Genomic DNA, 72,089 nt, shown 5'->3' on the forward strand with positions numbered 1-72,089 from the left:
GTGAAACAAGATATTTCTCATCTAACATAATGATGCAGGGTAGAGAAGTACAGTCCTGGAATGGTAGCAGATGTCTGGGGAAGGATAAACTCTAGAAGTGTCTGGAGTGCACTGTAGGGAGCACTGCTGTGGGATGATTAGAGATGGGACACAGGCAGGCACTGCAGACCCCTCAGAAATTAATTACTTATGGTCAGCTAAAGAAATGCAGACTTGGAACTGGACAAAACTGAGTTTAGGGGTAACAAAGAGAACAAATAAAATGTATCTCAACTACATAAAACCTACCACCTATTTAAATTCAGCGTGCTATATTGCTGCTGGCCAACGAAGAGACAGCAATGTGTAAAAACAAATGTACCAAATGGATAGAAATGACCTGGAGTGAGTTTTAGGCAGAAGAAGCCATTGACAGATGATGATAGGTAACTGTAGCATCCTCCACTGCCAACACCAGAATGACACCACTTGCTTTTCAACCCATAGGAAGCATGAACTTAGTAGCAGGAAAAGCAACTAAGAATTCTGTTTGTAATAATTTTAACTGTATTACTGTTAAAACTTTCTTGAATCAAAGAATTTTTCTGTTTTCCTGGTAGTAATTACATATGTACTCATAATGAATCTTGGATTAGTCTCAAGAGTTCAATAATAATGACAAATTAGGTTTTATTATACTAATGTTAAATTGTTGGCTTTTTTCCTCTCCCTATGAACAAGATTTTGACCATAATGCTCTGCAGTAGTCAACATCCATTTGTGTCTCAGACCTTGACTGATTCCAGAAACCTCCATCTTCTAAGTATGGAAAGACAAAGCTGTATATCTGGCTTACCAAAGAGATTTAATAGAGTGAAAAAATGACTCAGATGAGAATTTAAGGAGGAAAAGTTAATCAGCTCTTCTTCATTGTTTATTCTTCTTGGGCTTTAGTCATTAACCTACTGATGTTGTTTTTGAATTCACCCATTAAGTCATGGCTTTAAATTCCCTAAAGGAACTGAAGATTAAATAGTCCAGTCTATTCACATACTTAAATATGAATTTTACAAGCATCTCTTCTGGGTGTATTTGTTTCCTCATCAGCATCTAATCTTTTCTGTGAAGACAAGTAGTCCTGTTCTGATGTTTAGATAATGGCATGATGACTTGACAAGCAACACTTTAACTTAGCTTCGCTTGTCCTGAAGCAATATTGTAAAGCTGTTGGATCAGCTTGTATCTGTAGTTAAAAATTGTTCATGGAGCTTCAGTCTGATCATATCTCACTTTGGATAGGATGTACTCCCAAAAGATGAAAAGTATTTTTATCCAAAGAAGTAGGTTACAGCTATGGCCAATGGAGGTACTTTATGGAAGGATTATCATTAAGTTTGCAAAACTGAAGCACATTTCTCAAAGTCTTACTTTCACAGGGAAATGCTCCCGGCTGTTGTTTAGACTGTCTTGATCTATACCAATATTAAAGACTGCGACAAAGTTTTCAAAACTGGAATCTAAAGTAAGCTGAGATGATATTTTACACTAGATAAGTGGTCTGAATTTCTCCATCTGTTTTTACTTGAAAGTTCCTATTAACTGGGACAAGAGATTTTTGACTGTTAAGGTTACAGCTTAGGTGATAGGTGGACTTTCCATCTGCAGACACTTACTTAATCAATTTGGTGAAGTAAATGACTTATTTTCTAACTTTGCTTCTTGTTTATAGCTGGTGGGGGCTTCTGTGGCTGCTTTCAAGTGTAGGATCTTCTTGCATGGAATTACTAGGAATTGAAATAAATTGCTGTGCAAGTCACCTGGGAAAATGTGCAATAATTTTCTCTAAATGTCTGTGTTTCTGTCAAAAGTTTTTAGTGAAAACAGTTTGCCCCAGAGAAACCAAATTTCTTTCTGTTATGTAGGGTGTGGGTCAAGAGAATTTGAAGTGGATAAAGAGCTCCTACGAAAGATCCAGAAAGGTTAAAAAACCCAAGAGATATCTCTGTTGAACGAAACTAGACACTTTCTGTATCACTAAGGTGTCGATTTACTTAACATTTGTGATGCTTTAGAGATGAGGATGATGCAGAACTGTATCACTCAGGACCTCTGTGAAAGGTTCAGGTTCAGCTATTGTCTTTAGAGGGTGGAATAAATACCACAGGACTGTCTCAAGTGTTTGGATTTATATGCCCTTGGCCTTGTGCTGCTGAGCATAGAGAGAAAATATATTGCAACAGCCTAATGTCCTCAAGCAAGCAGAATTTAAACACTTTATATATAGAAGTACCAGGTTTATAGCAGATAGTGTGTCCTTGTTTTTTAGAGCATTTGCTAAGTAAAGAAAAGTGTAACATAGTGCTTCAGATTATTTGCATCAGTTATTTTTTTCCTCATAAGACACAGTCAGACTAATTTAAAAAAAAAATAGCAAATCAAGCCTGCTAAAAGTGGAAATAATAATTTGTTGTTTTTTTCATTGTTGAATTCATGCTAATACCTGCTCTGGCAACTGTGTGACACAGACTGGGTTCTTACTCAGAGGTCCTTTCTACATTCATATTTATAAAATGAAGTTTGTTGGCATGGCAGGGATAGAAAATTTGTCTTTCCTCAGGTTGGCACATCTGAACATAAAGCTCTTTACTGAGGCTTAACCTTTAAACAACATCTTTCCATCTAAATCCAGTAATAGATTCTAGGGGATTTGGTAAAGGAGGGTAAACACACTGCCTGTCTTTTCCCTAATGGCTGAATAATTGCAGTCTTTGCTGATGAAGTGAAAGATCTGGCCAGGTTCTCTCTGAGCAATCTCCAAATTAGTGATGGCTTCAAGCATCCTTATGTACCAAGCGTCCTTAGCAGACTAAGGATGAGAAGAAAAAGTTCAAGAACTGTACCAGAAAAGAGATTGTGAAAATAGGAACAGGATTCTGTGATCACAGCACTTACCTAGAAAAGAGGAGTCCTGCAATAAATTTCCTGGGCTCAGGATTGTTGGTGAGTATTGCCTTATGACTGCTTAATGTAAAGGACAGCTGCTAAGCTGTGCTGTCAGCAGTACCTGACAGAACTCATTTTGACTTAGCTGTGATGTCACATTGATAGAGTTGTACTTTACAAATGAGACATGCCCACAACTTATTGAAGCCCTGTCAGTACTCACCAATGAAATGGTAAAGAGTTGCTGGAGCTGGTGGTAGTTTTGCTTCCCAGGATACCAATAATGGTGCAGGTACTGTTGGGAGATAGCCTCAGTTAAGGTGGTGTGCCATGCTAATATTGCTGCACCTCTTTGTACAGCACTGCTGGGTTTTGTGCAGACAATGGGTTTTATTGGGCTCTCAGGGCTGTACCCCTTGGGGGGCACCCTCACAAGGAGTTAGACCTTGTTAGAGCAAAGGTTCTTTTCTTGATTAACTCCAGCATAAGTTGAGTGTAGGTTTAATGTGCACGGGGTGGGGGGGGGTTAGATGAGAATAATTTAAACAACCTGTTCCTGATTTTTCTCAATTAGAATGTTTCCTGAAATACTTTCAGGTATTCTGGATGGTTTGCTGTACTGCTGAACTCTTCTTTTTAACAAATGTATTTTTCCTAGACTAAAAGGCCAAAGAAGGATAGAATATTTTTATATATAGGTAAAATGTAGTCTCCTTAACATGTCACTAGAAAGTAGCTGAAAATTCTAGCGTCTGAAGGAAGTTAATGGATAAGGAAATAGATTTTTCCCTTAAGTAATTCAAAAACTTATTTTATTAGTTTGTAAATAAAAAAGCAAGTCTCAAAGTGGAAAACAAATGGTTTTCTTTCAGTTTGAGTTCCTGCTGCTTTGTAATGGAAGATAAAACCAAGCCACTTTCATAATTTATTATTTTTAATATTTTAGGATGGAAGAAGTAGATGTATTACATTGTTTAGACCTGAATCAAGTGAGGAGAAAATCAATGAGGGCAGGAATGCTGTATCATCTGGTGAATTTAATAATTTCTTTTAAAGAAAGGGAGTTTGCAGCTTCTCAGTACCATGCCAGCTTTCACATTTTGATGAAAATGAACCATGAAACAAAAGGATAAAGAAGAGCTGCATTCAATATTTGTAACTTGCTCCTTGAAAAATATTTTTCCACCCCTATTAAATTGTAGAGGGGAATGTAGAAGAAAAAAGGCAATTGCTTTCAGATTGAATGACTTCAGAGATTTTTGCCTCGTTGACACAACATAGCATTATTTGCAAAGCACTCAGGAAAATACACTTTGCTTTTGTGCCTCATTTTAAGATGCCTTGTTGGAGGGTATTTAATCTTTTGAAAGCTGACTTTCATTTGTTTGCAATATTAATCTGCTGACTTTTCCCATGATCAGTTACATCCCAAAACACAAAAGGTCATGTAGTCAAAGGGGTAATGAAGTAGAAAAAGATAAGAATGCTTTAAACTCTTTCCTTAGAAGAAAGATGTAAGGCACTTGGGTGAAACTCAAGTCTGTAAGGAGGAAAACAGTGTGATAGCTTTGATGTAGTATTTTCCCTTCATATTTGCTACTTGTATGGGTGAATATGGAATAATAAAATTCAGCTAGAACATGGTTACCTCTGTCAGTTTGTAGAGAAGTGGCACCATATGGAGTGATTTAAAATACAATGGGTTTCCAGCTAGTTCTAGTTTCACCTCATGGGAGCAAAAGTGTTTTCAAAATATCCATGAGATGTAGATACTCTTTGACTTTTGTCTGTGTTGGTGCCCTTTATTCATTTTTTCTCTTTCTCTTTTTTTAAATAGCAAATAATTTGCATGAAAGTATTTTGTAGCTTCTGCAACTCAGTCCTGTCTGAAGATCTTTGGTTCTGTGATACTGTTTTATCATTCTAAAATGATCCTATTTAAATTTCCATAGCAGTAATTTGTAACATTGAAAGAAGGGACATTGGATTAATTTGAGGGATACTTGGAAGAGATGTGTTCATAAGAAGGTGCTGTTAAATTTCTCTTCCACGCTTACTTCTCTTCCCAAAAATGCATTTCAGATTCCTATGTCCTCCATTTTCCACCAGAAAGCCATTGTTTGAAGCTAAAATAATTTAGAATCCCAATCTGACTCAAAAAAAGGACTCTTCTAGATCTCAAGCTTCTAGTGCAAAGTTTTTATTTATGTTGCCCTGTTTTCTGTTTTCATAAAATGTGTAGCTCATTTTAAGTCATAGGTTTGTTCTCCTCTACATAATCCATGTGGTTTTTTTCTCCTAAAAGCAATGATTCTGCAAGTGATTACCCATGAAGTCTGTCCCAGAATTTATTACTTTGTGTGTGATAATACAGTAGTGCTCTAAATCGTGTTCCTGAATTAAGAAGACCAATGTAGATTTTGTTTCAGATACTTTGTTACTTTTTTGCAGATTAAAGGGATGTAAGAGTCTTCTGTTGCCAGTCAATCCAAGAACATTTCTTGGAAAAAATAAGGTCCCATTTTCATAGAGACAAAAGCAAAATAAGTCTTGTATAATGCAATAAACAAGCATGTTAAATGCAGTCTTTAGAGATGTTTATTGAGGACACAAAAAGATTCTACCTGATGAATTTTTCATAGCAGAAAACTTCTTTTGTGTTAATATCTGGTAGTTGCTTGTGGAAAAGTCAGCTATGTTGTATTTTGCAAAAGGATGTTGGGGACATTTTAAATCACGTTGGGTAAATTCTCTCTGCAATAATCATGGATTAATTTAAATATAAGTACTATTTTTAATTCTAGGGTTTATAATGGATGGTAATGTATTACAGACTCACTTCCAATTTTGGATAATTTTCAAGGCAGTTACATTTTCTAGACAGGCCCCGATAGACAGCCTTATGGATAAGGCTATATCAGTGGTTTTCTCTTTGTCCGGATTTGTCTTGAAATAATCAGTCTCATCTTTTTTATTGTCAGATGGATGCTCATCTGAAAAAAGGAGCTGTCTTTTTTTCAGGATTTAAATAAGACTAAGTTATTATATTAATATATAGACAAAATGTGAATCCTAAAATACAGTACTGTGGACTTTTGGATTACTCAAAAAGGGACTGACATTGAATATTTTGTCTACAAGAAAAAATGCCCAGGCACTCTTGTGGTACCTTTTCCTGGGCAATTTTTTTTTCCACTATACCATACAGAGATAGGGAAGATATTTCTTTTTGAAGACTGGATTAAAGTACATAATGTTTTTTCTAAATTTTTTTTCCTATTTTTTTTTCCTCCTGTTATTTCTAAAGTGCCTTTGTTTGCTTACACTTCCAAGAATACTATGGTGATGTAGACAAGCAAGGATAATTAGTAAGGCCTGCATTAGCCTTGAAATGTCAATAATTGAGTCCCAGAGTAATCTGATAGTGTTTTGGAAGATGTTATGGTTGAGATATAGAAAAAAATTGTAAAAATTCTCCATATCTCTTTGGACCTAGACTGGATTGGTGTTTTTAAGGATAAAATAAAAATGAGACAAATTTTTATATCCTCTGGTGTGAAATGTATTTCAGTTTCAAAATTGTGTGAAGTACCAAAATTAAATGAAAGCAGTCTGATTACATGGGTTTCAATGCCAGACAGGCTCCAGATTTATTCCACAAGAGATATGGCAGATTTGAATGTGCAAGATTGAATTAATGATTTCTGTAAAGCACTTAGAGCACTTCATGTTTTTTATACAGAATGCAGTTGCAGGCTCATACACTTAGGGAAAGCAGGTTTGCTATGAAAATCCCCATTGCTTCCCAGAATGTGGTTCTGTCTTAGGTAAATTTATTTTCACACAGCTGTGCTTTCCACCAGCTTCAGTGAACTGTGTGGTTGCTGTCAAATGACTGCCCATACACTCCCATATTCCACTGCTGGTGCAAGTGTGCAGCTCACCCTTTTAACCTGGAGTTTCTGCCCAACAAACCTGTGTCTGGAGATTGCTAGTGCTTTGTAAAGCAAAGTCCAGCAGCTGTACTTAACTTGACTCTCAAGTACTTCTTGTCTCAAAATGTAATTTCTTATTGCCTACGTTTATGAAACCTATACTTTGCCATTTTAGTGAATTATCACTAGTTGCTGTTTTGATCTGGAAATCTCTTGATTTTCACAACTGCCTCACAACTACACGTGCCTGTCAGGGTACTTGTCTCCTGCAATCATAGCCTCATGAACAAGACCCTAAAGAAATCCCACATCCCTGGGTTTGCTATGTCTGAGAGAGGAAGCACAGTCCCAGATTTATCTCCAGGATGTATCTTTGTGGGAAGGCTAAGGTCAAAGGTCCATGTCCAGTACTCCAAACCTGAAAGCACGTGAGTTCTTCAGTTGTGTTTTGCAGAGCAGCAGCTTGTGCTCTGGATGTACCCAGCCTGTTTTGACAAGGCGGAGAGCAGGGGCTGTTCCCAAAACATCCCTCCTTGTGGGTCACGTTGACAGTAAGGACTGACTTGGGTGATGTGAGACCCTTTCCTCTTCTCTGGTCTCCATTTCATAAAGTTTCTTGCAGGCCTTCTGAACTCCTGGGGCTCAGAAGCTGGATGAGGTGCTGTGGCCTTCATCAAAGCTGTGCTATCCATCTGACTGATGAAAATGCAGCTTTACTGCAGCAACTCAACTCCAAATGCAGAATACCAATCTTGTATTCTGAAGTTGTGCTGGACACACAGCAGTATTTGATCCTTTATTCTTCATTTTACTTCTCCTGACCATCACCCAGTCAATCTGCTGGAATGTAACAGAAGAATCCAGGTTCTTTCAAAGGCCTGGTAGATCAAACAATGAGTTTGCACACCCTCTTATTTCTGTACAGTCTAGTTATTCCACCAAAGATTTTCAGTATCTGGAGTGACTGCTGCTTTCCTTTCTAAGACTGCTGTTTCTGCTCACTGAATTGAGGTGATTTGGCTCACTACCTGTCATCACTGTAATTCAGATCAGAGGAACTAAGCCACAAAATCCTTGTATTTCCCTTTCCTTAGGTGCTATTTTTGACAGTAGATATTGTTTGCTATTTTATTTCTATTCTATATCAATTATATTACTCCACAGGACTTGACTCTTCAGGGAGTTTGGGAGAATAAAATGCAGTATCACTGTCTATGTGCTATGAACTATCTAATTTTTTTTCAAGATGTATCTCCCTGTTTCTTTGTATCTCCCCATTTCTTTCAACATGTATTAACTGTAAAATAATTTTCAAAAACTTGTAGAAGTGTTTTTTGTGTTTTCAGTGAGGCCAAGTATTCTTAAGGAAGAACTGCTGGAATTTATAGTGCCAACACTAGAGCTTAACATAATGACTGAGTGTTGCCTTATGTACACTGATTGTCATTTAATAATGCTGCATTCCTTCTTCTCTTTTTGGTCACTTAAAGCTAGTTTCAGAGAAGAATAAATCAAATTGGAAGTATGGAATTTGTAATTTGTTGTTCTTAAAATGTCAAAATTTATGGAAGATTAGTCATAGTGTTCTACATTTTAATATGACTTACTTATTTTGCTTAGTATAATTTCCTTTTCTATAGGTTATCGGGAATATATTTGCATATATCCTAAAGGCATGGGTCTCTTTATTTGAGCTCTTACATTTTTGAGAGCTGCAAAAAGCTGATTTGTCTTTTTTCTTAGACCGTTGCATCTTTTTTCTTAGTTCTATTACTACCTGGGAGGAAAAAAAGTCAAAAGATACATATTCTGCTTTTCTCACAGTGCACAGCCTTGCACTGTCAAAAATGTCACAGGTTAATGGTACAACTGAGCCCCATTTATCTTTTTCTGACAGCTTGTCCAATGTTGTACATCTAGCAGTGGCATCTCTCCTAAAATAAGTGACATTTTTAACCTTTGTTCTTTTCATATGGACCTATTAAAAGGATTTACAGTAATTCTACACTGTGTTGGTAATATGTTCCTTCTTATTATGTGGAATTACAGTGGAGATTTTAGGCTAACTTTTTTTCCACAGAATAATTAACACAGAGCTGAAAATTAAAGTCTCACCTTAGAAAGCTGAAATTATAGAAAAGAATTTTGTGAAATATGATGGTATGTATTTTTAATGATACAACATTTCTATTGCACTTTTAGAATTATTTATGGAAGCGAAAAAAGACCAGCATGTGGTGGACAGCAACTTAATTTTAGCCTCAAAAAATGTGAGTCCTAACCAGTGGTTACTTATAGATGACTTACAAATCACATCAATTTTTTTTTCTGAAGCGAGTTTTGCACCAGCGCTAACTAAAATCTGAATATTTCTGGTTAAAGAAAAAATGTTGTTTCATTAAACATTTTAAAATTGATTGTTGTGTCTCTATAGGAAGTAGCTGTATGAAAACAAATTGAAACCCCCCCAAAGAACTTGTCACATTTTGGAGATGCTTGATTAAATTAAATTTTACAGACTTAGATGTCATTTTAACTTGAATGGTGGAAATGTTTGGTATTTTTACCCTTGTCTTAGAAGAAGCAGCAATTGAAATCAGGTCATGTTTCAAATGCTCTTTTCTTTGTTTGGATACAAACAGGGATATTTATCTTTAATGGTCTAGGCACAGTGAAGCTTTATTGAATTCTTTGAAGCGTAGAAGAGTATGGAATACTTCAGTATGAAGAGACCTACAAGGATCATCTACCCCAATGCAAAGACTGTAGTCTTTTGATTATGCCTGGGCAAGAGTTCTGGATGCTTCTGTGTTTTGGGCAAGTCCACTTCCTTATTAAGAATGAATTCTTACTTTATAGATTTGAAATAACAGGTATTTCCTTTGTGAAATAGCTGAAATCTTCTCAAAAAAGGCATTTCTGTTTACGTATTTATTTTTTCTTCTCCCCATATTTTTTTAAAAAAACAGACCACATACTCATTCCAATATGATTTTCTAACAAATTTGAAAACTGTAAGAATTTTCTCCTCTTCATATATACACTACCTGAACCAAGTTCTGTATGAAGTCCTCTAAATCAATTTTTATTCAAAATACTTAGCATTAGTTTACAATAATTAGTCTTTATGTTTCCACATTATTTCCTAATACGTCAGTGTTATTTAATAGAAAGCATAAAATTAATGACATTTCTTTGTCCTTTGAAAATTTCATTAAATTATTTGCATTTCATAAGGTGCACTACGTATTTCAGCACAGTTGATTTGTGCATCCAGGAGCAAAGGATGAAAGCAAGGGATGCTGTTTTCAGAAAGACAGCTCTCTGCAGAGGAAAACAATCATAGCCCATCACTACAGAGAACCTCATCCATCCCTTCCCAAAACCCAGCCAACCAGTCAACAAACACCTCTTCCTTAAGGTCCATTTGTAGCTTTTACAGAAATACTATGGTTAAAAAGGCTAGTGAAAGTGAGTTGCAGTTGGTTGGGTTTTTTTTAAACTAAGAAGTTCTATCTAAAATTTGATGTGGAAATTTGATCCTCTTCGTGCACTCTGCATTAATAAGCTTGAGATCAAACCTTTATAATGTTAATAATGGATATGAGTTTGGTGACCCATTTCAAGAAGAATGAGAGTATACAGGGATGGATCCAGGGTCTAATGACATAATTCAGAAATGTGTGAAAAACAGGCTTTGTGACTCTTGAGGAAGAACAGTCTCAGAATTCACTGTGTGGTCAGATAGACAATAAAGGTATAGTGGCTTATAAAAAAAAGCCAACCAAAACTGTAATAAGCAGTCCTGATAGTGTATGAGAGCTGGATAATGTCATTTTATCCGTGTTTACCTAGCGACAAACTGATATGTCTTCCTCAGTCTTTCAGATAAAGGCCACAAAGTATCCAAGGTATAATTTGCCCAAATTTAACTTTTTTTTCCCCTAGCATACATCAAAAGAAGTTTTGAAAAGACTATCAGATACCATTAGTTGTGGACTTGAAAATCAGACTGCTTACATTAAAAATACATGATTTTTCTGGCAAACTGAATGGAACTAAGACTAATCTGAGAAGGGGGGCGGGAAGAAATGCAGGTTATGTCAGAATTCAGTAGATGTTAGTTTCTCACTTTCCCAGTCTGCCAATCCATCCTCTGATGAGAAGAGTTAAAAAATATACAGTAGCCATATAAGTGTAAGTACATATAAAACCACTAGCGCTGCTTGGCTGGAGTTTATTTCCTATAATCACCCGTGACAGATGAAGGAAAATAACACCAGACTGTAAGGTGATGTCATATTTTCAATGTACTTTAAAGTAAATTATGTTGTTTGCTAAAAATTGAGTTACCTTTTCTTCACTCAATCATTGCTAATAAATTTCTAACATAATGGAAGTTTTATGACAATGACTTGAGTTTCTTCAGGTACAATATTGTTGATCAACATATGGGAATAATAACCAAAATGATTTCAGCATTAGTAGTAGTTCTAAAAGGTTAATAAATCAAATAGGCACTTTGAGTTTTGCATTTTACATAAAAGTAAGTAGTGCAAATAGTGAAGCTGTATCATCTATGTCTTTTACTGGAAGAGTTTTTGTATACACTGAAAATATTTGATATTATTTTCTGGATTATGGGCTACTGCCAGCTCTAGTTAATATAAGAATAATTAGAGTAAAATTAATATTCACCCGAAATACAGAATTCGTTTTTATAAAATGACTGGATAAAATTACTGTTTAAACTAATAAACCTATGCACCGATAAATATATTTTTTCAGTAGCATTTATTGATTGTTTTAATGATAAGTTTTCAGTCAGATGTTGATTTAACAGTATCTGACACAAACCAATACATAATAATGATGAAATAACATCAGAAGCAAATTAATTCAACGACAATTTATCAGGAAATGGTTAGAAACTATGAATGTATAAATGTGTCCACTGGATTTCATAGAATCACAGAATATCTCAAGTTGGAAGGAACGCACAAGGACTGCTGAGTCCAATTGCTCCTCACAGCACTACCTAAAAGCAGACCATATGACTGAGAGCATTAGCCACACATTCCTTGTGTTAACTACTGCTGCTAATTCTACAATTTGAGGAGAACGTTCAGCTGTTTGAATGTCTGATTCCCATGTTTTAGATGTTTGGTCATGCCATGTTATTACTGATTTGTGTATTTTCCCAGGGCCATCAATAAATACTGTGAAGGCACTTCACTTAACATGGGTTTTTCTCTGAAGCTGAGTTTTGCTTGCAACAGCTGGTGACCTGGAAAGTGAATAGAACAAACACCTGGGGAGTTCAGTAATGCAATTTGCAAATCCTCTGATTTTTGCAATGCCCAATCAAAATATCCCTTTTTCAAGGGCAGGGAAATCACCTTAAAATATTTGTCTGCCATTGATAATAATCTTGATCTGGCTCTGATTATGGTTTGAGCTGTCATTTCTAACATTATAAAGATTGTTTTTGGAGATCTGTAAGGCAAAAAATCCACTCTAGGATCAGTAAAGTGTCCCATTGAAATATGAGACCATACATGAGGCATGTTTTCTCCTAGCACTGCAAGAAAAAAGGGTAGAGACATGAGCTCTGGCAGGTGGAAATCTGATGGTTTTGAATAATCATTGGAATAATTTGCAGGTTTCTTTAAAATGAAAACCTCTTTGTTGTTTTAGGTGGTACTGTGTCCACCCCTTGATGCCCCTAATGCAAGAGACATGAACATGATATAAAGAGAGTCCAGCTAAGGGTCAGAGAGATGGCTGTGACAGCAGGACCCCTCATATAAGGAAAGGCTGGGAGAGCTGGGACTGTTTATCCCAGAGAAGAGAAGGCTCCTGGGGGGATCCCATCCATGTGTACAAACCCCTGCAGGAAGGGTGCAAAGAGGACAAGCTCTTTTCTGTGGTGTCTGGTGTCAGGACAGAGGCAATGAGCACACTTTGAAATGCAGGAGAGTCCATCTCAACATTGAGAAAAAAACACTTTTTCTCTGTGGATGTCACTGAGCACTGGTGCTAGCTGCCTGGGGAGGTAACAGAGCCTTCATTTTTGGAGATATCTAAAAGCCTTCCGGACATGGTCCTGGCCAGCTGGCTCTAGATGGCCCTGCTGGAGCAGGTGGGTTGGACCAGCTGAGTTCCAGAAGTCCCTACAAACCTCAACCACCTCATGATTTCTTATAGACACAAAATGGGCTGTTTAATACACTGAATATCAAATTAGAGGGTCTGGTTTTAACCTGATACAAATGCACCTAAAATGCTGAGCTATTCTAAGCTTGCTTCAGTATGACTGAGACTATGCCCAGGTATCTGACAGGCCAGCGGCACAGCATAAATAAAACCAAGGTCCTTCTATAGCTCCAAATCTGCTTTCTTCAAAAAAAGTGTCATCAAGAGATGTGCATCAAATATTCCAGTACTTTCCTTGACCAGAGACATATTCTCCAGAATTATATATTCCTTCTCAGACTTAGGAATTTGTTTTCTTGGTGGGTTTTGTAGGCTTTTTTTTTTCTTGTATGTCTTGAGGTCACCATAGTTTCTTCCCTTGGCTCCCGTCCTTGTGGATTTATTCTGCAACAGGAACATATTTTGTAGGGCCAAGTAACTTGGGAAAGGAGTGAAGGGCAGTAGGTGTGAGGTAGATCTATGGTCCTTTCAGAAATGCTGCACTGAATAATTGCTCTATGTGAAAGTTTCACAGAACCTGATTAATTTCTCTACATAATATATATGGTAGGGGAAGCAGATTTTAGGCATTCAAATGCAGATGTTTCTCACTCACTGGTAGGACAGACTACCTTAGGCATTATAGAAGAATTTTAGAACTGTGGAGGACAACACTGCTGCTATTGAAAGTTGGAGTTTAGCCAAGAAAACAGAATAAACATCTATTCTTGGAAAGAACCCATATATCTGACTACTCAGAAAAATCACTTGTACTTCTCTTTCAAAGTACTTCAAGTTCTTTAATTCTTTTAAGCATTGTGATGCCAGCACATGAACAGTCAGTTTGCTACTAACTGAGAAAAAGGAATATTTCTGAAGTGAATTTTAGTTTATATTAATCTTTCTTGGCTACATAAGATGAAATTTTCAAGGATATTTTCAACGTTTTTTCTTGCAGAATGGGTGAGTTTGGCTGTAGGGTAAATAATTTGATTACAGAACTCTTTTCCCCCCCCTTATGTTTCTTATCTTCCTGCTGAACTTCAATCTATGATTTCAGAATATAAATCTTCACAGAAACTTCCTGTGTGTTTTTATCTTTTGTAGAGTTGAGCTTTTGTTGTGTCATCATGTCACAATCATTTTTACTAGTATTTGGGCTCTCCATTAAAAGCTCAGTATTCTGCTAGTCCACATTTCATCTTACTCTGTGAAACAGAGGGATCGTACTGCTCTCTGAAAGCCAGGGGAAGTACATATTTGAGGTCCCCTGTTTGATAATGTCCCATTTTAAAGCACCCCTTGAAAATACATTTTGCAGGTCAATCCACCCAGGCCTGTTGCCTTCTGTGATTGATGTTGCTGCTGTGTCTGATCTCAGTCGGCTGAGCCAGACATCCATCATGGCACAGCAACAGAAATCTCTCTAGATATTGATACAAAATTAGTTTATTAAGGTAAGCAATTATTGTTGGTTTTCCCAGCTTTAACAGAGATGGGGCAACTTAGAGTCGTTTTAAGAGATCTTATTCCAGTATTAGTCTTGATGAAGATTGAGATATAAGAGATGTAAAACTCAACGCCATTCCATCAGAAGCCAACCTATTTCCTGGTTACAATACCTTATAAATGTTTTTCAGCCTGTTAGCTTTTGTCACACAATGTTGCAATTACTTCTAACACCAATCGCCTGTATTTTACCCCACATAGTTCTGCTACAATGCATCTTTCTCAGCTAATTTTCTAAAATAGCTAGTCTTTTTCCAAGGCCATATTTTGAAACTTGTTAAAACTTGTTTCTAGTTCAATGTCTCCCTCAATGTCATCTCTATTCTATGGCCTTCCTAAGTCAGCACGCTTTACATACAGATGTACGAGACTGTGTGAGCCTTCTGTCAGGTTTTAAGAATTCTTTACAAATCCATTTTTCACAAGTATAAATTCTCTTGAAGTGTAGGTGAATGGAGGAGTTCAGGTCGAGGCGTTGGCTGGTTGGTGAGGAGCTTGCCCAGCAAAGCTCAGCCAAGCAGGGAAGGTAACTACTGGTCATCATGGAGCTATTGAGCTCCAAAGAAGGGTGGGAGAGAGTAGGGAGAAACTTTTCCTGAATGTGTTTGAGGTAAGTAGGTTTGTGGAGAGGCAGACCTGCTGGGATTTCTGAAGAATCCCCGCAAACATTATAACTATAAAATCTTGTTCATCAGATCAGTGTTTTGTCTGTGGTATCAGCCACAGAGATGTAGCACATGCAGGAGAGAGGGTTTTCAGGGGATGCAGGGAAGAACAAATACCAAAGCAATTGATTACAGGGAGATGGTTCTAACCAGCATTCCAGTTCCAATCTCACTGTAAATAACTTAACCCTAATTTTTCATTCATTTCTTCAATTCCCTCTTTTATAAAATATTTTAAAATTTTCAGTGTTTTTTGGATCTTGAAAGTAATTTTTTAAATTTTAATCTGATTTTAGATTATATTTGTAAGGGGTCAGGACATAAGAACACAGCCTGGTAGAAGGAAATCCTGCTTTTGTAATCCCTGCTTCAAAATTTTTTGTAGCATTTTTATTTGCATTTTTGGGGTTTTTTTACCCAATTGCTAAAACATCAACACTCTGGGGACAGGGATAGGAAATCCAGAGTTACCACTTTCTGATCAACTTCTCTGTTTAAATGCTCTAATATATTTGTGCACAACCTTACCACTTCTTATCAGCATCTATTGCTCCTTCTCTCATCATCAAAGCTCGTTCACTGCAAAGGCATGCTTCAGGCACTAAATTGCTGGAAATACTGTTGCCCTCTGGTTTGTGCCTAATTTGTGGCCTTTAACTTTCTGTAAGCTGACTTTTAGTGCTTTTCCCCCTGCCAGTGGTCTGTGTTGAATACCGTAATAAAATGTGCAGCTTTCCTCATTTATTGCACTGACTGCACAATTGTCAAGTCTCCCTTTGTACATCTCATTCTGGACCTTCTCCTAGCACTGGGGATCTGGGTGTGGTGGCACTCAGTGTTAATTGAATGTGGTAGGAGAGTTAACATCAGCAAAGTTCATGTCTCTCTAATGTTCCTTGAGAGACCATTATTGTTATTGGTTATGATCAAATGTCCCATTGTCAATGCTGAAAAATTATTGTATTTTACGGCTGATGAATATATATGAGGTAAAAAAAATGTTCATAGTTATTCCCTTAGGAAGACAGTACAGTGATTGCCTAATAACATTTTTTTCCCTCTCTATAACAGTGCTAAAACATAATTTCAATGAGTGGACTCAACGTCAAAAGCTATGATTTGTCAAGGCAATGAAGTGTGGACATAAATAATGAAATGTTGCAGTTATTTTTGCAGCTACTGGTTGAACGAGTTTCTGTTCCTTATGAATCCTTTGCACAACTGTGCAAAACTAATTTTTCTCTATAGGGATTAATTACTCCTTTTTGGTGTTTGTGTGTGTTTGGATTTTTTTTAAAGTGTATTCAAAAGTTTTGGGGTTATTTTTAGAAGAAATTAAAATTCCATTCAGACTTGAATGAGTTGATGTCATTTTACAACCTAAAAACCATCTCTTTTGGAAATATATACTATCTAAAAATATTTTTTAGGATCTGAAATAAATTGTGAAATCATTTAACTAAGAGCAAGACAGCTTGATTTTTTTTAATCAATTGTCATGTATACAAATAATGATTTTTACATATGTAGGCTATGAGGACTAAGGAATAGTCTTCACAGTTTTTGATGGTTTTATTAGATTGAAAATAAAACTAGCCACTGGGTGATACAGAAGTATATTTTGTTTTTATTATGTGGCTCTTTCACTACCGTCCATAAAACAAGGTAACTGCTGAGGTAATGTATTGTCCCTTCAAGTCTGACCTGCACTTTTGTTTCCTTGCTGATAATTACTGTACGAACAGTAAGAATATAAAATAGCTGTGTTTCTTGCTAGACTAGGGGGATGCATACAAAGAGGAGGAAGTGCACAGTATGGGATGTCCTTGGGATGGCTACTGAATGTCTCCTATAGAATCTTGACTTTTCTCAAATTCCAAGTTAATGAAGCCAAACTTGCAGTAATTGCTTTCATAACATGATTAATGGTGGCACGTTTGGCCAGTTGGGCTGTGACCCGGCAAAACACTTAAGCACACACTTATCTTTAAACATTTGAGTAGGTTTGAGGAAATCAATAATTGTTTCACTGCTAGGCTCCATTTTTGCCTTGTAGCACTTTGTTGTATTGGGATTTTGAGAAACAAAGAAGTAAAATTCTTGAAAATGTTCTAGTCTTAATTACAAAATATGTTTTAGTCATGCATTTGACAAGTTTTAATTAAAGTAGTTTTATATAAATTATATGGCGCTTGATATATGTACCCAGTATACATTTATGCACTTAGAATTTATCACAGTATATAAATGTTTTTGTATTTATGTTCTATAAAAGCAATGAAGTCATAATATTATCCCATAATAACATTTCATTTTGATGTTAAGTCTTTGGTGAAAAGTGTAGACGAGTATTCAGGTCTCTTTCTGAAGTACCACAAAACTGGAAATCACGTTTATGTTTTCTGCATACGTAATGGAAGTCTGGGCATTTTGCCTGGGTTAATATCCCACAGAATTAGTTCCTCAATCTGATGTAGCAGTAAATGAATGCTCAGTATTAGCAATATAATAGGAATCAATATGGGGAAAGTGAGTTAGTACCAAGCTCTGCTGAAACAGAAGGTACTGTTTCATGAATGGATTTGTGCCACCTTATTAAAAAAGTGCTATGTTCCTGCAGGAACTGTGGTTTATTTGTCCTGAAATCTGAGTATCTGGTGTGTGCGTAATCCAATGAAAAACAAAACACAGAGAAACTGGTGTTTTAGGCTGTGAAAATACTTCATGAATTTGATAAGGAGGAATTATTTTGAATTACCCACTGGAAAAATTTTTGTAAAGATTTAGGACCATAGTCACAGGTGAATGTAGTTCCATTAGCATGGAGTGTATTGGCATCAGGCACATCTTTGGAAATGCAGATATTTGGATCAGCAGTGAGAGCCTTTCAGGGAGACTAGACTTCTGGATATTTACATTTTTGAAAGGGAATTTCAGCTGTGATATTTACTTCAGCTTAACATAACATGGAAAATTATTCACATAATTCATTCAAAAAGCCAATGACTATATATATAAAATCTCATGTGCAATGTAAAAGAGTTTTATATTGTATGTGTGCTATTTTATACTAGCATTTAAGGGATAAAAAATCAATTAATAACTAGGAAGATTACAGAAACAATAGGAAATTAAAGGATTTCTAAGAATTATGAACTTATCTGTCCTACTAAAGTGCAGTCATAAGTCAGGCAGCTGCAGAAATGTCCATGACCAATTATACACTTGGAGAATGTGCTCTGAAATAAAAGCTCATAATAGAGGACAGTTTTATATATTGCAAAAGACGTGGATGCCCACTTCTTACATGCCAGAGGAATTTCTACAATTAAAAATGGGGCTGGTTTTGTGTGATTTTCATTTTTTTGGTCAGATTCAATTTAGATAGGCTTGATGAGGTTTTGGAGCTTGATACTCCCATTTGTAGGGGATCACTGTGTTGTTGAATTTGTGGTTTAGAATGATGTTATTTGTGTTCTCATACACATCTTAGCTCAACACACTGGCCTTCAGACTCTTTCCTAGATTCCAGATTTTGTGGTGCTTTTTGATCTGCTGTTTAGTTTCTGGAAATTTCAAGAGGAAGGGTACAGAAGAATAGAAACCCTTTTTTTTTTCCTGGTCACTAACTGAGTATTTCTGCATGCATTTTTCCTTGTAGAGATATTCAAATCACTTAAATTTCCTGCCAGAATTACATTGAAAGCATTTCAGCATATGTTTGTTTAAACAGCTTGCACTGATATTAATGTTGCAGATTAAAGGAGTTTCAAGTTGTTATAGTTAATATGGGTAGTCAAAGAATTTTTATAGAGATGGAGCACAATAATAAACTGGCTAAAAATGAAGTTATAACAATATGGCTTGAAGTTCAGCATGACCTGGGACAATTTGCCTGAAACACAGAAAAAACCTTCAGCTTTTACGTTCAGGAAAAGATATAATAGATTTTCCCTAAAAATTTCTTGGGTCATAAGTTCAAATTAGCTGTACTTACATAATAGAAGAATAAAATTGTTTAAATTCTATACTTGAACATAATTATGAGTAAGGGAAATAACTAATGTTGATACAGTTTAGACACCAAGTAGTCTACACCTCAAAAATTTTAAGAACTGCTTCAGTAACATTATGAGAGATACACTAGTTATGAATTTGACATTATATAGTTGGTATACAACTAATATTTGGTATTTTGTTTGGCATTGGTTTAGTATCCCATTGGTATAATGAAAAAGATAACAAAGTGCAGCTGTGTCCAATGCTTTCTAATACTCAGACTATAGCATTTGGTCTTATATTTGAGAGTACTTGTCTAAGAGAGCTTTTGCAATAATATGCTTCTCAGAAGAGGTAAAAATCCAAGTAATTTGTCCTTAGAATTTTGAAGCCCAAAACCTCTGACTGTGATTAAAACAGTTGGTAGTGTATTTGCAAAAATAAGATATATCTCTCCCTGGTTACCTTTGACTAAATGCTTCCCTCTAACACATATTAATTAATTTTTGAATCAGTGAGATTTGAAAATAAATTTCTTGTCCTGATTCTGTGTGATGTGATTTTGCATTGTATTTTGATAAAAACTTTTTCAGTGGCAGGAGTTGAAGGTTGCAAATTTAACAGTGTGCAGGTCACAAGCTGTTGGAGGCATTCCCCAGCTCAGTGGAAATATCTGTGCCTGAGGTTTTCCAGTATGTGGTCTGAGAAGCCTGTAGATAGACTTCAGGAGTTTTGAACCAGGACAACCTTCTGAGAACACCATAGGGAAGGAATATATGACACAGCAGACTTGAGGCATCCATCATCTTTTAGAGTTGCATTTGTGCCTCTTTTCTGCAGCCCATACTGTTTTACACTTGGGCATGCAGTAGATGCAAGACATTTTAATATATATTTTATATGATGTAATCTACCCCAGCTTTAACAACTCAGCAAAGTTTGACCCTTAGGCATCTTAAAGTGTTGAAGGAGACTTTTACTCCTGGAAGGAGTATATTGCACATGCGGGAAATATTATTTTTTATTAGAGGGAAATAGCCATAATTAGTGCTTTAGCTATCTTGTTAATTCCCTTTAAAAACTTGGAGCGATTAATGTGGCAATTTCTAGATATTTAAAATGTAAATGAAAGTGCTTAAATACATATTTTGTAAGAGTTTTTTTAAAAATCAGCATAAAAATTAATGGCCAAAGTAAAAGCAAAATAGTTCAGGAAAAAATGCCTGCAGATAAACAGAAAAATTGCATGCCAATTTTATCTTGAGTTTGTAAAAATAAGTTGCAATGTCAAACTCATTTTCCCAAAGTTGCTTTCCTTGCTCTTTTTTTGTTAAATTTGTTTGTACCTCAAAATTTTGCACACTTCCGTGCTGTTGCTACCTTACTAAATGTGCTATCATAAAATTTATTCTCTTATTTGTACACAGTAAAGCACATCAAGTATTACATTTATTTTAGCCTTTGACTGTCTTTTTAAGATCTTGAGTTTTCAAGTTTTAATTTGATTTCAAATTTAATATTGGTTGTATCAGACTTCTTGGATGCAACATCTTGTAATGGCTACTTTATATTTTCATCTTCAGTAGTTAGAAGTACAAGAAGGGGAGGAACAATGACGTAATTTGACTTTTGTTGTGTAAAGATTTTATAGCAAATGTTTAATGGATTTCTATTGATATCACTAATTGCTATAGCAACATAAAGTTTGTTAGTCACACTTTTTCTTATCATTTTCTTTCCTCTTATTTTCCATCTTCTACAAAGATGCTACTTAAGGAAGCTAGGAATGACTAAGATGCTTTCAGCAGCTCCACTGTTTTTTGACATAAATCCCATATAAAATCTCATGTGACTTTTGTGTGTATGTTCTCTGCTGTACCACACTGTAAGAATGCTCGCCATGTGTAATCAGGGATGTATTTATTATAGCTGCACACTTAGGACACCTTATTTTCATTTCACAGTTTTTGTACAAGTTTTCCAAATCTCTGGAGAGATTTAAGAGTTATATGGGATCCAGATCCTATATAACAGAGAGGAAATCTAACTGTGGAACTGTTAATCTTGCTATCCAGGAAAATGTGAAGTCTGAAGTATTTCTTTGTTATCTTTGTTGCCCAACATAGTGTGATTTAGTAACTGTTTTTTTTTCTCTAAGGAGGGCTTAGTTTAGCAAGAAAAAGGAGATCAGTGGCCTCTATTTTCTCCTGACAGTATATACAGAATTCCGTTAGGTAATTTTGCCTTGTTCTTTTTGCTACCAACCTTTCTAGAAAGTTCTGTAAATCCCTAGCATATCTGTTTTCTTTAGCTGAGATACAGCTACTTTAGTGTTTTTCAATTTTTTCTGACATTCCAAAGACCTTTAGGGGCATGGGAAGAGGGAAAATAGTCATTGCTGCGTAAGTAAATGTGATAAGAGTTACCTGTAACAAATTTCAGATTCATAGTCTGAGATATTCATTAACAATTTGGCTCCAGTCCATTTGACCAAATACTGTCAGATAAAAACAAAACCAACACAATTTAATAAATTCGTTTTCTAGAACTTCTAAGATAAAAAAGTGTGATGATTGTAACAGGTTGTTATTAGCACAGTAGCTTATGCTGATGTGACCTTAGTTCCTGTTGCTGTATAGAGTGGATTCTGAATTCAGCATTTATTTGACGTTTTTATAGCTAAACATGTCCCTTGTCAAATTTAACAAATTAAATCCCACAAATTTTATGCTGCAAAAGCAGCAACACAGGCAAGGGAAGAGAAAAAGATGATAAAATAATAAAAAATTATTATTACTAATGCAATTAATAAAAACATACTTATTTCTAAAGCATATAATAGAAGAAAACTGTTTATTTTGCTATTTGTGTAATCTTTACATTCCTGGAAATACCATTTGCCCTTCCATGATTATTGAACAGAAACACTTTCCTGGCCTTAAGGAAAAGAATATAATATTAAGATAGAAAGCCCATAAATGAGACACTACGGATCACAGGTTTATATCAAATGTAAATCATAAGCCCTCTGAATCTCTCATTTCTTGACCTTAAAACAAGGTTTACTTTTTAGTAGTTTAAATATCTTGAAGACTGCTTGGATTGTGTAAAAATATTCATGATGAGTTCTGTATTAATAAATGTTTCTTAAAAATTAAATAATTATTTTTCTACAGAATAAAAGATCTGTTAGTAGAGACTTTTTTGGTAGATCTCCAAAGACTGCCTTCTGGAAAAAAAAATGTATTTTTGAAGGCTTTACCATTTTTTTTTACTGCATCTGCATGAATTTCTGAAAAGTATGTATTGATATAAATATTTGTTAGTATTTTGGAGTGGATGGGAGTTGACTCAACCATGTTTGATGCATATAATGAAAATATCAGACAAATAACAAAAATGCTAATGATATCTCTGCATGTTGGTCCGCACATGTGTTCTGAGATCAAAAAAATCAACCTTGTTTCATCATGTCTGACTTCTGTTTGCTTTGGAAATAAACCAAACCAAGGTGGGAGGTGAGTTCCCCCTCCTCAGGTGCCAAAGTGTGAGGAGAAACCAAAAGCCTTGTCTTGCTCATGCAGATTTAGAGGCACTTAACACATTTTTTCAATTTAATTCACAAAGTATTGTTTCTGCTTCTCTGCTTTACTAAGGCCCTTTACCACTTAGAGAGAATCAAAGTAATGCAGATTGTGTGAATTCAGGTGCGGAGATTTTTTAAATAGCCTGCAAATCATAAAATGCAATTTTCTCATTTAGTTCCTAGTTCATAATAGTAAATGGTTTAGAAAATGGTATTAGGTAATTTTCTTTAGTGCATTTGATGTAAATTGCCCTAATATTGTCAAGCGCTTTTGTTTAACATATTCTTTGTATGGTAGATAAATGAAGGTTTCTCAAGAATGGAATTAGATGAAGCTCATTAGGATGACAAGATCCCATTCAATATGGTTAATTTTTTTGTCCTTGTGGCACTAAGCCATGTAACTTCACCATTCCTTATTATGACTGACTTTGCTTATCTATGCATTGAAGGAAATCTCCTCGGTCATAGAAACATCACCTAACATGTTTATTCCTTGAACCCCACCAAATTGTTATCATTAGCCAGTGATGGTTTTTCCCTGAGCGTAACAATGCTCTTTCATGTTTTGTAGTTTTGAAAAATAAGAGACCAGAGAGCAGGACCCTAAAGGAAAACATACACAGGCTCTGTGACCTGTACATTAATGATCTCTAGCTGTGGGCACTAAACTTGCCATGTGGTCTGAAATGCAGATCATGTCCACATTTTGCCCACTTTGAGTAAGGAAAAAAAATTATTTTTTGTTTGCCAGTCCTTCTGACAGTAAATGATAGGGGAACCACAATTCATTGGTGGCTTAAACTGGGTGCAGGCATTACCAGTTCTAATGCTTACAGCATCTGAAGGCGCAGAAAAAAGGGGAAGAAATGGGCTTTTAAAATTTTTGATTTAATGTCCTCACTCATTTCTTAACTGAGTGGATTCAGTAGATATTAAGCACACTGAGGACATGCACAGAAACTGTTCACAGTAATGAGTTTCCTTTAATGATGAACTTGAAATTGAGTATTCCTACAGTTATCAAAGCAGTCATTCATTTATAAAAAATTCTGTTGTTCTCTTTGTGTGATCCCTGCAGTAAATGATTGCTGTAATTTAATGGGAATATAGATTATTAGAACAAGGCAGATCACATAATTTGCTGCACTTGAGAAGTGTTTGAAGTCCAGAACTACTTGCTAATTGGTAACTGCGACCAGAGTAACAAACAGTAAGTTTCTGGGTTTTTAAAAAATCTTTTTGTAAGTGAAATATCCAGAGAGGAGAGGAAAAAAAAAAAGAAGAAAACAGGCACAAGTGATAAAAATTAAAGGAGTTTTTAGAGCTGGACTGGAGCACTATATTACAAAAGTCTTTTCTAGGAGAATTCTTTAGCTGCATATGAACAGTGGTATCTCACTCTAACATCAAACACAGACTTTGTCATAGAAGCATGCTGTTAAAGTTAGGTCTGAAAAAAAGAAGATTGCATACTTTTTTTACTATGGTCTTGTATTTTTTTCATATATTTGTACTCAGTAGGCATAGGAGATCAACTGGATACTTCTTGCTGTAGAACCCTAATTTTTCTTTTGAGAATGAATACTACTTCGTTTAGAAAAGGTGCTGTACAGGCAATTTCTAGTGAGGGAAGGATTTGTTTGGAAAATAGATTTATTTTCCTTTCTGACTTCCTGGTATAGTCACAAAGAACTCATTCACTCCATCTAATAATGCCATATCAAAATTTAGCTGTCTGTGAGTTAAGGATGCTGCCTTCCCATGCAGCAGGGCAGTACCCCCAACTGGGGCAAATCATTCACCAGACACAGTTTACAATAGACCTGAAGAGGCCATGGCCTCCTTTTATGAGCTAATTGTGCAGCTGAATGGCCATAATAACATAGTGCTGGATGAACTGAGTGACGATAATAGAGGAGACACTGTTAAGTGGTCAGGGAGTGTATCTGCGAAAGGATGACCATCATTAAGTGCGTGGCATAATGTTTAGGTTTCTGTCATTCAAAGAATTTCTTCCTTATGTTTATGCTTTGCTCACTGAAGCCAAAGTAGACACTTCTATTCAAAATGATTGTGTAAATGAACAATTATTCACAAAGTGAAGATCATCCCTGTTAATCAGAAACGAGTCTGTAAATGCCCATCGAATCATATTTAGAAGGAGGCCACTGTGGAAGGTTCAGTGCAGCTTTCAATGCCAGGCCCCTGGGCATGTGAGGATGAGGAAGGACAGGGTGCGTGCCCTTTATCACCACGTTGCAGAGATTAAGTGTCATCATTTTGATATGAGATTCTAATGAATCATCATCTTGTTCTGTTCCTGCTCTTTGTCCCTTTGACCTAGCAGACTGGTTTTAGACTCAGAGTGAACTTTCAATCACTTTTGTCCTGCATTTTTTCTTTCCTCTGGCTCTTATGCTACTGGAAGCAGTAATTTAATTGGGTCTTGTGTCTTTTGCTATCTTAGGATTTAGTTATTTTCTATAATGTGATTTTATTGTGATTCATTAACTGCATGGTTATTCATAAATTATTCCCTCTGTTTTATAAAGTAGGGATGTATGTGCTCATAAGGAACTACAACAAACAAGAAGTAGTTAAATGTAAAATAAGAAATTACAGTAATCTTCAAGAACAAGCAATTCATGCAAACCTGCTGTAGCCGTACATCTGTAATTCATTATGTTTCTAAATTATCACAAGTTCTTAAAAAATAGGCTGACAAAATATATTATTCTACATCAATAGGTACGACCCAGGAGTGATAGGGAATGACTTCTGTCCCTGCCCACCTGCACCAAAAACCACCTGCACCAAAATAAAATTTGCAGGAAAGATAATTGCGGATTCAAACACTTTTTTTTTTTTTCTCTAAGAATAATTCGAGATGGTCTGTGGTTGCCCTATTTTAAATACTAATGTAAAGCCATCTCTGAGTTCATGAAGCATTTGCTGAAGGCAGCTGATGATTTATGCATGTCTAGTTTGCTTCATTAAGCATTTTTTATGCATGTTTCTGAAGATAAAATGCTGAACTAGATGCACCACTGATATGTTATATTAAGGCAATTGCAGTCTCCATTTTCTTTCCTATATATTGCATTTTTTGACACAATTTCCACTTATACCAAAAATACCTATCCATTTGATAAAGGCTATTAAGTTTTATTCTTTTACTTTACTGGTGTACTAACTTGTACTCTTTCTTCCAGCAGAGTAAATTTTTCCTGTAGAGTAGGATTAAATTCTGAAAAGAAAACCTCTCACGTTCTTGCTCATTATCTATAGATGATTTTCTGTATGAAATTTAGCCAGATTGGTAACAAGTCTGACAAAATTTGATATTGTTTTCTGGGTCATGGTTATTTGTGCAAATATCAGCTCCTAATTCCTACTAGTTCTTAGTTTTATGGGGTAGAATAACTTTTTTGAATATGTCTAATTAATTTCCTCTAATTGTTTTTATTATTTCCTCTAGTTAATTAGTATAATAGAACAAATAGTCATATTTTTTAGTTTTTAATCTCTTGGACATTTTTATATTTTGACTTGCTTGAGATTTGTGCAGTTGTTACATGAAGCATTTGTAATGGTCGCCATCTCATTATAAAAATAATAATTAATGAGAGTAGGCAATATGGGTAGATTTGAGGGGTTTTCCTTTGCTGTATTTTGTGGTCATAAAATTTTTATCGTCAGTTTCAGGAAAATTATGTGTGTTTTAAATGTATGCTTTTCAAGCAAATACTTAAGAAGCATAGTAATTAAATTCAAGTTTGTCTCTGTCAGAGTTTTGTGTGTTTTTTTAAACTGTCCTTCAACTTCCACAGGTAGATTTGGTGTCTAATTATCATGATTGTTTGGCTTTATCAGATAGCATCTTTAGGTGTTAAGATGCTTCTGCTTGTTGTTCAGAGGAATCCTTTGTAGAATTATTATGTTCATGGGGCAGCTTGACACAGAGGTCACAATTTTACCTGATGAATACAAATCAGTGAAGTGGATGGTGTTTTATAATAGCCTCCCCTTGGTTGTGCTTGGCCGGTATTTAACCTGGCAGAGAAAATGCACTTTTTCTATTCACAGGATATTTACCAAATTACTAAACTTTTGTGAGCAATGGCATAGTTTAAAGTTCTTGAAAATTAGCAGAACCTTTTAAGTGAGTGTCAATCTGTATTTCAGTCCTCTCACTGTTCCTCCCAAAATATTTCTCTGACATACAAAACTTAATGTGACTTGGCATATTGGAATACATAAATTACGTAGTGGCATTTATGATGCACTGATGAAGATGAGGCTGATGACTTAGGCACTGCAATATGCATTCCATGGGATTTTGGCAAAACAATTAGACTTCCTAACAACCTATAATTCTTTTACCTCTGTAAGTAGGCACTGGCTTCTATGGAGATTTATGGTGTCATAAATATTAATTTTTTTTTTCAGGATTATAAATAACAGTTTTCTTCTTAAAAGCTAGTCATATAGATTTTAGCAGAATTGTAGCTTCTATAAAATAATGCTGTCATGTCTTCAATTTACCATATGCCTAATGATTTCTCCAATATCAGAATTGGTAATTAGCTTCATGTAAATGGCAAATAGGGAGTGACGCATGAATCTCCCAGAAGCTGTAAGCATCCCTGTGCCATTGTGCACATCCATGTGCAGAGAAGTGTGTGTTCTTCATCTGTGCTTGGCTGACAGCTGCCTTAGATACAGCACAAAACAGTCTTGATAATGTGACAGAAACTTTTTCTTTTAATGCCTCCTAATTGGTAACAGACATTCTTTTTCAGACAATTTTGGTATTTTATAGAGACTCCTGAAATGTTTTAGACAATATTTTCAGCAGCTGAGAAATGCGGTGAATATGCAAGTTACATTCTTTGCATGCTGGCCCATTCATTTGTATAAGTGCCTGTAGAAAGGACCTACAAATTTCTGTTTTGTACTGTACTCTGTTCCACAGGTACGGGGATTGTTAATTCTCAGCTAAATTTTGGGAAAAGGAATATATTTCAAGGATGAAATTAAAGTAGTTATCTGTATTATTTAGTTTTAAAAACATATAGGTCAATGGGAGCATTTTCTGTTATGAATATGGTGTTGCTTTTTTGTAGTCTAAAGCTGCTGCTTAAATATTTTGCTGTGTATACTTGTCTTCTTGAGTCAAAAGCTGGGGTTTTTTTTGCTCCCCAGAACTGACTAAAAGAACACTTCCAATAAGAGTACTACTGTAACATGAATATGTGGAATTTTCACACAATTTGTAGAATATAAAATTGAAGAAACTTCAGTTTCATTAAATCCAGAGACGTTTTCTTACACATAGAGCTTCTTAATTCCACAGTTAGAAATCTCATTAATCGTATAATGTACTTTTAAAATAAAGAACCACTTTTTGCAGTGTTTACTCAGAAATTCCCATTATAATAAAGAGATTTTTATCCAAGTAGAAGTAAGAAACATCAAAAATCTAATGTTTTTATCTGAATCTTTTGAGTTTCTCCAAATAAGGTATTTTTTTTAAAATAAGTTCAAACACAAGTCTTTTATGAAGATACAGGAAAACCTTTCTCATTGGTTTGGCAACACTTTAATACCAGAAGAGACTTTTTTTTTTGCATCTATTCAGGGAATTAAGTTATGACTTTCATGTTACATATCCATTAATATTTTGTTAGGAAAAACCCCATACGGCTACCTAGACCTCTTGAAATGCTACGGAACAAAACCTGTTCTGATTTCAAATAAAGTGTAAGCAATTGCTAGTAGAAATAATGTTTTAAAGTGACATTTCTAAGAAGCACACCTATGTAAGAATTTAAAATGAATGAACTTTACTCTTATGAAAGGAATCAGCTGAATTGTTTCAAGTCACTAAAAGCTTAATTAAATGCTGTTACGAAAGTCTATGTGGAAGTATGTGAATTTTATTCATTACTATTTTACACTGCTTGATTAACTATTGAAATAGTCTCTCTAATTGGCATATCCAGTACTGAGAAAATGTGTTAATGACCTTTGAAAAGATTCCACAAAAAACCCTTTAAAAAATAATTAGGACTTGAGTAACTTCATCTCTTTCTTTTAGTCAAGGCAGGGTAATCATAGCAGACCTCACATACAGCTCTCGGAGCTGCTGAAGGATTGAGGTATCTAAAGACTGCCTGTCTGAAAAGAAAGCGGCTAATATCATAATTGCAGTCCTGCATAATCTTTGCTCAGGGTCACCACGCAACTCGGAATATTCATACATTCATTCTGAGCTGCTCCTGTCTGTGGGTGGCAATTTTATAAGTAATGTGCTTTCTCCATGTGCCCTGAGCTGCTCACGCTGTGGAGCCCAGTGCTCAGCATAGCCTGTCTGCTGTCACAGGCTTGTCACTTGTCCATCCTGACCTCCAGAAAGAGACCCAGTTATAGGCATGCAAGGCTTAGGGATTATCCTCTGCTATGCAGGAGTGGTGTGAGCATATGACACCTGTGATCAAAGGCACCTTCAGCATAACAAAGAAGCCTAGGAAACATTAAATATTTTGGGTCTTCTGGAAAAGCTTGACTATGTGATGTTGTGTCACGTATGCTGGATGAACCCTCACTGATGGCAGGGGCTCAGTCCTGGGACCAGATTGGCTGGGAGCATGGCAGTAAACAAAATATAGGGATGGGCATGATGGGAGTGCTCAAAAATCAAAGTTTAAGAAAGAAAAACAAAAGGCGCTAACAATAAATGCAAATGAAAACATAAGCTGTATGCTGTAGGGAGCTACTCCAGAAAACTATGGCATGAGGCAAGCACATGCTTATATAGAGGCAGGGAACCACTGAACAAAGAGAAACAGAAATCATACCTTATATAGAACACAAGACTAACCAATCAGAAAGCAGGGCTCATAACATAACCTTATATGGAATAACTTAATCTGCATAATTGCTCCCATCATTCCTTTCTTCTCACCCTAACCTGTGGAGAATGCCCAGAGCCTATGGTGTACCCATCCAGGGCACAGCCCTGGGAGACTCACAGGCCTCCACAATGTGGCAATTAACTGATACATTTGGCATGTAAAGTGACAGGTAACTTTGATTTCATTTATAACTCTTAGAGGTTACTTTTCTCCAAAAGAAATAAAACATTTATCTCCTTGACATATAGTGAATAGAAAAAAAACTGTTCAGGACAATCACTTATGTGTTTGTTTCCATCTGGTTTTCAGAATCTCTTGGAATGTAATTGCATGAAATATTCAAAATTTTCCATACTTTGAATGCATTCTCAAGTTATGTTTTCCATGCTCAGTCACAAAACACCATTTTTTCTGACTTAGAGAAATAATGTTCATAGGTTTTTTTCTGAACAGACAGGGTGATGCTTTGGTCCCAAAGATGTAATTTGCTCTCTGTTGAATTTTAGTTAGTTTCATGGTTTTCATTAGCAGTAGACACAGATCAGTTAATGCCTGTCACTGTACGTGCATTCAGGTGCATGACAAAAAAGAAGTGGGTGTTTTTGTCCTCAGGTTCTTGCGAGTGACTTCAATATTTGGTGTTTCATTTGTATATACAGATACTTGTTTTGTGTTTTGAATAGTAATCACGTATCTGTAACTTATTCAGTATTTCAAAAGTGGTATTTCACTTTTGAAATCATAAACAGGTTGATTGGAACACAGTTTTTTTTTGTTTCTTTTTAAGCATACAGGTGAACTACAACCTACAGCTAGGAAGCTATTTTGCAGTTCTCTCCCTGCCTGTTTATGCATCTTTGACTTTATCTTCATTTTGAATGTATTTTCTACTCTTAAGCAACTGTAGCTTTTGTATAAACTGATACTTCACATGGAGCTGGAAAAGGTGCCTTTGTAATCAAGAATGTGCAAAGATAAAAGTAAGAAAACTTTATCAAATAGCTGAACTTAAATGTAGAAATATACGCTGGGTATTCTGGAGCCTTTGTTTAGCAATCTTTGTTTCAATTTATTCCATCTATTGGGCTACAATGATAAAGGTTGTTATCACAGATCAGTAAAGTCCAATGTAGCTGGGCAAGCTGCTTTGCAAAATCAGATGAATTTTGAGTGTCTAAAATTACCCATTTAATTTACTTTAAAGTATAAGCTACTGGAGTTAGTGCAGAAGCTAAACTACTGATGCCTCGGGATATTTTAGTACCACACGAAAACTGCCACTAATTCTACTTAAGACTCAGGATTCTCAGAGATTGGGGCCAGGCTGTTGTGGCCACCCTGTGCTTAGGAATGGGTAAAGGTGGAAGTGGATGGTCACAAACATATAGGCAGATTGCCAAGTCTGAGCTTTTTCAGTGGTTGCCTCAATCGCAGTTATACCGGTCAGACATATGTATTTGGTTCCTGTGGTGGCACTTCAGCTAGAGGAGGTATGTTTTGATATTATGAATCGTGCAATTGGTTCATATATCCATAAAAAATAATACTATGATTTATTATTTTAAATATGATATAAACCCCAATGTATTTGAAGGAAATAGTGCATCACCTTTGTCCCTTAGTCCAAATTATGTCCTTTGTTTCTCTGGCCACTTTCAGATTTGTTTCAAGTTAAATCAAGGCTTTGGAATGTGAAACCTGAAAGATGTATTTTTAAAAAATTTACATAGAGTTGCTTTTTCTAAAGATATAGTTAATTTGTTCAACTGCTTTTAGACATAAGGCAAAACTCTATTATCCACCTCAAGTTTGGTGGAAAACCTCTTCTTTCTCATTTTCTAATATGAAAAACCAGCTGTTGCTGTAGTTACTGTTCTGAACATTAAATTTGCATGGGATCAACAATGAATCAAATATGAGGACTGAGATAACATTGCCTTACTTGTAGGTATGGGGTAAAATTTAGGCAGGGGAGGATTGTGACAGAAAATCTGTGTATATAACTTAGATTTCCACAGTGATAAAATTATTTGCTCTTGCCAGAAACCTGAAGCAAAAACTCCCCTATTCTCAAATCCTGCTGAGGAGTATTTCAGTACAATGATCATATGGAAAGGTGCAGATATGTGAATTTTGTTAACTAAAACCTGAGACTGTATCCAGCACAGCCATTTCCAAAGTTATTTTTGTTATTTTATTAGCTTTTGGTGCCAGAAACTCTTTTCGTATGTGTGTTGGCTGAGAAAGGGGGAGTCTTGGGGGCCATTCCAGTTATTCTGGACCATTCCAGTGATTCTGTATCACAGCAATGCCCATGTGCAGCAAGAAAATACTGTGGGGAAAACCAGGGTGCGGTGGCACTTCTTTGCACTTCCAGAGTAAAATGAAAATCTGGGGGAGTGGCAGAAAACATTCCAGTCTCTGGTGCGGATTGCTCACCTGAAACACACAGTGTTATTTAAGTTTCTGTTATGAACCATCTGTTGTTTGTTATTAGAACTGCAGCAACTGATCTTTCCTCATTATTGTTTTTGCATATGAAATGAGTTCCATTTGCTTGTTTCTCCAAGGCCGTTGTTTCAGTCATTCTGATTTTTTTTCTCTGGACTTATGAAATCTTTATGAAGAGGAAAGTAGTACATTAGGTACTGTATAAATGTCTTGCTCCTGCAGAGAAGATTTCAAAGTATTGCTCAAGGTTCTTGTGTTTACTTTATACAAAGAAACTCTGAAGTACATCCTTTCCTTGTTTTTTCCTGGAGATTCTTTACTAGTGGCTTTAGGTTTTTCCTAGTCGTTTGTACTGATTTGAGGTTTATTCTTGTGAAATAAAGGATTGCTAGAAATGGAAAAAATCATTCCTTCTACTGTCTTATGTCTAATTTTAGATTAGATCCTGATAGATGGATTTTTATGTCAAAGGTTTTATGTTCTGTGATGTCAGAATTCATAATTTGAAAATTAAAAAACATGTTTACCTTTTTATAGTTCATAAATCTTAGCTTTCACTAGTCTGGAGCCCAGCACACATCTTGGCTGCTGTGAAGATTAATGATGTGCTATAGAAAAAAGCACATTACAATACCATTTCTAAATTGCATTAAAAAGAAATCGCTATTGTTGAAAGAGAGAAAACTCTACAAAAGAATTTGTACTAACTCCAGAAGTGATACATCTGAATCTTTCTTAAATATGTAGGGTTGAAACTCTTTTTTATTCATGTGGAACAAGGTAAATCATCTAGTAACACTTTTTAGATTTTCTTATTAGATTTTCTAAAGCTGTTTTCAACATTATGCACCTCCATGCAATGTTGTTTCTTACATTTAAACATACTTGAAAAATCTCACTACAGAAGTAAAGTATTTGTGATTATCTGTTCCCTAAAATTGCACTCCTTGGTCATAATCTACAGCATAAAATGCATGTGTAAATTTTAATAGCTGTTTCTATATTTGTTTATTCTCATCTGACATGCTGGAATTACTTTGTGTTTAATTGAATACAATGTGTGTAGTTTCTAGCAATGCCGTTCATTTTGATGTATTGCAGTGCTGTATAATTCAAAGGTTTTTGTTTAATTTTGGATTGTCTAACTTGAACTCATTCAACTGAACTTAGATATAACATCTGTATTTCTGATGGATTTCCTTGTCTTCTTCCTGATCTAAAAAAATAAATAATCAAACCATATTAGCATGACACTTCATAGCTACCTTTCCCCCACAAATTGGATATGTTTTAACCTAAATCTTCATATTAAAGGGATCCATGTTAAGAAAGTAGTTAATTCTTCTCTGTGTTGTACAGAGCTATACATAATTTTCCTTCTATATCCTTTTCTTATACAGAAGGAAGTTGTTACAATTTCTAAATAAAGTGGTGTAATAACGTAACTTTAAGATCTCCTTCAATTGTGACTCTTGGGAAAGCAAGTTAGTTTGGGATTACCAAGTGTTGTCTTGTTTTGGGTACTTGTTTTTCACTTGTCCTGAAAATACACTTTGTTTCCAAAGGAACTTTGAGGTTTTTTTTAGGAACAACTATTGAGTTGCTATTGGTGTACATAAATATAATTACTAACTGTATTATATGGGTCAGTCATCACAGAATTATGTCATCTGAAGAATTTTATTTTAAAGGTTTTAAATGATGTTGGAAAGAGCATTTTGCAGGCTTTTACTTCTGCTGGCTTAGTTCTGGGAAACAGTAGGACTGTGAAAAGTGTATATTTATGATATTCAGTTATTAAATTTCTTGAAAGCAGCTTTGTTTATGGGCCTACTGACAGGATTACAAGTTGGTTATTGCACAGAAGTTAAGAAAGTATGTTCAGTGAGTGAAGAGCCAAAATCAAATTTTTGTCTATGAAGTTAGTTTATATTTAAACCTAAAATTTCTGTATGCTTTAGAAAGAGCAGAGCAAGCTTTTTTTTCCCACCAAAAGGCCCCCTGCGATTTTTTTTTCAAGAAGTTTATTATTTATTGAGTATTATATATTTATTATTTAAGTTCAAATGTTCTTGCCTGGGAAGAATAAAAATAATTATTGATGTCAAATCAGCTTTGTATTTATGACAACAGTGAAAAACTTGAGACATGTGAAGAACCATATATCAAACTGGCAAGCTGGAAACTAGAATTTCTGAATATGAGCAACAGAAACACAGGTTTAGCTTGCTTTTGAAATATAGTAGTACTTTTTAGGTAATAAATCATACTAAGGAACTTCCTAGTCTTAAAGATTTTCTGTTATTTTAAGTTTTTTTTCCAAGTAGAATGAGAATTGTGCTATTTTGCTGAAAATAGCCTGTCACTATATTGAGTATTTATGAAAAAGAGATTGCAGAAAGATGATTGAAAATCAGCAGACTTTTAAATATTTATGAATCAGTTAAAATATCACCCATATTCTTGCTGTTCATTTCAGATTATAAAATAAACTGCAGTGATTTAAAATGTATCTTTGGCTAAATATAGAAATAGTTTATGGTTGTAGACAATTAACATCCAAATGTTGATGTCCTTAATCAGCTCTTGTTCTTGCAAAACACTGATTTAGCTTTCAGTACGGTGATTTGAAAATTTGTTTTCCTAAAAGAGTTAACTCTTTACATGCTAACGTGGTTATAATACAAGTATCAAATATGAGTTTGAGGAAAGGTATTTCTTGACCTGACATTTGCAGACTGGGATGTGAAGGAAATAATAGTCTGTTCAAGCTGGGTTTTTGGCAGGAAAGAAGGAGTTTCAATAACATAAAATAAACCTTGTGAAAAAGTAGTTCCACTCTTCACCTCCTTATATGCAAGCAAAACCCCCAGTCCCCTTGAGTAGCGTCAAATGTATCGAATGGCCTTCAGAAGTTTTAATGTTTTTGAATTCAGTTCGCATGGTTGTACATTTATTTTCACACGTCTACCAAAAGACCTACAGAAATTTTATAAGGCTGTGTCTCTCTAAGAATAGTGATTTCATCATCTTAGGTGTGATGTTTAAATGTTCAGTAAAGCCTTGAGGATCCCAAGGATACCAGTGCAGCCTCGAGCCAGAAGCTCATGTTTGCTCAAAGAAATCCCATCTGTTGCACAACATCACCAAGAGGTTTCCAAGGAATTATTCCTGTAGAGCGCTTCGGTCAACAGACCATGAGGCAATGAATTGTCAAATACTGATGGTCCCTAGTTGCAAGTGAAAGAAGGATAGCTGAGAACTTTTGATATTAAAGTACTTGATCTACTGAACCAGTTTGTGAAATGAAACACGTGGGAGATGAAAGAGTGGGTTTTAGATGGAAGGAGGTAATTTTCAGTGTTCTGAATTTGTATTTCAGAGTAATGCTTATCTTAGGAAAAGGAAACCTGATTGAGAAAGAATACATTAAAATGATTTGTAATGGTAAAGACCTCTTTTCCAGATAATGTTCCATGATCTCACTAATTTACTTTAGGCCACATCTGTGGTAATTGAAGAAATCCAGAAATGCATTTTGTTCCAAGTTTCAAAGGTTTTAAACACAGACTCAGGTTTCATTACTACCATCTGCTGCCTCCTAAATTTGCATCATTTTACAAAGCACTAATGAGATTTTAACATTTTTCTCTATGGAAGAACTGAAGTGAGCCAACTGAGTACTTTCTACCCTGATTATCTTAACCTCTTTTCACTGAAATGGAATTGTTTGATAGCACCAGCCATCATTTTCACGTAATTGCCTTTTTCATTCACGCTTGTTTTCTCTGACACTGTACATAGCAGACAGTTCTTGCCTCAATGTTTTTGTAGTTCCCTAATTATGAGCTGTCAGTGTTGAATGAATGCTTTAAGAGTGTATGAGTATCTACATACAGTTTTGTCACCTTCCTTAACTTTGCATGTCACATCGAAGACTCCTGGTAATTACTGTAATAGTACTTCAGAGAAGTTATGTCAGCCTGCACTTACCATTAATGCATTAACGTGTCAAAGCAGCAGTGAACGGCAGCTCCAGGCAGTCTTAAAAGCTGCTAATGGTGGCCCAACTCACAGGAATTGATTTGTAAGCAACACTAAAGCCATAAAAATGTTCATCTTGAAATATGGCTTCACGAAGTCTTTTTCTCTCATCCACCTTCTATTTAGTGCAGGAGGAGCAGCTGTTTGAATAAAGCAGCAATCTGTAAGGACGAGTGTTTCGTGCCATCCGGGCTGGGGTATTACTGCCAGAAGAAAGGTGGCAAAATGACAGAGTAGTTAAAATGGTTCTGTTGGTAACATTGCAAAAGAAAATTCCAAAGGCTGCACTGTTTCAATAGCAGGAACCTAGAGTAGCTCAAATGATGAGGGAAGTATGTAGTGACTTAAATTTTAATGAGTGAGATTGGACTCTAATGTGAAATGTATTTATAAACTCATAAAGAAAAGCATTTAGCAACGAAAATTGTAAATATTGGATAGCTAACTATAAAAAGGCAAAGAAAAACTGACAAAAATGCCTGGGGCTGTGGGATGGTGGTACAAGTCTAGAGAAAACAATTTTCTAATGGCTCCTTAGTTATGAGCTCTCTGTATAGAATCCCCTTCAGCAGCCTGGAATTAGGGCGGGAGTTTGTCGTTTCCTAACTGGATGCAGGAGAAGGAAGAGAGCACATGAGAGAGGAGGTCCCTTTCAGAGAAGGACAAAAGCAGTTACAGCTCTAAAACTTTTGAGGTTATAATTTCTGAAGGATAGTGCATTCAGAGATGTGTCAGGTTATGTTTGGTTATATAATTTTTACCATTGTGAATAGAAGATGTAGTTTAACTTTTCTGAAGTAACTTATTTATCAAAAATCCATGTGAAAAACAAGCAAGGGGGAAAACCATTTGAAAGAGTCATATCAAATATCAGTATACAAATAAAATCCTGTTTCTGCTGATGTCAGTGAGAGCTGTGTTATCAACTTCAATGAAACCAAAATTTTTCTCTATATATCTTACTTCCCTGCAGAACTGAGAGCTGGAAGGAAGGGAGATTAATTACTAGAAACAAAAAAATAAACAAAAAGCAGAAAATGGCAGATGATGAGACACCAGGTTATTATAAATGAAGAGGCAAAAAAATAAGAAAAAGATAGGAACAAGATCAGGCAAAGGAAGGCTGTGGAGAGAAGAAGATTGAAAAAAAGAAAATTATGAAAGGGTTCCATAATATTCTTAATAGTTAAAAAGTGTAGGATTTTTGACAAAAGGGGCAAATATTCTTTTTCTTCAGTTGACAGCTGTGAAATCACACTGGGGAGCCAGGAGAATTTTCTAATACTTCACTGAAGTACCAGATGCCAAGTGAAAAACCTGTAATAAGAATTAGTGAAAAGAAGGGGAAAGAACTAGTTGAAAAGAAGGGGAAAGAGCTAGCTGCTGAAAATTTGAAAATCAATTTTTCAATCTGTGTTCATTTCTTTCTTCAAATATTTTTACTGTAGTTGTGGTGGTCTGAGGGTGTAGGAGGGTTTGTAGGCACCATTAGAGTGATTAGTGCTTGGGAGAAAAGAGAAAAGTTTTGAGGTAGCTTAGGGAAAAAAGTCCTTATGTATGCAAAAACTTTTCTAAATTTTTTGTCTTAGAAATGTCCATTCTGTGTTTGGAATCCTGATATCCTGTTTCCCTTACCTGCTTTTCATGGCAATTTAGGTGGCGGGGGGGACTTTATTAAAAAAAAAAAAAAGGCTAGACATTTCATCTTTCCTACCTAGGCAATTATTCACTCTGGTTTTTTGGTGCCAGAATGAATCTGCATCTCAGCAAAGGCTGATAATGACCAGCAAGATACACACACTGCATTTTGAAGCCAAGGAAGTTTATTTGTTATTATTATTAAGATTCTTGACAGAACTCATCATAAAGGCAGGTTTGTCACATGTTTTTTGTTTGTTCTTTGTTCATTTTGTTCACCAGACTTTTAAAGTAAGATTGAGCCATGAAAAGTTTGTAGAAAGTAAAACAGAAGTAAACTTGATTAAATGTTGTCTTTTAAAGCATAACTTACTCTAATAGTTTTCCACACTATGTTTAGAAAATTGCTGTCATATTACTTTCACTGGTAACCACTGAACATCAAAACCAAAATTATTTATAATTCATAGTTTCAAGTTTAAGATCTCCCACACTCACCCTGTAGATTTGGGATTTTTATGGATATTTTCTACTAAGTGTACAATATACTAGTGTTAAGGATTGCATCCCTCTAAAAAATCACAAGTTTTGTCTTTGTATTCAGGGTAGCTTTAGTTAAATCTTAAAATTTTTGAGAGAGAGGAAAAAACCAAAAAGATAATTTGTGTTTCTCTTATATGCATCATGGGAAATCTTCAGTCTAAGATCTAACAAATTTATTTGTCAACTTTTGAAGACTCATATTTTTTTCTAAAGTATTTTGCATGTTTTAAAGCTTTCTTACATGGGGTAATGCTATTTTATAGGATTAATTTTAAAAAATGCTCTCAGTGTCATGCTAGAGCAGGAACACACAATGGACGTGTTTGAAAATGGCAGAAAGAAACCTTTAATAATCTTTTGGATTTGCAAGGATAAATTGGCTGAAATGAACTCTTGGGAGGATTATTGAGTAATGCTAAGTATCTTAACAGAAATAACTCTTTTTTATTATGTGTAGAGTTTTAGTGATTTTTGGTCAATTGATGTGGATTATCTTGTGGTTTAGGTGCCAGAATTATCAGTGTGTAGGAACTTAACATGTAGCATGAATCAAGCTTGTAATATGAATCAAGAATATTTTGTCATCTAGAGTTTTAACATAGAGAAGTGCTGGGTAGCTATCCCAAAGGTGCTAATTGCTCTTTTTAATGAATTGCACTTGCCTTAAATTACTGTTTACTTGCTTAAGAATTGAGATTTTTTTTTCATATTCCTTTCTCACCAAAAGTTATCCTATTCTTTCCACTCTGTCCTTGGTATGCTTGTTAATGTTTATCATCGTAACAGGCCAAATGAAAAACATTTAGCTTTGCACTGAAATGCATTCCTTCAGAGTGGGAAATATATTTTGTTCAATACTTCCTGCCACCAGAACTAGTGTAGACACCGATGTACCAGTACTTAGGCTTTTTTCCCTTTTTCTGGCCAAATGTCAGGACGCAATATATAGCCTAAAATGATTTTGGTTTTAAACAGAAAATACTTTGATTGACTGGCATAACTGAACAACCATAAATTTGGGGAAGATTTAGATCCTGATTGTAGTTGAAGGCCATTCCCATCAGAAAAGTTTGAGAAAGGCAGGCATTGAAGGTCAAAAACCTAGATCTAAGCTTTATGATCAGCTATAGACTTGGAAATGTGATATGATTTACAGAGTTTACCAAGGCAATTTGTTTATCAAAAATTCATAACAGCATGCTTCTAGCTGTCAAATGATGTTCTGAACCTTTGACAGCCATACATTTGCCTGGGATCAAAACTGCATCCACATCTGCTCCAAGGAGTAGCATCATACCCTCATGGTACAGCTAGCTATGAATTCTGCATCAGCTCCTCAACAGGGCCACTCTGGGAGGTGTTTTCCACACCCTGATCAAGACTTTTTCTTCTTGCCTTTAAGTCACTTTCATATTCTGACTTCATTTAGCTAATTAATATTTTCATCTAAAGGACTGCAAGGAGATGCTGTTACAACAAATAGCTAGAACAAAGGCCCCATTTCTTATTGCCATTAAACCCAAATGTTAATGGCAAAAAGGTACTTTGGGAAGTACAAATCCAAGGTTTGAAACTTTTATTGCATTTATGTAAATTTGCCTCTGAAACACTTAAAATTTTCCTTGCAAGGTTAGAGAGACCTAGAGACAGCAAATTACTTTAAACGACCATTCATGTAGATGAGGTAGGCTTTTTGCCAGAAAACTATTTTTTATCCCTTTCCAGAAAAATGTCCTGCTAACCTTAATCTGTTGAAGTGAGGCATTGCTTAGATGCTGAATTATTAGAACAATATTGTAAAAGAGTGAAAGCTGATATGGAAAATAAACCTGCACTGAGCAGACTATAAAACGTTTAATAGCGTTACTGTCACAATTGTACTTAATGGTTCTTAAATAATAGTGCATATATTACAGTAACTCTGAGTCTTCAAAAATATGCATTTCATTAAATAGTCTTTTATGATCAGTTGGGACATAATGTTTTCTTCTATGCAGTTTTTATTATGAATGAAATGAGTTGAAGTTTACTGCTTTAATCCTTTTCAGAAAGGCAGGCAAGGCACCAACTACACACTACATGTAATATACAAATCCTTCCATTTGCTTAAATTCCATCCTTGTGTAAAACATGTGTCACTCAAAGAAGCAGCATAATATTATAGAAATACTGCAGTTCCATAAACGTAATACGTTGGGAACAAGTGCTTTAAAGTACTCCAGTGTTTTAAAGTGAAATCTGAGATAATAAAAAAATAGTTTAACTGCGATATGTTAAAATGCTGTAGTCATCACCTGAAATACTTTCATACATTAAGAATTCTTTGAACATCTAGAATGATAACATGCTGGTATTTCTTCTTAAGATTATGTTTTCTGTATGTAATTTCTGAATTTTCTGAAATTTTTTGGAAGATAAGAAGTGCTGCACATATAAACTGATGTGCCAATATAGAGATTAACCATTTTGTTTACTTCAGCTTTTCCTTCCCTTCTATTTACAAAATCATGGAATGGGTAAGTTTGAACCGAGTGGGTCATGTGCTCCTACCTCCCCGGTCAAGCAGGGTTGTTCTAGAGCACCTGGCACGGGATTGCATCCACATGGTTCTTGGCTGTCTCCAGTGAGGGAGACTCCAAGTCCTCTCTGGGCAATCTCCTCAAGGCACAATAAAGAAGTTCTTCCTCATGTTTAGGTGGAACTTCCTCTGCATCTCTTTTTGCCTGTTACCTCCTGTTCTGCTGCTTGGTGCCACTGAGAAAAGCTTGGCTCCATCCTCTTGGCATCCTTGCTACAGACAATGCTAAGAAATGCATGATCCTGTTCTGTAACTCCCCTGGTCCTTTAGCTTCTAGACAAGCCCAGTGGTGCCACGATTTGCCAAAGTCCAAGGAGCTGTGCGCAGTGGCTGAACACTCGGTTGGCCTACTCAGACCTAGGGTAGTCCTATGAGTGCAAGTAATGCTTGATGCCTCAGGTTTTAGCTTTTATAATGCTTAGATTCTGCATTGCTTTAGTGTGTAGTTCGGAGCTTTATATTAGGGGATGGTAAGTTCTCTTCACAAAGTAGGTAGACAAAACAATTCCTTCTCTAGCTGGGCAGCAAGGACAAATGATCCAAATTTCAGGCCCAAGAGTATGAACAACAGTGGACTGAAGAGAGAAAAACAAGAAAGATGGGACTTCATAACCTAAAGCTATAACTGGACAATTAACTCCAATATGCAAATGGACCAGAACTTATAAAAGTGTGAGACCTTGTGATCCGTCATCCATTTTGTGACCATTTTGCGTCCATCTTGGATGTAGCCCTGGCTGGGCTCTTGTGCTGCCCAAGGTGTATCCATTGAGGCCGTCTAATAAATACCTACTTTATTCTTTAGCTCTGTCCAGCCTCTGTTCTAGGACAGCCTTCTCAAGGCATTGTGCTGGTGCCACGAAGGTGCTGGTAGCTGAATCCCAGATCAGGGTATTTGGCTTTGCACAACAGACATTATTTGAGAGATAGTTTCTGGTGCAGAGTGTGCAGGCTCTTCTGCTGGCATTTGGAATTTGGTGAACTGCTTCTTCTTGGAAATTATCCAGGGTCTTCTTCCCTTTGCAGAAATTTTGCCTGATCTTTGATCATACCAATTGTGATTTCTTCTGAGGGAAATGCAGCACTCCCATGAAACATTCCTCACACCATTAAGATTAAAATTTTCTTGAACTACTTTTTTAAAGAAAGTATTTTTTACTGCTCAGGCTTCTAGTTTGGCTGATTACCAACCTCCAGGAGTGCTGTTTTCTCTCACTGAATCTTTACATATGTATATAAAGAGGACAAAAGTTACACTGTACTTACAATGGGTTTGGATTTCTGCACATGAAACTAATTTATCTGCTCTTTCCATGTGCTTGCTAATTAAAGACATCTTAAAGTGATACAGAAAGTTGTGTACTAACCTGGATTTAATCTGTGTACTAACCTATATATGATCAGATATTCCTAAATGATTTGTATTGTCAAGAACAAGGCATAAACCTTCATCTGTTTTATCAATCAGTATATAAATGTGTAAAAAATTGTATTTAGCTATAAAGAATGTCTGAAACTTTCTATAATGTTCTTCAATCTTAGAAAGAATGGCAATGATAAAATCTCTATTGTCTAAACCATAATTTTTTTTTAATCAAGAAGGGAGAATATGGTTGTTTTTCTGATTATAACCCTAGAGTTTCAATTTTCTTTTGAAGAGAAGCACTCTTTGAAAGATGTTTCAAAGTTCATTGTAATTTCTTAACATTTTAAAAATTCTTACCATGTATAGTACAATATTGCTTCATTAGTCTGTTTTCTCAATCAATAAGAAATTTAAATTGTATATTAAAATGTATTCTATTTGTGCTATAATTTTTCTTCTGCAAATATGAGGAAACATCATAGAAAATGAAGACAAAATCTGAATCTATATACTCTTCAGTTTCTGTTACTTTTGGTATCTTATCCCTACCAATTCTGGTAGAGTGTAATAAGAAAAAATGGAGACCTTTTAAGAAGAGTTTTGCAGTTATCAATAGGTTAAAAACCACTCTACTACATTTTGCCCTGCATGATATTTTGCCTCAATCTTTTGAACTACTCAATCTACGCTTTAAATAAAAAAGCAAGAGGATATAAATAGAGTGAATCAAAAAAGCGTAGTCGAGCAGGAAAAGGTTTGGCCAAACAGTAAATAAATGATGTTCATAAAAGTTCTGGGAAAGGGCATAAAGAAATTGAGATCTGGTGGAAGAGATGAATAAGTGTAATTGCAGAATGTTGACAAAGAATTGTCTGGGAGAATCATTCAGAAAGGGCACTAGACAAACACAGTGTGCCTGTCACTGTTCTCTACAGAGCAATACCTGAAGACTGAATGGAAGTTATATATTAAACACATGATGGTAATTTTCTAGGAGAATGTGTGTACATGCATAAGAAAAAGTTATTAGACATTCTGTACCACATAAGAATATATTTTGGATTGGGATAGCCCCAAAAAAATCTTAATTTCTGTCAGAAATGATCCCCTTACGTGTAACTGAAACCTCCCAGACAAGAGTGACTGTGAGCTATGGATTATTTCCTCCAGGAATACCTTTCTGTCTTAGCTTTCATTTTAACAGCAGATTTTTGACTGTTATGTTTGTAGGCATTGGATAAAGACTGTATGTTTGCTCTTTTGGATACTCAATCCCATGCATTCTTATTGCTGAAGATATTGCTTGATTTTCTGAGTATTTCCTTCCAGAGTTAGGGAAACTGGCTCTAAGCTGCTGACTGACAGCAATCCCAATATTGTACTTACCAATTCAAGGAGGGGATGGGTGATGTCTGCAATAATAACTTTGTACCCTGTTTGTCCTTCCTGTAGTAACCTTAGCATATCCCTAAAAGTGGCACAACGGACCCAGCCCTGCCATGTATAGCATGTACATTATTGTACAGTACAGGAGTGGAGAGCTTTCTGTTCTCTCATTAGTAGGAACATGATTTCTATTCAAAAGGTACCTCTTTATCCTTGTGTGTCTACATTTGAAGAAAATCTAGATGGGGGCTTGATTCAGTTTTAGATTTTAGAATAGCTCTCAGCTCTTCTGTTTTATTGGAGGCATTGACAGTGTCTCAGGAGGCTCTTAATGGCATGTAATTGCAAGAGTTATAATGAATGAAAGTTTGCTGTTAGACATTCAAATTTCTCCTGAGAAAACCACAATTTCTTCTCTTTTTTTTTTTTTTTAAGAAAAGGAGTTGCTTTACTAATGAATTGATGTCTAGAAAAAGTCTTGTAATGCCTTTGGTAGATAACACTAAAGTGCTGCAAACTGCTGGACCACATTCAATGCTCTGCAAAGTGAATTAAGTCTCTATTATGGTGTTCATGAGATGCTCAGTTACAATTTGGGGATATGTAGCATGCAAAAGTACAAAAGATCTCATATATATATATATATGTATGTATAATTCCAAATGGAGAGGTCATTTTTCTTTTTCTACCTGAGCCCTCTGAGCCTACCATATATTTCACCTTGCAGCCATGGCAGTGCAATAATTCTCAAGCTGAGCCTTTTCAGGGAAGGTAGCTTAAGTTGCACCAGCAGCAGGAAGCATCTGACTGAAAGGCAAATAATGATCTTCTGGAGATGGGATTCATGCTGGGGATTCATGCTGCCTAATTCTGAGATCACTGTGGGTCTTTGAGGGGACAGACAAGTTTAATAAATTTCTTCCCAGAGGCAGCTTATTTTCTGCTACCTGGAGTTACAGCAGGCAATTTGTTCTACTGCTGAACTTCAGTATTTAGAAAATGAGCAGAACTTAAATGTTAAAATAAAATTTAAAAAGCTAGTAATTTTTCTGTTGCTTTCCTGGTAGCCCATACTGATTTAAAAGTTTGCATCATTGTCATCAAAAGGTGATGATACTTCAGTGTTTTTAACTTTTTAAAACTATGATATGCAAACAGAAAACTAAGATAATAATGAGTGAAAGAGAAATGTTATCTTTATATTTAAAACAAATCTTAATGGGTTGTAGATCCATATTGCTGCAGCTCGTCCAGCTCCTGACTGTTGTACTCCATTCATCATGTTCTATCTATTCACTAGGAGCTCTAGAGGGATGACATGATAACCCTTGTGAGTTGTACTATTCTTTGCACTCTGCATCTATTCATTCTGCCTATTCAACACTTATAATATCACAGAGGATTTTTTATAATGCTTCAGCTACTTTGTCTCAGAACACTGAAAGACCATACAAGCATACAGAGAAACTCTTGTGTACAAGAGGTAATTACTCTTCTTTACTGGGACTGTTCCAGTAGAGTGAGTTACAGAGCTGTGCACACATCAGCTGCTCTTCCATGGAAGTAGCTCTAATTTAAAATGCAGCAAGAGAAAAAAACCTCAAAACATATTTCATTCTTTCATTCTGCTATGCATTTGGCCTTGCTCCAGCTTACATATAAATTAAATTGGTTGTTTTCAAGTAATTTATTTCTGATCATGTTTGTGTGTCTGGCTGACAATAAGAGTTTGCCTGCCTGATAACAACAGTAACTTGCTTGTGCTCACTGCTGTCTTAGAAGATAAAGTTGTGGCTGGACTTGATTTATACATGAGCAGTTCTACCTTCCTGAACTATGGGAAAACTAAAGCTTGGCTCATATATTACCAGTATATTAATGTTAAAAAAAAATATATATAATGCTCAGAGCAAGGATCTTTTGAAATATTTAACAGTGAAATAGGAGGTCATCCATCACTGTCATGATTCCTGTGGGAATAAATATTTTGTGATACCATAACTTTGAGACTGTAGCCTTGTCGATTTTGCACGTCTTAAGAGTTTTTATGTATTGGAGTAATGTTTTGCAGCTGGGTTTAAACACAGATGTTACAGCACTGTTAGCAACAAAGATCTTGTTTTTCCAAAGAAAGTGAAAAATCCTTTTTTCAGTGACTTTATTTGTAGGGAATGTTTGCAGTGAAGCCTTATGGCAGGTAAAATGATGAGTTTCATGTTTGGCTTCCCCTGCCCCCCCCTTCTTTGGATGTCATAGGCTTAGCTGTGAAAGAATTCTTTTATTACCAAATTATTACATTATTATCAGATGGAAAAACTAGGAAAGTTTCTAAAAGATAATACAAGTACAGAAATTAACTACTAAAACTGCTTGTTGTTCTAGAGGGCAAAATAAATTTTAAAATTTATGGGCTTACAAGAAAATACTAGTAAGGATTCCCTTCCTCGCTTTCTTGTTGCAGTGTTACTCATCAATTATGGTCAGCAATTACTGTATGAAAATGTTTGATGATTTGCAAATTGTATGGCAAGGCAAACTCTGTTCCAAAGAATACTTCCATTTAAACTCTTTCCATCCTATTTGCGTTGAAGTGTGCTGTATTTCCAGTCTGAGATGTCTCTAAGGCTAGCACAATTTTTTTCGTGAATGTAAGTATTTTGAGATTAAATATGAGGAGAAGCATTTTGAGCTGAAATTTCTAGAAATTAGAGATACTTATTTTTCAAAGTGGAATGTTTGGTACAATTCAATTTCTTTTTTTATTATGGCAGTTTGCTAGGATGGATTATTGCCTTAGAGCACCAGATTTTGAAATATTAAGAATTTTAAAAAATGTTTTCTTTAATATACATAGTAAGTAACCATATTATTTAAAAGTATTGTAACTTTAATTGCTTTCCCTACTTAATAATAGCTTGTTTGTATCTAGAGGAAACACAAGATGTCGACAGAGTGGTTTAATTGCACTGTAACATTATTAACTTATTTGAGAACACTGCTGGGAAATTAATCATGCAGTGGGGGTCACTGTTCTTGCATTGATTACTTGTGGTTCCTCAGGGGTTATGCTGTCAGTCCTCTTCCTGCTAGCTTAACTCAACTTTTCCTGAGACCCTGCTGTGTTTAGGGTTAAACTGTTACTGGTGAAAATAAGTTGTCTTCCTGTTGTAATAAATACTGAAGGTTTTGGCTTCTTTGTTACTCAAAAGGCATTTCCAGTTCCAGTTTATAAAACAGCTCAACCCTCTTATGAAATGAAAATTTGACTGCACCCTTGTTGCCAGGATACAATTTAGGCTGTACCTTCTCTACCTTCTTATCTTGCAAACAGTGTAGAATCAGTTGTGAAAATAATATTGCCTGTCTATTAGTGACTTTGAAGTCTGAAAGAGAATAAATTAGTTCCCACACCAGATATGGTGATGGTTTTGAAATCCTGAATATTTTAAAAATATCAATTTGTAGTTTTATAGATGTGCAACATGGATATAATTAAACTTATTCTAGAAGCAGGACATATGAAGTAAAGGTTCTCAGTATGTTTTGTGAAACTGGCATGGCTGGAATGCCAGATGAAACAAGTTCAGAAATATCCTGTATTCCCATTGGAACAGAGTGGATTTTATGGGTCAGCGTGTCTAATACTGTATATGCCAGTCTCATATTATTTCTCTAGAGAATTAAATACTTAATATGATTTTTTCTTTTCTGCATGCATATGTTAGAGAAAACCATTTCAAGAAGCATATCCAGGCAGCTCTTCAGTTGGGAAGTAGTGAACTTTACAATGCTTATTCATTCATGTACATAGCTTTTTTTTCATATTTTTGGACCAGAGAAGCACCATTTTTTCCCCAGAGGACTTTTGCCTTTGAGAAATGACATGCTGAGACTTAAGAGTTGTGTCATTTCAGGTGGCATTTCATGCAAAACCCAGGCTCTAACTGTTCTGGAGTTAAAAACTGAGTATTTATTACAAGCTGTGGTCTTTGAAGGGTCCTAAAAAAGTATTGTCCTCATCTGTAGAGATGTCACATTACTTGTAGAGCTCTGTTTTTTAAAGTATAAGGCCCAGTCTTTCCAGAATGGTGCTGGGATGTGATTTTTGTTCTGAAGAGAGCACAGTCTGTTTATATAAAATTTATAAAAATACGTGTTTATAAGGTACATGTTTATAAACACACCTGCGCCTTTGGTTAGGAAGTAGAATTTCCTGGCTCCCCAAAATTGTATGTGTGCTGGAAGGATGCTTGGTATCTCAGAAGTGCAGTACTTTTCGAAAGTAAACAGCAGAGTTTTGGCCTGCTGGATGTGATAGTTTTATGTGACTGTTTCCAAAGAAGTCATTCTGCTGTTCTACCTTTTCTTCTGAGGTGCTGGATTTTTGTTGTGTTTTTGCGCAGCTGCTTTGTACTTGGAATTATTGTGGATTGGGAAATGCATTTGCTTATGCCTTATCTACAGAGTGTTCTTGAGCAAAATGGCCAGTGTGAGATATCTGCTTCCAGCATATTTGCAGAAAAACAAAGGTGATATCTATGTTCTCCCAAATGATGATGCTAAAAATTGAAAAAGACAAGTTTTACACTTCCTGTGAAAAGAGATGACTGGCTGAAATGGGTTGAGACATGGATGTGCTTATGAAACATTCATTCTCTTTTCTATGATGAAGAAAGGCAGGTTGTGGATGAGGGTGGGGAACAGCTTTCAAGGTACCTTTGTGTGAAATTTGATAGACTTAAATGAATTTCAGTTTGCACTCTTTCAGGACCATAATCCTCTCACTACTAAATCCAGACCAGATGTTCATTTCAGGAGACTGGAGTTTCTGTTTCTTTTAATTAATGCTCTTCAACTTCTCCCTTTGAAGCCTGGAGTCTTGCTAGTCTTCTCAAGAGAATCTTCTAAGCTTGTACCATGAAGGAGAGATATGATTCTTTTCTGGCTCTTGTTTTGTGAATGTGTTGCATCTGCAGAGTTCTGGCACTTCATATCTTGAATTTTTATGAGCTTCCCTCCAATCCTTCCTTCCTATCTTGTATTTAAGAGGCAAATTCTTTTACATTTAGTTTCAGAAAGTTGTAACTGAGAAGCATATTTACGTAGCTCGGAAAAAATTCATGGCTTCCAACAGTGCAACAGAATGTGGTCATTGAGGGAAAAGTGAAACAGATAATGCAGAACCAAGTGGCAATACTTCCTCCTATTAGTAAAAATCCCACATATTTGCAATAAAACTGCAATATATGTGGTCAATACCGGTAAGATATTGCTGTCTTCAGCTAAACATTCTCTTGAACATATGTGTCCATTTTCAAGATAAAACATAATACCTAAGTAATTTAGAGGTATTTATAGGTGTTCATTTGTTGAACAGAAGGAGAGAGCAGTTAGGGAAAACCTACTGTGTTGAGTTCAAAACACACTGGCTCAGATTTAACTTTCTGTTTATATAAATGAAGACTGATGAGGAATACACTCACCTTTCCCTGAAGGTCAGATTCAGATTGGTTTTAACTGCAGAGGGAGTGGAGTAATAAATATTAACTAAATGCAGCCTTTGCTTGCATTGTTAAAAATTTCACAGAGGAAAATGTTTTACATGGTTAAAATGTCAAATATCAAAGCATTGCACTTTTTTTGGTCCCTTTAAAGACTGCAAACCTTAGGGCTTAATTTCAGAGAGGTAACTAGTTACATATTTCTAAATTTTCATGCTGTGATTTTTCATTGGGCTCATTTTAACAAGAATGTAGAAAGAAAACCTAGAGGACAAAAGAATGATCTTATTGTAGATTTACAGTTCAGACAGTCCGTCTGGAAAATTAACATCTTGGACTTACAGTAGCTCAGGTTAGATGAAGTGCTTTCCTGCATACAATCTCTTCAGATATTAAAAAAAAATGCATTGAACTGCTGCCTCTGATTAATATTAAAACACTTGAATAAACTTCTATCAGTAATTTTCTGTTTTTACTGTTCTTTCCACATTGGATCAATATTTATGACCAAATATCAAAATTAGGCTTTGATCAGAGAGAGAAATTATAATTGCTGTTTCATGTAAACTTTTCATACTTTCCTAAGAGTCTGTCCCATATTTCTCAGCCAGACTCTGGATTAATAAAATTTGTGGTCTTTGAATTTAATTATACTCCAAACTGATTTCATGCAGGAAGCTGTAAAGGACAGTTTGTAAAGGGCAGCTTTCAGAGTCTGAAGTGACACATTTGAGTCTCAGGAGATAAAAAGTATGTGAATGTTTGTACACAGTAATTATATACTGGTTGAATATGATTGAAAATAATAAAAAATTAGTAATATAGAGAAGCAAGATCTTTTTCAATATATAAATGCATAATAAATGCCGTTTCAGTAAAGTGGAATTTCTTTTGCACATAAAAGCAGTTAGCCTTTATTTTTACTAAAACTTCTAGAAAATACTCAAAATGAGAATGCCTCCATGAATTTTCATTGGCCTATGTTTTTTCTCTGGAGTTTTAAGTAAAATGCAATGTTTGCTAAACCATGGTTGTCTACAGAAGCACTGGCATTTCTTTTGATCTTGTATTCACAAACTGTGCCCTTTGCACATGATTCTAATGCAAATCAACATCAGAAAAATCTCATATTTGATGCAGTTGTAGTTGAGAAGTGATCAACATGCAGTCACACAGACCAAATTCAGCAACATGGCTATGAATGAAACTTGGTGTAAAATGCTGCTGATAGGCAAGTTACAGAAGTTGAAAGCTTAAAGTCATTCCAATGAACATGTTGAAATCATAGGTGTTTGCAGACCAGGTTTTCAAGTTATATTATCTTTCTCCAAAACTTAAAAAATTGTAAGTGATCTATAACGATGTGTCTGCCACAGTTTCAAATTCCTGTCTATGTTCTGGACAATTTTCTAAGGGTTTTCTTCTGCCAAAGTAGTGTAAAGTGTTTTAAAGATAAAATATAGAGTTAAAGCATACAAAAGCAAAAAAAGACTCCAAGATTTCTTTTCTGCATCCTCTGAATATCTTATGTAAAGGATGTAGTAGTGCCATTTGATTTGCCTGTAGTCATGTATTTAGCTTTTTAGTGCACCTCTAACCTGGCCATAGAACCGACTCTTTCAGTGCTAATTTACCCTAATGGTCTCCAGAATGTCCCACTGTACCCCCTCAAACTCACTACAACCAGTGCCTTTTTCAATCAAAATCCTCAATTTTTTTTTTTTAAGAACAGGACAGTAATTCTCAGTGTTCCATATTTGGAACACTTATTGAACTTTTTAAACTGTCTTTTACCCTTTAGGAGTCTTTCCCTGAGATCAGTCATCAAATCGGCCAGGCTAGAAGGGATCATGGTGGCACATCTGGTCCAACCTCCCTGCTCAAGCAGGGTCAGCCTAGAGCACATGGCACTGGTTTACATCCAGATGACTTTTGAATATCCCTAGAGAAGGAGGCTCCAAAATGTCTCTGGGCAACCTGTTCCAGTGCTCTGTCACCCTCACAGTAAAGTTCTTCCCATGCTCATGCAGAATTTTGTGTTTCTGTTTGTGCCTGTTGCCTCTCATCCTATTGCCTGGTATCACCAAGAAGAGCCTGGCTCCATCCTCTTGGCACCCTCCCTTCAGATAATTATGTACACTGATAATTACTTCATAATTGTTATGAGTTGTGATGCCTTTGTGATGAAAAATATAAGTAACACCTTAGTAGCAGACCTTTCAAGTGTTTACAGAGATTTTAATTTAATGTCACAAAAATGAGATCTCCTAATGCAAATGTGTGTTGGCAGAAGTATTCATTATATGTTGTTTCTTTAAGCACTTGTGGAAATAAAAGGTACACTTAGGAGTAAATTCTGAAAAATGGAGCCCTTAAGTAGTTTCGTATATAAAGCCATTGTCAATTCCATATTAATGTGATAGTGAAATCCGTTTATTGTATGCACTCAGGAAATAATAGCAGCAGCTGATGAAGATGCTAGCTAAGTAGTTGACTGCAGTACATGTGCTTATAAAAATGGGAGAATTTACACTTGCCTCAGAAATACTAAAATAAATTGTATTGTGAGCCATGTTTTCAATGTCCATAGATGCAGTATTTTATAGTATAAATAGATCTTGAATGATGGAGTCAGTATCTGCTTACAGGGCTGTGTGTATTTAGTAAAAACTCTATTTATATATGCCTGTATTTATTTATCCAGAAAGATGTGAATATATGTTAAGTTTGTATGTGTCCATGTATTATACGTTTGTATTAGCAGACTGGTAATTCAGGGATCGACTCTTTGGAATATTGTCTTTTTTCTGGGTTTACAGCTGTGTAACCTCCAATTAAAGATAAGATTTGGTGTTTTCACCAATTCTTTCATCAAAAGCACCTCCAGTCTACCAGTATAAAACACTGGAGAACCAGCAGCATCCTGTGAGGATAACCAGTTAGAATGGCTAGAGGGAATGAGAATTGAACGTGTCACAGGTGGTTACTGGTACTACCAGCTGTACTATGCTATCAGCAACAGGTAAAGAAAAAGCTCTGTTTTCTATTGTGTATTTTAAGAGGCCTAGTCAAAAAAATGGAAGTTTGATTACAGATAGACTCTTCAACGCAAAGAAATTAAATCTGTAAAACTGATTGTCAGAAACTAAGCTTGAAAATAGCAAAATGGTATCAGCTACAGCAGTGAAATATCTTTAAAGGGAGTATTACTAAGGAAAATATCTTCAAATAAATTAAAATCCTTCAGACACTGCTATGTATTTGTGGCTGAGAAACACAAGAAAAAATTTTTTCATTTGTCCAGAAAAAAATAATGTTTTTTCAACAGGAGTCTGAAGCAAAACGTTAACTAAATCTTTTCTTCATACTCCTGAGATATTTTTCATCTCTTTGGAGATTCAAAGATGTAATTAAGATCGTTCTCTCTTTTCTGCTGTTTTCCCCTTTTTATTTAATATAGATGTTTTTCTTTATTATAAATTCCTTATTTTATAAGCATTTTGCCTGCAGACAAATTGCTATATAGCAGGAAATAAAAAATTCTAATAATGCTTTAGCGTGCAAGGGGGTTCAATTTCTTCGGAGAATTATTGCATTTAATATAATCAATGGCAAGAGCTAAATAAACCTGACCCAAATACATGGTGATTGCCCACTGAATGATATTTCATCCTGTGCGTGTGTCTGCAGTGGTTGATGCTCTGCATGTTTTGGAAATTATGCAGGCTAGCCACCAAGGGCGGGGTTTGACTTTAGGTTTCTGCTGAACCCATAAACTAAAGAGTCTTCTGTGGAGTCCTTTTTGCTAATTGTGCCACAGCTCAAGCTGGGACCTTGAACAAAGAATTCCCTGGGCAATTATACCCTTGCAATCTGAATTCCTCACCCCTCAAGCAGGAATTCACACCAGTAGTAGTATAAGGCTTGGGTTCTTCCTCTTCCTCATTGGGTCCTTTCATTTTCTCTAGGTGGGCTGTTTCTTTTTTTAACTCTAAGCTTGCAGCTTCTGTTGATGAGTGTAGCTTCCATGGCTGGAAGTTTTACTTCACTCAGTGAAAGTTTAACAGATCTAGGTGAACATTCCCAGCTTGTGGACTAAGGTTTGGCAAACTGAACTGCTAGTGCTAAGTTACATGAAAAAAATATATGTAGGTAGCACACCAAATTGCATAGCATGTAAATGTAGGAATGGAACTAGATATTCAAAGGCCAGGGTGGATCAGAGGACTGGTAATGTAATCCAGGTCTTTTTGCCTCCAGATCACTGGGTCATGTCTGTCTCAGGTTGGTGGCAACTAAAATTCATTACTATCTAAAGCTTCATCAGTGACCTAAGTAAAATGAGTTGCTGCTCTTAGTCAGCTTTCTGTTGGAAAGGTGTTTCTATCACAAGAAACTCTGTAACTGGCATCTTTCCTGATTGATAACCCCTTTAATGAGGCCAAGCACACAATTGTCAGAGAGATGAGGCTTTGTTCCTAGCATGCTGTAAAGGTTCGTTGCTTCTCCTTAACAGTGCAGGAATTTCCATTTCACAGCAGATAAAGAAACACCTGTATTTAGTGTTTTAGTGTTGTGTGGGACCACTGGGCCAGGCCGTTATTGTCTTGGCTGCTTCAAGATTAGAGGAAAATGTGCATGTTTAGAGTTATGGCCTTTAATCCCTTAGGAAGGAAATGCCTGAAGGAGGTAGGAAGATGCTTAGGACCAAATCCTACAGTACTTTGCTACTTCATATTATCCAGATCCTTTGTGCTCCTACACAATCCTGCAATGACTACACAAATCTTCTTCTCAGTTTCTTCAAGTTTTCTCATGTTTCCGTCAGAAACATTTACCATTTTGAGTATTCTCCTAAAGCATTTTTAGTGGAAGCTCTCTCCTTTCCTTCTCTCCCTTTTCCTTCCCAACTGTAAAATTTTAGGGTGATTTACTGAAGCCATTTGAAGCTGAATTACATATTCCCACTTTCTATTACAGTAATGCACATAGAGAGACACAGTCATGGTAGGGAAACAGTGGAGAAGCTGTACGGAGACAGCAAGGAAGCACACTGATGTACTCAGGTCTGAGATAATTTCATAGGAAAATCTGAATATAGGAGGACTGTGGGAGGCTTTAGGGATGCTGCAAAAGCCATGGGTTTTTCTCTGTTGTGTAGGAAGGTATCACACAGCATTTTTCACTATTCCCCAGAATTTTGCTGGCGGATTATAATTTGCATCCCCTTCTCAGGGAGAAAGTCACCGCGAGGCCAGCATCTTTCTGAAAGGTGGGTTACAGTGTTTGTAGTAAAGTACTGTTTTATCTGCCTCTTTCTTTTTACTTTTCCTTTGAGAAAGCCATCATTTTTCCTTATCATTCACTCATACGTCCACTAACTCACACCTGAAGCATCACCTCTAGGGTTCGGGGTCTTCAGAGAAGATCTATGTGATAGGGTCCTGAATACTTATTTAGGTACATAAATAAATGGTATCTGAATTTCAGAAAGAAAAAGCTTCTGCATTTTCCAGCACTATTTAAAAAATTTGGCTATTTAAAACCTAGAGCAGCACAGTACAGTAAGTAATAACAACAACAGTAAGCAATTTTTAACATTTCTCCTTACAGAAGCATTGGGAATGTGTGTGAGCAATGGATATATGTGTTCCCTTCTGCACAGCGGTTTGTCAAGGAATGATACAATCAAGATTCTTATAGAGTTTTCTACTCTGTGTGCCACATCCTGATCCATCTACTGTATTTAGAGTATGGCACTTTTACATTTGTATATTGATAGCTCATTACTCAATGACACCAGCCTCAAGAGAATGTTTAATGTTAATTTACAGAATCCTGATGCCACTCAGAGGAAGAGTATTTTTGCAAAAAAATGAGGCAGTCTGTCACGATCATCTCTGTGCTGACTGTGAGTACTACTATATTGCTAGAAGCTGTAGAATTTCAAAATAAATTATTGTATTTGCTAGCATACTGTCCAAAAATAGAAATATGGTTACTCTGATTTCGGTTGTCTGACTAGGCAGTGAATGCCTTTGTTTCTGTATGGTGCAGAAACAAGTAATGTACTCACAGTTCCCCACCTCTGTATATTCATGTCTGCATACAGAAGATATGATATTTAAATACATTTTAGAATTGTTTTCAAATTAGAATTCTTGGCTTTTACCTAAGAAAACCATAGTTCTGGCATTGATGGGTAAAAACATCTGTTTAATTTGAGATAGATATTTTCTTTCTGCAGATGCATGTTAGAGGAACTGAAAAGTTATGTGTAAATAAAATAGGGAAGACAAGGCTTTTCCATGTTGACTTTAATACTAGCTTCACGAACAAATGTTTCTCTTGGAACTGCCTGTTATGCAGCATACTGCTAATTTTCTTGAATTTTTTTAGACTTCTGTTCTATTAGGATCCTGTGGGAAAGTTTTCTATTTTTCTTTCTATAAAAGATTTGGATACATTGATACTGGTTATGTCTCCTTTCCACTCATGTTAATTAGAAATATTTCTTCATCAATTTACACACTTTTTTTAAGGTAGCATGATTATACCATCCTGTCTTTATTATTGGTAAAAATCCACATTGCATTTTAAGGAAGAGAAGATTTGAATTGTTCCTGTAATTTTTCATCTAATGTTTGAACATTTCAGTGGCTATGAGATGCATTCAGCATCATTGGCCTGTCAGCTCAGACTGATGTAACTTATTTTTCTGGCACCAAACATGCCACTCTGCATGTTGAGGAATCACAGGGAAAGACTGAGCGCTTGAGGTTTGTTGAAGGATGTAAATGGGGTGTGAACTGGAAAGGATGACCAAGAGCTGAGCCTTTGATCAACTGAACATAAAGATGAAGATTTTGAATATAAGAGTTGTGAAAACATGCAAATGGACAAATGTGGTGGTGCATTCCGCCTTGACTCCTTTCCAGGCTGCAGTGTGATCTGAGAAAATGCTTGTTAGGCCTCATCCTCGAAAATACCACCTGGCCTCAGCTCTTTCTGAGCTTATCAAAAAATGCTGTTGGCTCTCAAAAACTCCTAACAAGCTTCGGTTTTTGTCCTGACCAGCCTTGGTAAATTTTCCTCTGGCCTGAATGGAATAACGTTCCTATTCTCACACTTGTAAAGAAAGTGCCCACCCAAACCATGGCCAGGATCAAACACTGTTATGACTGAAGCCCACTCTCTTGCAACCCCATCAACAGCAGTCCACAATGGGGCCCTTTGAGCTCTCCTGGACCACAGTAGGCATGAGACCTCTGTGATACCTCTGAGGGGGATGCCTCAGAGCCAGCAAACCCTCAGGTTTGCTATACCTGTTTAAAGTGGTTATAACCTGTTTAGTGTTATTTCTCTGTTATATTGTTAAGGTTAAGCTATAAATGAAGATATAAGTTAAGTTAAAGTACTGTTAAGTGTTGTTAAGTTTCAGGCCATGTTCTTTTTCATTTTTGTTTATACTGTCTTTACGCACAGGCACACACACACACTCCCAGGTAGTTTCAATTTGTTTCTGGCTTGCTTGCCTAGATTTTGTTTGGTGTTGTTGTTTCTTGCTTTCCCTGTTGTGCCTTAGTTGCCCCTTGTAAGTAGAGGGAATATTGACAATGAAGCTGCTGTGCTTTGTAGTTTAATATGAAATCTGTAGTTTAATATGAAATTTTTGCTCATAGCCTTGCTGGTGATTTTTTGAGCGATCTCAACCACAGTCATTTGGGATAACCAATTACCCTTTAACATTTTAAACCGCAATAAAGATTTTGTTATGAATTTCTTTGAATTCTCAAAATTGCTTCAGCAGTAGTAGGTCTTCTCGAAACTGTTGCCTACACACATGTTCAAGTTACCATCTCTGTTTTGTGGTCCACCAGATATATTCTGATGATTTTGGGATGGCTAGTAATTGCAAAGAAAGATGTTCAGTGAAACCTAATACATAAAGATCTTGATACAGTTCACTAATTACCTAGAGTAGCTGGATAAATCTCTTGGATGCAACCTGACATTAAAAGAATTTTCTTTTTAATGAGCTAGAGGGGATTTGAAATAATTTCTTCAATTCAGGTTAAGTTATATTTAGTGAATAATTTTCTTTTTCCATGCAGAATTTAATCCAGCATTAGTATATTACTGACAGAGGCAAGCTGAAAGCTCCTTCCAGAGGATAAATTCCTTTCATGGTGATCTTCCCCAGCTGCTCAAAATAACTTTTCTTATAGTTTCCTGATAAAGAAAGACTCTTCTTGCAGGAATTTTTCTCTGTTCTAAACTTTTTCATTCCTAGCATCTGTTCTTCCTTGTTGGGTGCCATACTCCTCTATTCTCACAATACAAACAAAATTACAAGCATTAGGTTTTTCTTTTGATTCCTTTCTATGTAACCAAGAAATTGTGTAGCTTTATAATTCTGCATGATGTGGAAGCATTTACTCTCTGTCTTCAATATGGGGGATAAATTTACAACCAGACTGACCCAACAGAGCTGAAAAGTCTGTCGTAGACATAGAAAAAAGAAGGGAAAACTTGTGTTGTTCTTTCTATGTTGACATCTGCAGAGCATCTAAGCAGAGGAAATACTTTCTTTGTCCCTTTCTTTTGGGGGTGGTCCCCAGCATCCTAAAGCCCTTCTGAGAGATTCACATCTTGGAGAGCAGAATTACAGAACTGTGGAATGCTTTGGAAGTGACCTTAACCACCATTCAGCTCCAACCTCCCAGCCATGGGCAGGGATGCCATTCACTAGATCAGTTTGCTCAGAGCTCCATCCAACCTGGCCTTACAGAGCTCCAGGGAATGAATGCAGCAGAATGAGGTATAGAGTTTTCCATATCTGGCTTGTACTTTTGGAATTTATTCAGCTTTCATTGGAATGATGTTGATAACCACACTTATAAGCAGATTTTACTCTGCTGAACAATGACATCTCCCATAAGTTTGGTTCCCCCACAGCTCCAGGGAGAGCCCCCAGCCAGCTGAGGGAGCTGCTGCTGTTGTGGGAACCAGGGGTCTAAAGCACCATGGCCGGAAGGTGCGACCTACAGGTACTATTCCTTGGCCATAGACAAAGACTTCCTTGCCATTAAAAACATGTTCATCCCTGCTGGCAAATACAATCCTGGTGAAGGGAAGGGTATTTCCACAGAGATCTGTCAGCATCATCCTTCTAAACTGGGCAAACTGATTAAAACTGGACAAAGGGGAGAATAGTAGAGTTGTTACTTACCAATACTCATTTTTTCACTGTGTTTCTTAAAGAGAGTAACATGCTGAAAAAGTAAAAAAAAATCTCATTTTTTTGGTGGATAATGAACGGACAGCCTGTGCTATTTTACAATGCACAATAATGGTGTGTTATTGCTCTGCACTTTACTTTCATCAGAGTTTTCCTTGTGTTTTCCAAATACTAAACTTAAAATATGGCATTGTGATACTGTACCAAGAAAAGCATCAGGCTTTAGATGGGTTGTGTTTATGCAAGCCTCAGGATACTGGCAGTTCAAATATTGGAATTTAAATAATTAAAAAATGAAATAAACCACAATAATTTGGAAATCCAGGCACTCTCTTTTCAGGATTTGTTATCTCACAAATTTCCAGTATTGGAAAAATCTCAAAATGGGATTGCTGGAATAAGAGACTTTTCAGACTCCCAAAGCTATAATACACATATCTCTGACTCTTATCATGCTAGTTATTTACACTGAAAACAATATCCCACATGCCATAAAAGAAAGGGAGAATATTTTTCATGGAATATGTTGAGGAGTTGACCTACATAATGTAGCTTAAAGCAATGGAGCTTGAGTAGCTTTTCTCCATGTTTATTGTCACTGGCACCATTCCTTAGAAGTGCTTGAGACATTAGGATGAACAGCTGAAAAGAAGAATAAAAAGGCTTAGCAACCTAACCATGGAAAAAGTCTAACTACCTAACCATGAGTCTTCTGAAATGGGGCACCCACAAGATACGTGGTAAGTTCTTAAATGTTGTTCCATAACTTTTCATTTTGATATTTGATATGGGATAGGCCTAAGAAAAAGAAACCTTAAATAAATAAGAACTTTGGAAAATCGATAAAATTTTTTGTTAATTTTGACTACTGATTTTGAGAGCAGATGTAAAACTTATTTTCTGTGCGTGCTGAATAGATGCAAGCTGCAGGTCTTAGCAAAACACTGAAAGCTAACTACCAATTAAAAAGAATTATGCAATTTACCATTGCACTTTCCAGCAATAAAGTGTCTTAAATTCACAGTTGTCAGCATTAGCTTCTTTTTATTGCAACCTAATAAGGTCAGTGCTTAGCTACTATGACTCTTCCTACTACAAAATCATTCTCAACAATCATAGCACAAAATTATTTGTGAAGTCCCTTCATTTAATCAACACACTCAAATGTGGAACAAAGCTCTGCAGCCATGAAAACTGGTTTTGAAGCATTGTTAAAAGCAGAACACTGATGAAAACCATCGATCTTCTGTTAATAGAAAAAAAATCTTTAAGAAGATAAGTACAGGTAATTTATAATGTATTTGTAAGGTAAAACATCCAGTATAGTGCTTCTCCTAGGTTACAAGTATTTTAATCAGGCATTAGTTTGGAATAACTCATTTTGGGTTTGTCCTGCTTCACTAATCCGGAAGATGTTTCTTTGTAGTTCTGAGCATACTTGACTTGATTGTAAAGACTTCTGTTAAATTAAGCACCACAAAAAATCCCCAAAACCCCCCAAAAACCAGCACACACACAAATTTCTCAGTTCAACATCTTCCAAAGGTGTTAATGATAGATTCTGGTGTTGAAAGGTTGGAAGAGAATATATTTTATCATAAAATTGATGCTTTAGTATTTTAGCTTTAATATTTTCCATATATTTGTAGTCCTGCAATTCTTTAGTGTATAACTCTAAGTCGATACAGAGTGTTAGCTACTGCTTTCTCATTTTAGACAGACAAAACAATTCTTCTCCAGGCCTGGAAATCAAGGACACTGTCTCAGGCCCAAAGAAATGTAAACAAAAGAGAGTTGAGGAGAAGCAAGTTTGGGGTAAATGACTTCATTACCTGCAGGTGAAATTGGAAGATTAACCCCCAATCTGCAAATGGACCCAACTTATAAAAGTGTAAAAACCCATGACTGGTGTAGACCCTGGGTGGGCTTCATCTGCCCTAAATGTACCTGAAGGCCCTTCAATAAATATAACCACTCTTTATTATCTTAATTTTGTTTGGCCTCTGTTTTTAGATAGCCCAAAAAGGCAACAAAATCTGTGCTAAGACTTAAGGGGCTGGTGTCATCATCCCTTTTTATTTTAATAAGAGCTGGTATAATTATATAAAATATTAGAATAATTAACTTCCATGCAGAATTAATAACTCATTATAAAATTTAAATATCTGAGAGGTTTCTGCCTTTTTTATTTCCTGAAATGCATCTTGACTGACACTACTTAAAAAGAAGCTGTTGGTGTGTCCTGTCATTGACGATCTTTGTTCTTGCTGTTGTGACTAGGTTTGAAAATTGAGAATGGAGCAGTTCAGGATGCACATTGCAAAAGATCAGGTAAAAAAAAACAACAAAAAAATTAAATATATATATGTAACAATTATATATAATATTTGCAATTGCTCATTTGCTAGAACATTTATCTTTTGTAGCTATGGTCATAAAACCCCTAAGTCAGTGCTGATGGTGTATGTGCAGGGGTGGCAGGAGAAAGAACAGCCTGTGACATTTTCATACACACATTGCAAAAGATCAGGTAAAAAAATAACTATTACGTTTGTTATTGCTCATTTGCTTGCACATTTGCCTTTTGTGGCAGAAGTTATAGAAACCCCAATGATGGTGCTGATGGTGTATGTGCAGGGGTGGCAGGAGAGAGGACAGTCTGTGACACTTTCATACGTGCCTGGCAGATGCAAACATAAAACCTGTAAGAATCAGTGAGATCTGGTCCATGACAAACTTGTTCCCAGTGTTCCCCAAACCTGTTCCCCACTTCCCAATTTAAAGGTGACATTTAGGGTGGACTGGTGTTCGCTCCTTAACCTGGAGAGCTCTTTCAGCGTAAGAAATACAATAGAGAATTCAGGAGACCTTGCAGCCTTTGAAGATGGTAAATCAAGGTTAGATTTTCTTTGTAGAACTGGTACATGGTCCCTCTGTGCCTTCTCCCTGCAATTTTAAGTCTGCAGGGTAAATATGTGCAAGCCAAAGTTGTACATATGAGAGAGAGCGTATACAAAACATGCTGCAGGCAGAGCTTTGAATTGAAAATCTGTGAGTTCAGGGTTGAAGCCCGGGTGTGCTGGTTGTTGTCTCAGCAGATGTAGCTCTTTTTGGTTAAGTGTATAAGCAAGTATAGGTTGTTACGTCATTAAAAGTTCCTAAGGAGTTTCTCACTCCACGGTGGTATCCTAAATACTGTGTGTTTGACTGGATGATATCCATTTAATTCCTCTGTGCTTGCCTTTTATTATTTGTTTGTTTTTTGGGGTTTTTTGTTGTTTGAGTTTTTTTTAATTTATGTTCTTCTCACATCCTCCTTGGTGTTTCAAGAACTCAGCTGGGTTCCTAGAATGAATGTGCTTGAGGATTTTTCAGGTAATCCAAAAGAAGAAGAGAAAAAATTTTGTTCTGTATTTCCTTCATCTGGACTTAACACAGCAGCATTTTTTTTCTTGCTGCTTCTTTTTCCCCAAAGTTTTAAAATTAAAAGGAAGCACAAGTCGCATCTAATATTTGCTAGTACTTTGGAATAAATTGCAAGGTAAAATAATAATTTGGCTGACCAAGTATTGCAACAGGCTATCCAGTGAAGTGGTGGAGTCACCATCACTGGATGTATTGAAAAGATGTGTAGATGTGGTGCTTATGGTTGGTTTAGTGGTGAACGTGGCAGTGCTGGGTTAATCATTGGACTATATGATCTTAGAGGTCTTTTCCAACCTTAATGGTGCTTTGATTTCCTGATTCTACATGATGGCAACAGTCAGGACTGAAGGTTTGTAATGGATTTCTTTCTTTATTTAGGCAAACAAACCCTTACAGTCTGAACAGGTCTAAAATAGCCAAAAAGATTATTTGAGGGAGAGGGGAGGGAGTTGAACTAAACTTCTGACCTTGTAAGACCACTTTGCCTGAGCTTTGATACTGATTTTCAAGGGCTTTTTCCTGAATCTTCAATTTCTAAAAATTGGCCAGTCCACAAAAGCAAGGATTACAGTTCCATTTTTCCTGACTTTCTGCTCTTAGTGACAGAAGAACTGGGTGGATTGTTTTAAAGGTAATCCCTGAGCACTTATCTTTGGCCTCCAGATAGCACAGGCTGCTGCTGAGCAAGCACCCAGCTATGTAAACCATATTCATTAGGAGCTCTGACAGGCTGCAGTTCAGCTCTGACCTCGTGATTAACAGGAGAATGGAAAGGGTTTGTGTGCAGGGTAAAGTTTTAATCTCCACCCAGGAGTTGCCTAAGTAAATCCTATTAGAAAGAAGAGGATCTGAGCACATGGGTTTCACGCATGATTTTGACCATATCCCTCTTAAATTCTTTGTGTGAATTACGTCAAACCCTAAGGCTGGAAGATTTAAAACAAAATACTGTGTCACACTACATTTCAGAAAAAAATTGGGTTCAGAGATTTTATTTTGAAATTGCTAAGATATAATTTTAGAAGGACCTAGGTATATTGAGGATTAATAATTCAAATCCTTCTCTACTATATTTAACCTTCTTTACCATTGAATTAAAAAAAAAACAAGTAAAATGCACTGTCACCAATTGTGGGGCAAATGAAATTGCTTCCATTGATGTGTATTTAGCCTCTAATAAAAAGGGACTTTTTTCCTTTATTTTGGAAGGGAAAAGTTAAGATGACCCAGGAAATTGTTCTAGTGAGAAGTCAATAAACTATCAGAACAGTTCAGGATGCTGTTGCCTTTGTCCCAAGAGATGACTGAATTTCAAGAATGTTTCAATTCCATAGCTAAGACCAAAAGCCTGAGTCCTCTTCTGATATCTACATATTTGCCAGATATTTTTCCCATTAGTAACGGCAACAGTTTAATACTAGGAAATCTGCTGCATAATTACCCTATGACCTTAATTTTGAACAGTTAATTATGAAATATGGGCTTTTTTTGTTTGTTTGTTTTGGGTTTTTCCCCTGTATGTAGTAAAGTGTTGTTATAATGAGTTTAATTAAGCGAAAATGCATGTTGGCCTGCAATGTTACAAGAGGTTGCTATGGGCCAATAAATCATAATTAAATGTATTTAGTGTAATTGAAGGTGTCATTCCCAATCTTGTTGCTTGTAAAAAATGTTAATTGTTTCCTAAAATGGCAAGCCCTACCAATTATAAACAAAATGAACCAAAAGCTCAGTTTTGCTAACCAACAGCAACGTAGTGTTTACTTTAGAAAGAATAACAGTGTTTTATTTGTGAGCAGTTATTTCATATGGCAAAGTAAGTGCTAATATCTGGGGTGTCTGGAGAGATTTGAATGTGCTTTTTTTTTCTGAAAAATGTTTGCTGATTTGCTGGTTGTTTTGGTGAAGTGTAGTTACGGTGAGGGCAGTGCCATCTGCTGAAATGTGGAGAAGAATCCCCAAAGAAAGCTTTGTGGCTTAACTGGACAGGACAAAGCTGTTCTAATACAGACTACGTGAACTTTGCTCGTTATGAGTTAAGAACTAGGACTCTTAGGGCTCAAATGTGTAAATTAGAAGTACGCAGTGAGCACACAACTCTGGGATTATTCAGGTGAGTAAGTACCTCACTGTTGTAGCTTCCTTCATTGAACCATTATTTTAAAAAGGCATATTTTGTTGTGAGCCGTTTGTGTGACAGTCCGTGCTCACACATCTGCATTTAAATAAGGTTTTTGTATATAAAAAAAGTGTGCCTGTCCTACCTGTAAATATGAGGAAGTTTTTAGGGGGAGAATGAACTTTTCTGTGTATTTGGAGAACATGTAGCATGTTAGTGCAATGAAGGACAATAGCCCCTGCATACCAGATTTTCATTTTCTGTGGAACTCACTATACCATAGTTCCTTCCCCCTCACCACCACTCCTATGCACTTTTCTGAATCCCAAATGGCTTGTTGTTAAAGGAGGGGCTCAGTTCTGCTTTCCTGGCAGTGTCAGCATCTCTAATGGCATTGATTTAAGTTTAAACTTTGCAGGCCAGTATTAACAGAGGAGAAATGCTGCATGTGCAAGTGTGCAGGGGAAAGAAAGAAAGATATGAAAGTTTGATATTTTAACTTTTGGATTCTTTTGAGTCCTATTTACATACAAAGGAGAGAAAAGTTTTCCATTTGGAACACTGTCATTATTGAATTAAACTTGTAAAAGTAGAATTATTTTATTTATTTCTTCATTTGTGTGTCTCAGTTCCTCCAGTCTTCACAATAGACAGTTCTGGGAGACAGGGATTAGAAGCAGCTGCAGGCCTTTGTGTGATCTGTACGGCACAGTAGGAGTATAAAGAATTTAAATATCATTCATTTTCTTTTCCTTTGCTCCTTTTCTCCCTGCCTTCCCCATGCCATTCCACATGGGAATCAATCAGTCATTCAGGACCATGGACAATGACCCCCCACATTTCACAGCTCATATCCAGAAATCCTTTGGCAAAGCAGACCTGAACTCCAGCTATCTCAGCACTGCTGGAAGTCACATTCTGCACTGCTGGACGTTGGGATTCATGAATCACAGCCTTGCACTGTACACTAAGTGCCTTCAATCATTTGTCAGAAACATTGGCTGACCACTGTCTGAGCACTGTATACTTCCACTGTTGTTTTAATGCCTTTTCACTTTTCACAATGAGTCTGGGGAACCTCACTGGAATGAAGTTCCTTTCTGATTAAAATGTCTTGTCTTTAAATCCAGCTTTGCAGCAGGGATGCCCGCCTGAAGGGCACAGCATGGCCAGGGTACACTTCTGGTGATTGATACAACCTCACTTCCTTGATGATCATCCCAAATAAATCTCCTCAGTATTTTCAGACATGATGTAGATGCCCTTTACATCCATATAAATCTTCAGCCAGGAGAAAATTAGCCAAGTCCAGACATTGATCTTGTGAGGTAAATTGTACCTAGGCAGCAGGGGATCCATTGATAAACAATGAAGCAATGCAGATAACTTACCAGCTTACTTTTAATCAATGCAGCTTCTCACAATGTATTATTCCAGCAATGGGTCTAAATCACTGTGCACTGTAAGAGTTGTTTTCAAAACCTTTTAATCTAATTGGAAAATCTTCCTTTCTACTTGTAATAAACACTCACTAAACTGTCTGCACCTAATTGAGCTGTAGTAATTTATGTGAGCTCCCCACTGCTTTTTCTCCCTTTAATCAGACAGACTGCTTTACATCCTTAACTAATGAAACCTAAGACTTCGCCAAGAAGATTTGATCAAATGTCACTACTGAATAAATCTTCATTAGCACTGACATGTCCCAAAGCCTCTCCATGTCCCTTTTCATCGTTAACTCAGAGCAACACCATCATAGAAAGGTGATGGCCACTACTTTATTTACATATATAATTAAGCTGTAGTCAACAATGTCACACCAAATAAGAACTTGAAAAGAAAATTTATTGTAGCTTTTTGTCAGGACATAATGATAGTAACTGCAGTGAAGTATTTTTTTTCCTAGAAAGATCTCAGCCTTAGACATGCCTGGTGCCATGTGAGAAATGCCTCCCTAGAAATGCCACCAGCTGCCATGTGAGTTCCTAAAAGCCTTCCCTGTAGTAAAGCTGTTCAGATCTGTCCTTATCCTTGACAAATAAGAATTCCTGTCCACCCAGCAGTGCTTTGCAGAGATTCTCAAGTCAGCTCAGGTAGTGAGAAATGTACAACTGCTTCCCACAGGAGTATCAGGTATCCACATGTGTGGTACCTGGCACAAAACCTTTGATGGTATTGCTGGATATAACATAAGCAGCACCTGTCCCCACTAAACAGAACAGTAAAACGGGGTACTCCTATGCCTGTGTGGGAGAGAATGAGAGAATTTTCCAGAATAGGCCATTATTGACCAGAATTAAAGTTACTGGTGAAAGAGAAGCAAACCAGTACTCTATGAGGCAAAACAAAACTGCTTTTTGGATTTTCCTTTATGGTATATGTGACTTTTTTATGCATAAAAAAATCAGAGGTTCCAAAGGAAATGTTCAGAATACCAGCTTTAGGTATGTCAGTGTGCTCAGCATTAATTCCACATATAGAGTTGATTCTGTGCTGTCTTTCCTTGTAAAGTCAGGTGAATGAATGCTTCGGAAAGTCTTTGTGTTGCTTATCAAACATTCAGTAAGTGGTAAAAGACGAAAAAAAAAGGTAGAAATTGTGTGTGGGAATTGGGATGAATGTTGATGCATGAATTGGGAAATGCATGTTGAAATGGAGTTGGGTGCAGGGACCATGATGGCAAAGACATGAATTGCTAAACTGGACAAAAAAGAGCAGCTCATAGTGGTCAGTGCTGAGATCAAATAGGCTGAAAAAGAAGATAATCTTGACAGTGGAGTTTGTCAAAAGTCTTGTGTCTGGCAGGTAATGCAGGCAGGACAGACAGAACAGAGCCATGTCTGACCTGGCTTGGCATTTTCTTTGGAAAGCTTCCTGAGCTATGGTTTTGCAGAGTGCATGCATTGATTGAATTGGACTTGCTAAGCTCAGCAGACATTTTATGTCTGCAACATCTACGGGTAATATATATGTGTGTATGTGTGTGTGTATATATGTATATATGTTCATGTGGGAGCATGTAGTGCATCTGACTCTTTCACAAACGCCATGTGTGAGCGTTCTTCTAAGAAACCCTCTGGTTCCTTTTTTAATCAGCATCTTTTTAATGGCATGGCATGACAACAATTGTGTCAAGGTGAGGAAACAGGAGGCAGGACTAGGATGGATAAAATAAAACTTTTATACTTACTTTTTTACACCATGTCATGCAGACCAAAGGAAAATTTGATATTTATGAGAGAGCGCATTTGGATTTTCTTTAGGCCTTAATTTGCTGTTAGCATCTTTTAAAACTATTTATCCATAAATAATTCTTTGTGAAGGTCAACAATACTTTCCAGAATGTGTTTAACAATCATTGTCCAGCCTTCCATCTTAGACAAACCACTTAAAATAAATGTCAGTCATAGATGATTTTGGAGCATAACTTGAGCCTGAACAAAATTTTGTTTTTCAAGGGCAGACTTTAGCTAAATATAGCTCTGTTCTCCTGCATTCTTGAGGGATTTATATTGGGATGCTCTAGTACTTGAAGATAAAAGGAAAATTCATAGTGGATGATTCATATTATGTGAATTAGTTAGATTCTGTATTTCTTTAATCATGAGAAACAATATCGGTTCTGTTGCACAAAAATACTCTGACTGTGGAAGGAATGTTTGAAAGGTGAAGATGAAAGTACAATTGCTGAGTACAGTTGGAAAGACAGGAACAGGGGGGGATTTTAGGAATACCTGCTAGCCTGTGGTTACACTGAATATGACGCATGTATCATGAATATTTCAGAAGGGCTTGGTATCTATCATACAAACTCTAAAACCAGATGATTTTAATAAGGAAATAATTTTGTTGCAGATACAGTGTCTTGGTGTTATATTTTAGCCTAATATGCAGGATCTCTCATTGGCTAATGTTTCATGTTGGCAATAAAGGCTACGGGTGGATCTTGTCATCAGTACTGAGAAGAAATAGATTTATGATCTGTCAAAGCAAAAATATTGCTTCCAGAACTGCTGAGCTCTTCTGTAGCAGCTGTAGAAATCCTAAAACTTTGAAAGGCCCATGAGTGAAAAACTCCATGGTGTAGATATACACATGCTTCTTCAATGCACGTGTCTATCAGAGAGGACACGCAACTTGGTGGAATAACTCAGGTTGTAGCCCTGTGTTACACCTATTCTGCTTTTAGAAATTATATTAAGTTGCCTTTGGATACCTGATATACACATGCCAGTAAAAAAAAGTGTTTATGTACTTTCTGAGAAACAGACATCACAGGATTTTATTAATACATAATTTATCTTTCTGGGCTATTATATCAGCATATCCAGCGCATCCAATAAAAGTGTATGTGATCTCCTTGGACCAATTGCCCGCCAGGCACTGCATTCTCTGTTTTATTTTTTTACTGCTTTAGCCTAGTGTATGTGAAAACCTGCTCAACTTGGGTGTGCACACAAACAGAAACAGTAGACAGGAGCATGTCTTACAGCTTTTGTTGTGCTACTGGAAACCTGAAACTTGTAGGTCAATGACACTGTTTTATTTCTTTTCCAATGATGGAAGAGAGAAAAAGATGAACTACAAGATGATCAAAAAGCATTTTTCCACTGCTGCTCCTTGATATACTATTCTCTGTAATATAAATGCTGTAATAAATCATACTTTCTGTTTGTTCCATGTCTTGGGGTCAGTGTTCAGCACACGCAGTGGAACCAGCATTTTTTTCTTGTTCCAATGAAAGCCTGTGAATATGCTCCAGCCAGCTTATCTGATTATTTGTTCTGCTCAGCTGAGCAAACCATGCAAGTGTGCCTAAACTCAATTACCTGCTGCAAGTCTATAGTGGTGTCATTCCAGTAAAGACTCTTCCATGTGTTTCCTTTTATTCCCTCTCCAGTGTCTTTTTCCCAGTCATTGTTCATTAAAGCCACTGAAGATAAAAAAAGTCATAAAAAGACATACAGCTACTTCTAGCAAGCATCTCTGATCTAAATGCCAAAATATTTTAAATTCAAAGAATTGTGTTTCCTAACCTAAAATGAATTTATTAAAACAGGCAGTATTCTTGGTCTTCAAATTAATAGAATGAAAGAATTACTAATTTCAGACATAGATATCTGTCAGATTTTTTTTCTAGTTTTTATGTAACTAGGCATGAGATGTTACCAAAGTAATGATTTTCTATTGGAATAATTGTAGCAAAAAGTTGACTACCTTAAGTGAGCTTAAACCTCAATCACTAGAAATAAAATGTGGGCACATTTCTTGGAAATACGAGCTGAATGATAGGACTGGGAAAGTTGGAAAGAAGGAGCATCAAATTTCAAAAAGCATTATACAACTTGTGAGGACTTAAAATATTTATTTCTTTGGAGTTTCTGAACCTTGGCTAAATCTTTTTGGGGAGTGAATATGTGAAAGGATTCCTAACATGACTGTGAGACTGAGGGCTTAAAGAGCTTCAACTGAGCTGTCATCAGACAGCCCTCTTGAACGCCAGAGCTTAGAGAGAAGTATTCTGAAAAGTATGAAAGAACAGTTCTCTTTGATAAGGTATATCATCAACCCAACCATGTACAGGTAGCTAAACAAAAATTGGTAGAATGTTTTTGCCATGTTTTACACACATTAATTTTTCCTATTGTTGCATCATGCTCTCAGCCCAAAATTTTGTACTTTGCTTTCCATGATGGTCTGAAAAAAAAAAAGAAACTCAGGTTCAAAGAATTCAAGATTATGAGATCCCTCTTTTCCCAGGCAAAACAGTCTCATTTGGTTAAGAGACTTCCTTGCCAGTGAATGTCTAAAACAAATTTTGCTGAATTAGGCACCACTGTTATTTAAAAGCTTCCCTGAATTGCAAAAAATACTGGTGAAATCTGTAGATGAGATGGTGCCTGCCTGGAGTCATTGATGTGTCTGTCTAATTAGAAAGATATACTAATCCCATTTCATGAAATTGTCATATCTCAAGAAAAAATACAGGTACATGTGCATAGCCTCCATCTAAACAACTTGTGATTTAACCCCAGCTGGCCACTTAGTACCAGACACACACTCACTATCCCCCAACCTCCCTCCTGCCTCCCTCCCCCTTGTCTGGGGAGGAGAATTGGAAAAGGTAAAACCCATGGGTTGAGGTAAGAACAGTTTAATAACTGAAATAAATTAAAATAAAGCAATAATAATGTAAAAGAGAGATGAATAAAACGCAAGAAAAATAAGCGATGCACAATGCAATAACTCACCACATTCTGAATGATGCCCAGCCTGGCCCTGAGCAGTGATCAGCAGTTCCCAGCCAGGTCCCCACAGTTTACATACTGAGCATGATTTCCTGTGATATGGAATATCCCTTCGGACAATTTGGATCTGCTGTCCTGGCCATGCTCTCTCCCAGCTCCCTGTGGACTTCCTCACTGCCAGAGCAAGAGAAAATGAAAAATCCTTGATTTAGAGTAAACACTACTAAAGCAACAGCCAAAAGATTTCTGTTATCATCATTATGCTCATGCTAAACCTAAACGACAACACTGTACCAGGTACAAGGAATAAAATTAACTCTATTCCAGCTGAAGCCAGGACACAACTGCACGAAGGTAACTTGCCTCTTAAGTTTTTTTCTGAAAAGCTTCACAATTTCTAGAATTGCAGGATTACTTCTTTTACACAGGAGTAGAATGAAAGATGAACTCAGTAATGTTATGTAATTTCTCATATTTGAAGCCAAATTCACATCCTTAATATCTATCAAAAATACTTCCCTTTCCAAAATAAATTTTTAGTAGGACTTTAGAAAAAATGTAATGTTTGTATTAACCCCAATGTTATGCTGGTCTGTTTTGCTAAATCAGAGATAACATTCAAAATTTTTCATACTTATAAGATCTCACGGGCAATGTTTGCTTTGTTATAAGGCAGAGAGAGAAATTAACTGGTAATCTTGGATCCAAGTCTGAGCTGATTTTAAGAGGCTGGTCATACCAGTTGGAGAAATAGTTTGGTACAATATCCAGACAGATATTTGTTGTGAACATCTAAACGGAGATAGCAAATTATTTGTCTTGTACACAGTGCTTTGAGATCCATTTGAGGTAAGACAAAATCATCATAATCAGTAGTACATTCAACATCAATTTTTTATATAGTACAATTTGTATGGTTGTATGACCTCTGAAAAAGTTACGAAGTTGCTCTTAGTTCAGGTGACTAAGCTGAACAAAGCCTAACCACATTTTATAAGCTTTTCCTAAATAAGCTCAATCTTTTAATAATATCAAATGTTCTCAGATAATAGGCATTTCCAGAACATTTTTGGCAACCATATTTCATAGCTGAAAAGATGATTAACAGGTTTCCTTTTCCGCTGTTTTCGTGCTCCTTATTTTGTTACCTAATCCAAAGTCTACTGAAATTTATGGGATCCTGGTCCTCAGAATAATGAGTTTTTGTGCTGAGATTCTCATGAATGATGAAATAACAAAGTCTTTTTTTAAGAAATTTTAAAATTTTGAATTAAAAATTTTAACAGCTAGATCCACTATTGTTTTAGAAGGAGCTTTGTGTTATTTTAGGGTGCTGCGCTCTATGCTTTCTGTCTTATCCATAGTTGTTAAACTTCTGCAAGGAAGATATTTGTGAATTTTCTATTTCTTATTAGAATAGGAAGAAGATACATCTTTTCACTTTGCTTTCCTCAGTAAAGAGTATATTATGCCCAAAACAATGCCATTAAGCTCAGAGTAGAAAATATGAGTAACCATGTCACATGTTTCACAATAATGTAATTACAGCGGGTAATAGGACATCTCCCTGCCAAATCTAACTTTTTAAAATCAATCTTTCTTTTTTTCTCTTAGATAATTAACTGGAAAAATATTTACTGTACCATTTTACAATTAAACTTAGAAATACTATTTGACATCTAAAATGAATTTTTGTTTCTATTTTGAAGCTGATTGATTTGCTTGTAATGTGGTTTTCTCCCTACTGCATTATGCTCATACACTTCTGCTGCTGAAAGCCCACCTGTAAATAGTAAGCAATAGCAATATCTTTCAGC

The sequence above is a fragment of the Camarhynchus parvulus genome, chromosome 4 (assembly GCF_901933205.1).
Source record: "Camarhynchus parvulus chromosome 4, STF_HiC, whole genome shotgun sequence".
NCBI classification, from domain to species: domain Eukaryota; kingdom Metazoa; phylum Chordata; class Aves; order Passeriformes; family Thraupidae; genus Camarhynchus; species Camarhynchus parvulus.